Consider the following 71,628-nt stretch of genomic DNA (forward strand, 5'->3'; position numbering starts at 1 on the left):
TAGACTAAACAATCTTAGGGTCATGTTGACGATATGATTAAACATGATTTTCAACCTTAGCATCTGCATTACTAGAAATTTTCATATTATTATTGTTTTTATTTTTCCAAAAGGAGATCAAATGTTAAATCAGAGTTATCCTCAGTTTTATAAATACTGTTAGGTGACCTAACCATGTGATTCGCGTACAGGTACACCGTGTTGGTACCGGGCTGGGCCCCTTTTGTCTTGAGAAATGCTTTATTTCATAATGACACACATTCAGCAACATGCTGGAAACGTTCCTCACAGATTCTGGTCCATATTGACATGACAGCATCACACAGTTGATGCAGATTTGTTGGCTACACATTAACAATGCAGGTCTCACATTCCACCACATCACAAAGGTGCTCTGTTGGACTGAGGTCAGATTCCTGTTTTCATCTGACAGGAATGGCCCCTGGTGTGGTCTTCTGCTGCAGTAGCCCATCTGCTTTAAGCTTCAATATGTTGTTCATTCAGAGATGCTCTTCTGCACATCTTGGTTATAATGAGTGGTTATCTGACTTCCTGTTGGCTTCCTTTCAGCTTAAAGCAGTCTGGACAATCTCCTTTGACATCACCAAAAGCAAATGTTTTAAACAAGCTTTAGTAAATCAATGTCAAAATTAATTTTAAGATGATGAAGAAGACCATGTACACTTAAATTTCAGTACTGCGTACAGACATTAGATGAAATGAAGCCTACAGAAAAATATTCCAGGATATAAATTAAGATTTAAAAAACAAGAACAACTGTTTCATCAGGAAAGGAAAACTAATCTTTAAAACGCGCTTTAATCTGATCAGAAACTAAATAAAAGTAGCAGACAGGGGTTGTATTAATTCATGGTTTTATTTTATTTTTCAAATTTATTTAAGCAGTAAAAATACTCAGTACAGTGTTCAGTGTCATAACAGTTAATAGTGTGAGCTACTTAAAGTGCACATGGGAATTAGCAGTAAACTTTGACAGTAAGCTCTACAGAGAGAAATCAACTGGAGTTTTGCCATGAAATGCAACAAGTCTGGTATGCTGGCAGGATTACACATTTATCAAAGTTATTTCCAGAAGAAAGATGAAAGGCATGACCAGATATATACAAGATATCCTTTAAACTCACATGAAACAAATGTCTAAATTTATCGATCATCTAAAAACTACAAAGTCTTTCCAAACTGAATCTTTTAGCTGAGAGAGCTAAAGATTTCAAAGATTTCAAAGATTTTCTTTCCCTCAAATCATTAATTTTATTGGGTGATGAAATATTTGAAATCTAAAGTGTTCCTCCATACTTTACAGCAAAAGTATTCCAGTTGCATTAACGTAACCAATACATCTCTAAAGTGATATTTCTAATGTGGATGAGCTGTGAATAAACAGGTCTGATTAAGTGCAGCAAGAATACAGTGACGCCTGCAAAGCTACCTAAGCAGATTTCTTCATAGCGGTCAAGGACATGAGGATACTTGGCTTCTCTTCTATGACTCGCACAAGTAAATTATCAATGTACTGCTCCAGCTCCGATATCTTATGATCTCTCTCCGAGAGCTGGTTCTCCTGTTTCAAGATCAGAGAGATCAGTTCCTCCCGGGTCAGCTGGGAGTAGGGCCCTTTTATCCCACTGTCATCCACCTGTGGAGCGACAAAGCATGCTTTAAAGGTGCCAGGATATAAGAAACTTAAATTCCATTGGCCTATTTCTTGTTGAAAATCTTAAAAAGAGAGAGAGAGTTAGAAACAAATACCGTTGTTTTGTCCTGAAGTCCACTGGGGATTCCTGTGGATTTGTTTTCATTTTCCCCTTGAACAACTGAGGCACCCTGCTGCTCGAGAGGATTAAGAGGTCTTACCGGCTGAAGCCTGAAATGATGAAAACAAAGCATAAAAGACAGACGTAAGCACTTGTTAAATGGGAGTAAAGGAAACCGTATAACCAAGTACACTGCGCAGTAATCCATTCAACAATTAAACTGAACATAATACCCAATAATAAAACTCAGTTCACCCATATCAAGCTTACTATACTGTACAGAATACATTGAACATTTGTATAAGTCAAAGCTAATAAGATTGAATGTTGCAAATTACACAAATGAAACGTGCATACAAATAAAAATATAAATATAGTAACATTTGACCTATAAAAGTTATTCTTTAGCAACCAAACCATCTCACCTGCGTGAAGGTGTAGGGGCCCTGTCTTTCTTCACACCTGTCTCCACTATATTCTCGACTTTAAGGGACTGGGACTCTTGGAGTGGACTCACTGGGACATGCCCAGGACTTGTGGACTCATAATACGGGTCGCATGCTTGGAGTGCATCGTTATCGGGCGCAGCTGCACTTCGATCACCTGTAGCATGGCTTCTTTCCGTGCCTGTGTTCATTAAAGTGTTCGAGCTGATGTCACTCTTTGCAGGAGGTGGGGGAGCGTGTGCTGTCTTTGAGGATTTGATTTTTGGTTGAGAGGCAGCATCTTTATCTGCACTTTGTGACACAGCTGGAGGCCAGTGTATTGAACCAGTATTACTAGAGACTGCTGTGTCATCTTGAGCTGTGAGCTCACTTTCATCTTCATCATCCTCAAAAGGATTTAAGCCACAAACAACTTTAACTTGTTTGATCTCTGCGCCGCCTAGATTAGAGCTCGTTTTTGGTTCTGATGACTGCTTTTCTCCCACAGGAGGAGGTACGGACGGCGCAGGACGTTTGCTGTGTTTGGCTTCGTTTGTTGTTCCATTAGCGTTATTGCTTTGCGTCAGGCTCTGGGAGTTCTTTGAATCTGTGGGAGACCTACACAGCGGAGCGATCATTTGCACTGAGCGCTGTGGGGGAACACTGACAGTTTTGACATCTTTGTCTTTGCTTTGCTTGTTAATTTGTGCCAGATGTCGTGCCGGCACATCCTGCTCCCTGTGAGGCTGCTTGCCAGCTTGATTCCTTACTGGCGGCTGAGGAGCTGGTCGCTTCTCTCGTTGCGTACTAATCAGGTCCTTTTCATCCACGGAACCGGTCTTACTTCTCACCGATGACACGGCAGAGTGACACCTGGAAATGAGACAGACTATATAACATTTGGGCATACGTCAGCATTTAATTACAGGAATTCAACTGAGGTTTGGTAGGCGGGGGGGGGGGGGCTAAACACACCAATGATGCAAGTAATATAGATTGATATAATAGGACTTTATTTTTCACAATATTAAAGATACCTTGTCCCAAATTCTCTTGCAATGTTATAGGACAACCAAAATAAGGTGAAAAGGTAACATAAGATATTGAGATACTACTATAAAAGGAAATGTATTTTAATGTGATGAGCACATCTGAAGTTTCTTTCCATCTACTTCTTCTGTCAAACTGACTTCTTCACAAAGTTTCTAGTATTTTTCACTTCACAAAATGAGGTAAAACTATGCAGTGAGCTCAATCTTTCAGCCCAGTCTGCAAAATTATATAAACTGTAACGCACACATAGCTGTGCAACAGTCACATGTGTCACTTATGTTCCCATTACTCTGCCTCCTGACATCTGACCCATGTTCACACACACACACACACACACACACACACACACACACACACACACACACACACACGACAACTGTACCCTCAAACACACAATAATAACATGGACTGAACCACCACTCACAACCACTAGCCCTTTATATAGCCTCTTAACTGCACTACTGTATAGTTCTGTGTAAATAATCATACGATAATTTTTAATTCTACAACTGTTTACAACTTGCATAGTTCCCATTTCTGTATAGCTGTATATCTCATATTTCTGTATAGTTCTTTATTTCATATTTATATCCTCTTCATAGCTTGTACTCACTGCAGCCTGTACATACTTATAGTTATAGCATATTCATAACATATTTCATACCGTGTACATATTACATACTGTAATAGACCCATTCTGTAATATACTTACATATCTATATTATTGCTAATATATATTGTAATATATCTATATCATGGCTAAAGCACTTCTGGATGAATGCAAACTGCATTTCGTTGCCCTGTACCTGTGACATGTGCAATGACAATAAAGTTGAATTCTATTCTATTCTTTTCTATTCTATTAAATAGAGAAGTACTGAGAAAAAGAACTGCTGCTGACCTGTGATGGAGCAAAAGCACATAAGGTAACTTCAGATAACACATTCCCTGCATGTACATCATCGTCATGTTGTTTTTAATCAACCATTATAATTCAGCTTCACTACCTCCTTTTCTCTTCTGCTCCTGATGCTGTCCTGTTCTGCTTTTAAGCCTGGTCAACCGTGCACATTATGTAATGCTTAACAATGTCAGGTGGTCTAACACTTTAGTTGAGGAAAGGTCTACAGAAGTTCAGTGTGACTACCTTGAGGTGATCACCAAGCCTTTTAAGCGTTACCAGCACAGGGCAGTTTCTCTTAAAAGAAAAAGCATTTTAACGTCTGAATTAATTTGCACAAACTTTTGTTTTGTCGAAGTGTTAATATTCCCGGAGGAAAAAGATTTCAACTGGCCTTTGACATTTCCTCCAGCCTTGCCTGAAACCTGTGGTTCTAATTTGTTTTTCAACAGCTTTGGAAGGACTTTAATGCACCACTTTGAAAAGGAAAAAAATAAATAAACAAATGAATTGGAAAGAGTGACCTGAATCACTAAAATCACGTTTGATTTGCCAACTTTTTACATTCGTTACCAGGAAAAAAAACAAACAAACATAAAAAAAATTCCATTGTCTTTATCCACAATTGTACTTGGTACTGAGTGCTATGGGGAAAATGCTAAAATGCTAAACAGAGACTGAGAACCTTAAAATTACATCCACCTTGAGCTGTTGTCTGGTTGTTTTAAAATTCCATTAACAAAATTGTTTAAATGCACTGTAAATAAACTCCCTCTGTAAAGTCAGAGGTTCTCGAGAGCTAAGGAGGTTGTATGTATATATATATATGTGTGTGTATGTATGTATGTATATATATTTTCAAGTATTTCAAGGTAAGGCTATTAAATCACACTTTTACTGCAGTGCTTGTGATTGACATAGCGTATAGCTTTAACTAACCGTTGCTGAACCGTTGGCTCTTCGGCTGTGCTGCTGTCGAGGGACTCGGGAATCTCCTCAAAGGGGTTGGAAGAGAAGGTTTCATCAAAAGGATTAGTGGAAGTGACTGCAGGACTGCTCACTTTGGGTTTCTTCCCTGCAGCCCTAACTTCATCTGTTGTCTTGTTTCCCCTCTTCTCTTGCTCTTCTGCATTCCTCAACTTTTCCAGCTTCCTTGCCTCCTCTTCCTTCTTCTCTCTCCTAATCCTCTCCTCTTCCTCAATCCTCCACTTGTCTTGTTCCTGCAGTCTTCTCTCTTCCTCCAGCCTCTCCATTTCTTCCTTTTCCTTTCTAGCCCTCTCTTCTTCCTCTTTTCTCCTCTTCATCTCTTCCTCCATCCTAACCCTTTCCTCTTCTTCCCTTCTAATTCTTTCCTCTTCCTCAAGTCTTCTTTGTTCTTCTTGTTGCATTTTTTCCTCTAACAGTCGTTCATATTCTTCTCTTTGCTTCCTAGCCCTCTCCTCATCCTCCCGTCTCTTCTCCTCCTCTTTCCTAAGTCTTTCCTCTTCAGCTCTTTGATTTTCTTGTTCTTCTAGTCTCCTTTTTTCCTCTTCTTCCATCCTGATCTTTTCTTGCTGTCTAATTTTCTCCTCTGCCTCAATCTGTTTCCTCTCCTCCTCTAATCTCTCATGTTCTTCCCTTTCTTTCTTAGCCCGTTCCTCCTCTTCTTGCCTTTTCTTCTCTTCCTCTTTCCTAACCCTCTCTTCTTCCTCCCTCTGCTTCCTTTCCTGCTCCAACTGTATCCTTTTTTTCTTTTGCTCTTCTTCTAGTTTTCTCAGCAGCTCCTCCTCCTCTTTTCGTTTCCTTTCTTCCTCCTTCTCCTCATTTTCCTTTCTAATCCTCTCTTCTTCCTCAGCTATTTTTGCCTCTTCTAGCCTTCTCCTCTCTTCTTGTGCCCTCTTCTCTTCCTCAAGTCTCTTTTCCTCTGCCAGTTTTTGCTCTTGCCTTCTCTTTTCCTCCATCTTAACCCTCTCCTCCTCTTCTAGTCTCTTCTTCTCTTCCTCAATTCTAATCCTTTCCTCTTCATCTCTTTGCTTTCTTCTTTCCTCCTCAAGTTTCCTTCTCTCTACTTCCTTCAGTCTCTTTTCCTCTGCTATTTTTGCCTCTTCTTCTTGCCTTCTCCTCTCTTCCTGTGCCCTCATCTCTTCCACAAGTCTCTTTTCCTCTGCCAGTTTTTGCTCTTCTTGCCTTCTCTCTTCCATCTTAACCCTCTCCTCTTCTTCTAACCTCTTCTTCTCTGCCTCAATTCTAATCCTTTCTTCTTCGTCTCTTTTCTTCTTTTCTTCCTCCTCTATTTTCCTTCTCTCTAGGACTTGTAGTCTCTTTTCCTCTGCCAATCTTTCACGCTCTTCTTCCATCCTAACCCTTTCCTCTTGCTCTTGTCTTCTCTTTTCCTCCTCTTTTCTAATCTTTTCCTCTTCTTTACTCCTTGTCTCCTCTTCCTCTTGTTTTTCTCTGTCCTCAGCTAAACTTTCAAGCCTCTCTTGTTGCCTCTTAACCTTCTCTTCTTTCCTCTCCTCCTCTATTATAGTCCTTTTTGATTCACTCACATTCGCTTTAACGTTTTCAACTTCAGGAGTGTCCTCCTCCTTCTCATCCTCTTCCCAAGGTGAACACTGCCTCGCTGCCTTTTGTTGCTCAGGTGGTGGAGAGTTTTCAGGGACATCCTCCATTGATCCATGACCTGAACTGGCCAGACTGAAATTTGAGCTGATGCGAGAAGTCCGAGATGGCGGCTCCTCACAGTATACGTGACTGCCATTGATGCATAAATTACTCTGTTCTACAGAAACCTGTTTTTCACGACCAGATGATGAATCCTTGCTGCCTGAGCTGCCTGAGCGTTTATGTATCATGAACTTGAACTTCTTTTTACCTGAAAAGAAGATGAGAGCGTTAACACAACATAATGAAAGAGGAAAGCATTAATGGTGAAAAAGTACATTCCTGACCCTCTGAGGAATCGACATTCAGACCAGATGATTGGCTGCCGGTGAGTGTGGAGTTCTTCCCAGGCAGAACAGACATAGACTGAGACATGCTCTTCTGCAAGTTAGACTTTGGAGAAAACAAAGACTTAATCTTGTGTTTCTTATGTTTTCCATCCTTGCCCGTCACCGCTTCACCATCCCCGTTGCCCTCCTCCTCGCTGTCCGTCAGGACCTGACTGAAGGACGGCGCCACGCTGGTCACAGAATCTGACTCCTTTTTTTTGCCACGAACTTTGTCCTTGAACTTGCCCAGACGAGACCGAGATTTGCCAGCAGCAGAAAGGTCGAACATGCTGGCAGTCATGTTGTTTCTCATGAACTGGATATCCAGAAGCACCTCTCCTCTGTCTTTGTCTGGCTTACCAGTCTTATCAAGAAGTTTAAACCATCTGTTGAAGAGATGCAAATTATTAGCCTTTTGTACTTATTTACACATCCACTGTAAAAAAAAGTGCAAATCAAATATCTAGAAATATGTGGTCGTTTTAGAGGTGTTTTTATCCCGACTAAACCAGAAGTGGAGTGCAATCACAAAATCAAGCTACTTGTGACCAAAATCTATCACTCAATCTATAAGTCAAGTGAGGCCTGTCTGAAGGTCTAAACTGAATGTCTCTGTAATGATCATAAAGATCAAATGCACCACAAACCCCTTGTAACAAAAGAAATTAATACTGATCACGATCTTCTAAATGATTTAAACAAATGAGAGTTACCAAGACTTGGACTCATTTATAGTAATGTGAATGTCTAGTCCTGCTCATTTTCCTCTTTGCAGAAATCATGACCCATCTCACTGCAAATGGAAAGTGGCAGCGTGAATGTTTCTGGAAAGTCTGTGATGATCTAAGCTCAACCAGCAAACTGAGCATAAAGGAAAGTCTTAAAAATATAAATTCTGTCAAGTCTACAGCAGCCCTGCAGAATTTATGAAAGCTTGTACTGTGTGTACCCTCAGCAGTTGACAACCTTTATTAAATCCTGTTCCCTTGTTGCTTGTCTCACATGATCAAATCTTCAGAGCATGGTAGATGTACAGTGCTGATGTTCACTGTCAAAATGTTTTATGCCAGTTATTATTCCTAAATAATGCATCCAACCCTGCAGTGAGTTAACAAGCCAACTGCCCCTTTGAAAGAGAAAGCTTTCATCTGACATTTAGTCGGATTCTTGCGAAACTTAGCCTGCCAGGTTCAAGGGAATTTATTCTATTATTACCCCCCACCCCCCACCCCCCTTCATCCTTTAAATATACAACACATGCACACCAAAGAGAAACCACCACATTTTGATACAGCTGGATAATAACAACACACCAAGATGACAATAAAGTAACCAATTATAAATGCTGGTTACGCCCTAAAAATTCATTCATGAAATTAAAGTCTCATGTTTAAAATGCAGAAAAAAAAATCCTAAACAGACATCCTAAAAATGCCAAGTAAGACTAGACAGGGCCAACTTTCCAGTGTTTCTGCACCTTCGCCATCCAGTACTGACAGAAGGGTCTCAGAACAGGCAGAAGAAATCTAACACAAAAGGAAAAAGGAAAAAAAAAAAAGTCAGTCAGCATAAAAAGTGCCCATCAGGCAAAAATCTGAGGTCAGCTCACCACTGAGCAAACAAGTCCCACTGAAGTCTGGATTCCTAGGGAAATGAGGAAATGAAGACGAGGCCATGCATTTGTTGTTGCTGCAGGCTTTCGTCTCTTTCTCTGCATTACACATTATTGTCCAAAGATGCTTTGTGCATGCACGCGTTTGTGTGCCATAAATAGACTTTTCCCTCCAACTTCAGCCCTGACAAAACACAGCCCACTGAAATTCCACTTATATGTGCTAAAAGAACTGAATACAGTGCTTCCTTTGGATGATCCAGAGTTAGATATGGTGAGATTTTAATTATCCTAGGAATGCTTCAGATGTCATGCAAACAAATTAAAAAGCTGGGGAAAACGCCTTTTCCTGGAAGTTTTGAAATGGCTTACTGCTGTCAACGCTCCACTGCCTCCTACTTGCTGATGAGTAATGGGATGTGATTTGCAGATTTCAGGCCTTGACATAACTGTGTCATGTGTGGCTTCTTCATGCTTGCCTGATAAATGCCATTCAACAGAACGCATCTAGATGGGATGGGGACACATCTACAAGTGATATAAAGTTATGAAAAATAATATTTCATTCAATACAAGTAAAAAACAAAACAAAACAACAATTCCACTTTTTCAGTCATATCATTGCCAGAATAACTTGACTGTCTGTCCCCTTCTTTGTGTGTACTGAGATAAATTAGGATAGTTCATCATCTACATGCAATCTAGTACAAGAAGGTTAATTGTTGGATTAAAACTGATTTACTATTTTTTACTAAACTATTTATTCTTAATTTTATGAATTTAAAATGCACATACAGCAGTCAATCAGCAATTTAATGTAAACATGGTCAGACTGAACTGCTGAAGTACAAAGACGAAATATGATAAGTGAATTTGAATGTTGCATACTGTAGTTTCTGTTGCCATTATATTTCAGAAATTGCTAGTATGCTGGTAATTGCCCAAACAACCATCTCTAGGGTTTACAGAAGATGATCCAAAAAAAGAAAATATCCAGTGGTCAGCAGTTCTCTAAATGCAAAAACACCTTTTTAGTCAGAGGAGGGGGCAGAATGCAGCAAAAGTAACACAAATGACTGTTAAAACCATGGAGGCATGCAGAAGAGCATCTGACTGTGTCAAACCTTGAAGCAGATGGGCTACAGCAGAAGAAAACCACACCAGGCTCCACTTCTGTCAGCCAAGAACAGAAAACTGAAGGTACATTTTCTAATGTCTGACCAAAATTAAACAATAGTCATTATTCTCCTTCAACAGTCTCATATTTAGATGATCAGAGTTTTGCACAACCAACATGAGAGCATGGATCCATAATTCTTCGTCCACATCCAGCAAAATCTCTGAGAAATGTTTGTTGAATCTATGCTACAAAGAATTAAGTCCATTCTGATGGCAAAGAGGGCTCTCACCCAGTACTAGCAAGGTGACACTGAGGTGTCCAGTGACAGCACAGACCAATGACAATGGCCCATTTGTAGTCTCTAAGGAGCGCATCATTTGTACTTCAAACCTCTCGGGCCCTACTCAATAGATGAAGAGCATTCTTCCAAAAGATATCTATTTGGCATTTCTGGCGATGGTGTTAAAGTCTGCTGTCTAGCATGTGGATCAGTAGTCAGTTAGGCCTTCTGGATAGCTACAGTCTCGCCCTTGGAGAAACCACTCCACTCAGAATTTCAATATTCAGAATATGCAGCATTAAACACACCAGAACCCCTCACTGTAAGTTGACAATTTGTCAAACCTCTTTATACCAAATGTAAAATCTTTATAATTATATTAAATGTACACAATAACAGCCGTATATATGTATAACATACTTATATTAAAAAAACAAATAGACAAAAACACATGCAGATGAGTACTTTGACAGAGTACAGTACAAAATAGTACTGCATTGCAACACAGTTGCATCCCACATGAACAAGAAAAAAAATAAAAAGAGCAGAAGTAGTAAGTCACTTCAGTTAAATGAGAAGGGAAGTTGCAAAAATGTTTGGGCGTTAGCTGGCTGAATATAGTAAGTGCTGTGCAGGAGTTACAGCTGCTTTGATGGCTTTCATACAAGACATCCTGGGAGATGATGAGGCCATTTGACTAATCTCACACCTCTGTAAGTAGCAGAAAGATTGCAGCTCTGCTGGACAGGCAGAGCCAGGGGAGGATAATGCATGACTCAACATTTTGTAAAGCTATTTTACTTTGTGTGCACACACACGCACACACACTTCCTTGTGAACTACTGATAAGACAATGCCCTGTCTTCTTATCACAGAACCCAGCTGTGAGTGGGAGAAGAGCTGAGTGAGTTAAACAGCTCAACAGTGATAATGTTCAAGGCTTATTGGTATCCACGAGTCAGAGAAACAAAATGAAGGCCAGTGCAAAGAAAAGAAACTCACTTTCCCATTGTTTTGCCAAAACAGAGACTGAAATTGGTGCCTTTTAAAACTGAAAATCTGTATAACATATGCTAGATCACACAGTGACTTGAAAAAGGCAATGAAGCTATGTAAGAAGTCAGAAATGATGAACAGAAGTTATACTTGAGATAGATCACTAGATTAGCTCTTTACACCGTTTCATGACAAGTCTTCATAATATTTTGCTCTCAGACTGCTGGCTTACTTGTGGTTCCTAGAGTTTCTACAAGTTTAATGGGAATCATTGCCTTCAGCTATCAGGCCTCTACTATGGAACTAGATCCCAGTTAGGCTTTTGGAGACACACAGTCTCCACTTTTAAGATTAGGCTTAAGACCTTTTTTTGATATAGTTGACAGTCAGGTGTGTATCAGCTGACCCTGAACCATCATTTATTTATAGTGCTATAGGCTCAAATGGCTCAGGGACTTCCCCTTTACACACTGAGCAGTTCACACAGTTTGTATTTCCACCACTTCCCATCGCCCTCCAACCAGTCGCATCAGATGTTTGTCCCTCCCCGACCTGGTGCTATATTAATAAAACTGAATTAAATTAAAGGTGCTATCAAGCAGCCAACTTAACGCTTCTCGCTAACACAGCTGCTGTAATGCCCTTGTACAACTCCATGTGTAAAACTGGGTTGTATAAAAATGTTTAGTCTTTGTCATGCAAATACCCCATATAGTTGTGTAACTGTAGCACAAAGAAGACATTGCACAAATTGAAACTCCTTTTTAATAGGTTTAAAAAAAATCTCCCAAACCCAATGTTTAAAAATAGTTAATGGTGGACAAAAAAAACAAAAACAAAAAAAAAACCTAGATGACTTAGCATGATTGTGCAGTAAATGAAGTAAATAAATAAAATAAATAAATAAAAGGTATGAATAACATTTAGAAATTTACAATGGAAAAGACATTTGGAATCTAGCAAAGAAAAAAAAAAAGAAGGGGGGGGGGGGGGGGGGGGGGCTAAATCGATATTGAACTGTCCTGATCTGCAGGCCCTCAGGTGTCACAGCATTAAAAAACAGACTATGTTCTGTAGTGGAAATCAATGAAAGCCAATGAAGAACACTGTTGGTCCTCAAATTCAAGTCATAACCCTTCAAAAGGACAGGAGAGGGAAGAAAAAAAGCCACAAGATTGAGCAACAGTGCTTTTCTTCCAAGTCTTTTTAAGACTGATTGAGGCAAAGTGGAAAACAGTCCTGGCAAGCAAAGCATTCAAAATTCTTTTAAAAAATTGGTTCTTCCTGTAGGCTACACTCTGAAAAAAGACTATGAGGGAATATCTGGCTGGTTATTGATACTTGTTATTAGTTGAAAAGTGAGAATACATTGCATCTAAGAGGAAATGCATTTCCTCTTAGATATTCCACAATCAACTGTAGGCTGTAATATTGCAAAATGTAAGTGTTTAGGAACCACAGCACTTGGCCACAAAAAGGCACACCACATAAAATGTTACAGAGCAGGTCGCCAAGTGCAAATAGTGCATCAAAGTCCAAAACACTCTGATGATTGAATAAGTTAGAACCTCCTCTGGTATTAACATCAGCATAAACACTGTGTGCAAGAGCTTCATGGCATGGGTTTCCATGGCTAAGTAGCTCCTGTAGGTATAATGTATAGATGGTGTAATATGTGTGTCCATACAGTATATATTTAGCATATTGGACCACATTGTGTGTTTTGGAGCAACATGCTGGTCCACCCAGGTCATGCTTTTTAAAGGGAAAGCCTGGCATACAGGACTGTGCAACCTCTCATCTCTTTATAGTTTCCTTGGGAAACTGGAAAGAGTGAAGTTATTTACTGAAACATGGGCAAACATACAAGGAAAACAGGATATGAGGTAAAATCATTGAAATGAGCTCTAAAGTCAGTATTTGGCATGACCACCTTTATTTTTTCAACACAGGATAAACTCCGAGACAAGCTTTCTTGTAATTTCTTTAAGTAGTCTTCAGGAATAGTTCTCCGGGCTTCTTGAAGGACATTTAAAGCTTCTTTGGATGTTGGCTGCCTTTTGCTCTGTTCTCTGTCAAGATGATCCCCACACCCTCCTCCCCCGCCCCCCTCTCCCTCCCCAGTTTCTTAAAAACATGACTTTCAGATACTATTCATCTGCTGCAGATAGTTATGCTAGTTAGGCTGAGGTTTAGCAAAGGAAGAGAAATTGCTCAGATCTGGACTGAAGTGAAAGTGATTGAAAAAGCAGCCACTGTCCACAGAAAACCTTTGAAATGGAAAACGATCGCACAGGACCACACTCAGATATTAGAAGAAAGTTTGCCTCCTTGGAAGCAAAACATAAAGAAATGAGGGGTGGTTCAAAACTTTTGCACATTACTACATTTCAGCAAGAAACTGCCAATTCAAATCATCCAGGTATTAAACATTACGGTTCATAGCAAACAAGCCTGGATGCCAACTGGCCCGCCTGCAGTCCAGACTTGTTGCTGAAAATATGTGGGACATTATGGAACAAAAATGTGACAGAGGAGCTCGAAAAATGCTGAACAGAAGTCCTACATCAAGCCTGAAAGGCTATTCTGCATAAATAACTATATATTAGTGTCCTCAGTCTTCAAATACCCAATACTGCCAAAAGAAGAGATGAAGTAAACATGCCCCTACCTGACTTGGAACTTTCTGCTAGCTTCAAATTAAAAATATTGATGACATGTCTAAGTTTCAACATTTGCTGTGTGCTCTTTGTACGGCTTTCAGTAAACTAAATGATTTCAGTGATTTGAAAATAATTTAAATAATTTAATTTTGCAGATTTTCCCCAACTTTTCTGGAGACAGGGTTGCAGCCCATAAATTTTATATAACAAAAGTCATGAGTCTGTTTATACAATGAGTGGGTTTTTATCTTAATGTGCATGTAATTAAAAGTGTCTTTTTATTGGTGTGACAGACCTTTTTTAATAAGTGAAATTAAAAAAAGAAAATGTCCATGACAGCTGGGAAAACCATACTATGGGAAGACTACAAGTGCACCAGAGCAGCTACCACTGCACCTCATAGTGGGATTGTTTTTTTTGTTTTTTGTTTTTTAAATAGTCACAGTTTTGTTTGCTAAAAATGGAAGATTTCCTTGTTAATTATTAACAAACAAACACAGCTGCACAAACTATAGTTCCTGATAACAAAATACCAATGTCTATTGCAAGCAACAAGCAAAAAAAAAGTGCTAAACATGGTCGAATTCTTGATTTCCAGAGTTCACAAACACATCTTGCACATTTAACAGTAGCACTGTTGTGCTAGCAGCATGACACATGTAACCCTGCTTGTCTGATAATGCTTGGTACTACCACAGTGGTCTTACTCAGACAAACCGACCTTGCATGACCATTGCTGTTGCCATCAATGTTTGTTTTTCCTTGATAAGGCGTTCAGGAATGTAAGGCAGCAGCCAGAATGAAACCTCTGAGGCAACGTGCATTCGCAGAGCTCACATAAAAATCAACAGAGATCGAACTTAGTGTTTACACAGCACCAGCTTCTGACTTCACACATAATAAAAAATATTACAGAAATGCAGATTTCTGCAGTTTTGCTTGTGGAAAACTTAAATATTAAATCAGCCATGATCAGAAAGTGCAACCTGCAGGCAGGTGAAGTTCACATTAGCATATTCGAGCATCCTCTTTCCAGAGCATAATAGAGCTGGGCACCAGTCAAACTGGCCGAGCGGTATGAAAAATTAATTGTGACCAAATGCCTTTCAGTCACAGCTCATTCCAGTCAAAAAACACAATGCCAGAGTATGGCTAGACCTCTTTGCTTCTTCATGGCAGAGGAAATATGAAAATTAATGAATCACGACATCAAATCCAGCCTTCTTGTTGATGCAGTTATCCAAAGACCTTTAACAAAGCGGAACCAAAAAAAACCCCCAAATAAAACAAAACAACAACAAGAAAACCTTTCAACAGGTAGGAGAACAACAGGCCGGATTGTTGTGTGCTTTTGTATAATACCAGCTACACATTGGGGGGAATAAATCACCCAGGAACAGCTTACAAAGAAAATGTTTTCCATTCTTACAAAGATACAGATGTCTCACTGTGGACCTGGACAGATTTGTCTTGGATAATAAATAAAATTTAACTTCAGCACTAATACACTTAACCTTAACAGAGTAAAGAGCATTTTCTGCTTAAAGGAGCAGATATAAAAGTACCAGCAAGGCCAGTAAAACATGTTCACTTACATTATTACTGCACACTAAGAGATGGGTGTGGATGTTTTCACATAGTAAAAATAATTGAATTAATTATATTTAGCAGTTTCGTTAAATTAAACATTTAAGTTTTTAGTTTTCTGAAACAAAGAAAAAATTGAACAGAAGCTTGGGTTTTCTTGATGCAATTTCCCTCTTGTTGACACCTTCAGTCAATGAAAGTAAATCTTCTAGCTCACTTCATTTGCCTGGGTAAATAATGCTGCTTGGCATTCTTAACGGCTGCTTTAGTGGGAACAAATCCCTTAAGCTCTACTGGAGCAAGTAGACGGCACTCTTAAGTCGAACCCACCAGAGCAGGTCTGGGCACTGATGCATAAACAGTGCACAGCGTGCATCCTCCAATAGCTCACATCACAACAACTTTAAGGGGAAAAAAAAAAAAGTCCAAATATAAGAGATAAATATTGGAGTCATGCCCAGTGAGGCTTGCAAACACATAGAAAAACACTCATAGGGCAACCGTTAGCCAGTTTTCACAAATTATACCGCGTTTATTGATTCTGACCATACTGGTTATTTAATGGGGGGTTATGAAAATCGAGAAACTACAGCATGACTGACTGAAGGAGCTACAGAGGGTTCCCTCCCGTGTCACAGATGAAAATCAGAGGTGCTTATTATTCACTTTGCCTCCCGTAATATCCCCATTTACATGCAAGTAGAAACCAACAAATCCTCATTTGATTTCTTTTGACGTCTCCGTCTTTAGAGAGGTCAAGGAGGCTGGCTGCATAGCAAGAGTGATTGATCAGAGAAACTCCAAAGGGACGGTTTTTGCAGGCGAAGCGATGCTTCCTTTGAAGTAAGTTTAATGTGATCTGGTATTTGTCAAAAAGGGATTGCCCATATTTAAAATGCTATAAATAATTTTTTGGCCTATAATATGTCACATGTCATATGAATCCCTCATGAATTATATCAAGTCATCTTGAGTCACAAACAACATTCCTATCACAAGGTAGAAGCCCCAATCTGTTTTTGGCAAAGTGACTTCTATATATCCTTTATTTATCCATTTAAAAAGTATTTTAAAAAGTATTTTTAAGTGTAATCAGGCCAAGAAGATAGCAGAAATTGCAACAAATATAACAATAGGTCTCTAAAGATATTTTAGATGGCCAGAAAGAACTGCAATGGTTATGATGTACAATAACACAGAGTCATAAAGATACTTTTAAAATAACCCCTTGGTAAATACTGTTCACTAAAGTCTATTTACCAATATAAGTAAAGACATTACATATAAAACAAAAAAAGCAAAAACATGGAAACAGTGGAAATCAGTTTTGGCAGACGGTCACTCTTTGACACAACATCGATAACCGTTTAAAGACAGTTATAGCCGAAAAGTGAAATCATTTTAAAGGAGGGGGAAAAGTTTGCAGGTTGTGAAAAGCCCCCACCCATTTTAATAAATGTTGTTATCATCGGCAACTGCATGACAGAGTTGTATGAAATCATCGATAATTATAGTTCTGTTTCCCCCTGCTACTGTGAAACGAGTCACTCTGTGTAGTTTTGTTTTATTTTTAGTACTGTGACTACATTTTGAATATTTTTTTCCTTTTAAATACGTCAGAAAACACCAACTTCAGGGCTGTTCTCGAAAACTTACTCGGTTTTGTTGCGTGTTTTGTCCTCACTGAGCTGTGACAGATTAATGACCGCCTGTCCCAGCAGTTTGTCCGGGCCCACCAGAGCCCGGTGAAGGACGTGGACGTGCAGCGTGCTGCCTCCTCCTCCCTGGTTCAGCTGCGGGAGGTCGAAAGAGGCCTCCTCCTTCCACACCGGAGCCACGCATTTCTCCACCACTGAAGTCTGGTACTTCTCTTTGCCCACTTGTATGACCGCGTACGCATCGTTGGTGCCACTTTTCCCCTTTATCCTAAGGCTCCTGGCTTGGAGTACCGTTACCTGGACGCTTGTGGGACACCACTGCTGATCCGTCAAGGACATGCTGACACGGCTCAGAGTCGTTAAAAATGTAATCCTCCAAAACAAAACACAGTGGTGGCTACCATCGGCTCACCAAGAGACCGCACAGAAGCGAGGGAAAGTTTTTTTTTTCCTCCTGAGGCTCGCTGAACTTCAGGAACCAGCTGATTGGGCGTGGTTACACGGAGAAAGGGGCCTTGGTTGTATAAAGCACGCCCTCAGATTAACAGGTTACACGTTTTCTCCAACGAATCTCGCGACGCAGCAATCAATTAGATGACAGAGAACACCTGATGTTTGTTTGTACATGTCAAACTGCATCAGCGTCATCGCATACCGAATGAACCCAATAACACCAGGACTGAATGTAAAAGATTTTATTATTCCTCGATGTATTTACGGTGCATGCATTTAAATAATAATCTGGCTCTATGTGTTTGTATTTCTAGACTAGCTCCAAATTGTGTCATAATTTAAAACTAAAAAATCCTCATTCCTTAGCAGCTATGCCACTGATGTCTAAAATCTGATACCTCTGCTCTAATGATTCTGTCACTTGGAGAGGGGATGGGATACCCGACAAGCCACATATGACAGGATTCATTTGGCTGGATTCAGTGTCACCTTCAGCTCTGCTGAATTGTAATTAAATTGAAGTGCCAGTGTCTTCATGGATTACATCAAACCTGCAGATCAAGGTTGTAAGTCTCCGAAAAACCACGAATGTGAGATGATATTTCTCAGGTCTGTTTTCCCCCAGTTTCAGAGCTGGTTCCTTGCAGGCTTTTTCCTCTATACATATGACCTTGAATACGCTTGCATGGGCAAGGTAAATTTATTTATTTATTTATTTATTTATTTATTTATTTATTTAGTCACTGCTATCTAAATGAGTCCATAGAATTGCCATGTCACAAATTGCTGCTCAAATACTGACTCCTGCTGTTTGAGGAAGGGAACAAACGTTAAAGCAAAATGTGGCTAATTTACTTTGTAGAGGAAAGTCTGCTGTAAGAGTCAAGGACAAGTAAACTGAAGCTCTTCATTATTAAGGCTTAAACGGTGGAGCAGCCATGAAAAAGTGTGATCTCGCTTTCCTTTTCATGGACAAAATTCAGCAAAGATCAAAGTCACATATAGACACTTGAGCCGATTAGTACATTAGCTAGCACTGCCAAAGTGTCTGGCTGTGATGTAACAGCTTTAGCAGTAAACACTTGTTGCAGTCAGAGGAAAATGTTTTAATCAGATACTACAACAACAAGCTCACATGCCCACAAAACGGATGCAGAGATGTTCAGGTTTTGGCCTTAATGCAAACAGTTAAAAAAGAGAAAAGTTAATAAAGTACAACTTTAAATACATTTAGACTGACCTTGGATACACAGGAATATAGATAGTTAGATGATTAAAATCATTTTCTTTGGTCTACAGCCTGGTAGAAATAACAGTGTAACTCATTGTTGCAGCAAATATCTAATCATCTAGTCACAGGGCAACAATCCTATGCATTTAGTAATATGTACATGGTCTATGTACAAGATCTGCTGATGTTTGAAATGAGTATCAGAATGAGGAAGGAAGACGATTTAAGTGACTCTGATTGTGGCATGGAGAAGAGTGTCCCTGAGTGCACAGCAAAATTGTAAAACAGAAGATTGGAAAAACATTGCCTGTTTGAGTCTCGATTTCTGCCGATGGCAGAGTCAAAATTTGGTGTAAACAATATCAAAGCATGGATCCATATTGCAGCAATACCAGCAGTTCAGGCTGATGGTGATGGTGTAACAGTGTGGGGAATATTTTCTTGGCACATTTTGGACCACAATGAAAGAGGGTCCAGCCCAGTACTAGAAAGTTGTACCCAACAAAGCACCTATTGTACAAATTGCTGCCTGTGGTATTTTACATTCACTTTATGTAAAATGTTCTTTAAGAAGTAAAACTCTGCAGTGATAACATATATTCACTGTGTCCTCATTGTCTTGTGGTTGAATCTTTTTTTTTCTGGGTTTCCATCCTTTCACTTTGGTCTTCATGGTCACCTACAAGAACTTTGCTGTAAAGTTTCTGCAGCTCTTCTTTAAAAGCATTGTTCACTTTGGCTCGTTTCAGTCCACCATCCCTGAGAGAACATGGATACATACATTGAGGGGTATTACTCATTGAATCGACTGCGGTTACAAGTGCAAAGTCAGCATTTGTTAATTCTTCCGTAAAGCTTGAAGGAAACAAGTAAAACTGGGCAACTATAACACTGCACAGTCCCAGTTACACCACTGTTCACATTTCCCTTTTCCAACAATGAACACGTCATTGTTCGGAAATATAAATTATATATAAATATAAACGTGTCTCACCAGATGAGATCTACTAATCCGCCTCGGGCAGCTATGGCGGCTTTCACTCTATTGGCAAACTGTACTGCATCCTCTCCTTCCTGCATATGAACAATAAGAAACATTATATGATCTAAAAGTCACTAACTTTTTCAGGCAGATAATATTGTTTTAAGGCAGGGCTTTACCTCTCTGTCCATAGGTGGCAGGTACCAAACGCTGCATACGATGGCCCAGCTGCTCATCATACTGAGAAGATACCGCACCAGGCCACACTTACTGCTGTTCCAGAAAGCATCACCAAAGCGAGGGTCATACTGCAAGATGACCATAAACGGCCCGTCAGCAGTGAGTAAGAGCAGTATGAGGAGATAGGAGGAAATGGACTGAAGCTCCTACCTTAATGGCAACGGGATAAATAGTGCAGCCAATTTCAAAGCTGCCCTTTTTGAACATCATCACTGATGTGTTGTTAATACAAGTACCTGAAAATTACAGTGTGAGGATCTTAACAATACTAACGAGGCTGTTTCGGCTGCTTTCTGCTTAAATTACACCCATTATGATACGCACCCTCAGGGAAGATGAGGATGGGCTGTTTGGTTTTATCAGCCACATGATCACTAAGCCTGAAATGAAAAACCAGAACAAACAGATTAAAATATTTGTATCAAAATCTAACCACTTTAAATCTAGTCTTACCTACTGCAATTATACAAATAGCTGAAACCAATGTATTACACTGACTGCTGAATACTTTAATCACGTGAACCAAATTTAGTGAAACTCACAGTGGGAATCATGCAGTGGTAAATGCCTGACACACAGTATTTTGGCTGTGATATGATGCATACATGCATATGCAAACACACGCACATAACTATATGCACCCTCTTATTGCATCTACTGTATAAAGGTCTTGAGTCACCCCTCATGTATGCTTTATGCTTTGCTTCCAAGCTTCTAGACTTTCTTGTAGTTTCTTCAAGTGCTCTTAAGCAATAGTTTTCCAGGCTTTCTGAAGATCTTCCGAAATTTTTCTTTTGCACATTGGCTGCCTTTTCACTCATTCTGAGTCCGGGTTCTTGTCCCTGACTATTTTCACAATAATAATAATGCCCTGTGGATCATTTAAGCATAAAAAACACACCTAACACAATAGACGAACCAATGTTGTGTCTACACGTAATGTAGATGTGAAGCATGTTGTTAAAAAGTTTGAGGAAAAGAGAAGAAATGGCAGACCTAAAAAGCTATCCAAAGCAGATGAACAGTATCTGAAATTAATGTCCTTAAGATATAGGAAAAAAAATCAGCAAAGATCTGACACAGAACATGTGAGATGCATCTGGCCCTTCAGCTGATCCAGCTACTGTTCATTGAAGCCTCATCAGAAATGGTCTCAGTGGAAGGACGGCTGTCAAGAAGCCAATCTTCAGAAAGGGAAACAGGGAGAAAAGGCTGAGGGATGCCAAAATACACAAGAACTGAAATGAAAATCAGTGGAGACATGTCTTTTATGGAGTGATGAATTCAAGTTTGAAGCTTGTGGTTAAACTCTTTGCCACTATGTACAAATAAGTTCAGAAGAGAGCAGGGCTGGACTAGGATAAAAAATCAGCCCGGGCATTTTGACTAATGACCGGCCCACCATGGTATTATAGGAAAAGCCTTAAAGCCTTTATAATAAACTTAAACCTACACCATCCTCCCTATTCTGGTATTCTAAACAGTACTTAGCAAAAATATAAAACAACCTAATTTATAATTGCATATATCTAACGTACAGGGTTGCCAACTCCCAGCAAAAAAAGAAAAGGGAAAAAAATAGGGAACCACTCCCCCATCCTCTACCTCAAGATGCTTAATTGACAAAACCGATTTTAATTTAATGCACTTATTTAAAAAAAAAATGCACAGAAACCTATAATTTTTCTCCAGTAATTAAATAGATTCAACTTTCTTCAACAAAATTGCAAATTGCAAAGATGGTACCTTCCCAAAGGAAAGAATACTATAACTTACTAGGGTATATATTACTAAATGTTTACTGAATACAATAATGGATTTCCAAACATTTTACATCAGATGAAAACTTTGGTTGTAAGATTCAGATAATTATTTAATAAAAGCTAGACATTTTAAATGAGAATAAGAAAGAAAAGTTTTTCTTTTTGCCCCCCTTTCCCTGTTAATGCTCTACCTGGCCTCCCTGGCAAAACTTTGCTAGACCCGCCCCTGCACAGTTACCAGCTGTCAGCTACATAAAAAAGGATCCTGGTGTTATTTGTCTCTCAGAAACAGTTCATAACTTCCCTTCAACTCATTCATGTCACCTAAAAGGTAAACCTGTTTCTCCATCACCTGTTCAGCTCTGATGATTCAGTAAGGACATCTGGTTTCATTTTCATGTTTCCCTCTCACCACATATCCAAACTGATATCATGACCAGCAGCTTTTAGAGCTGTGGCTCCAGCAAACATCAGCTGATACTAGAAATGAATATTAAATAAATTCTAACAACAGCTGATCAAGCTTAAACATGATGCTGTTGTTTAGCGCGACATCCGCTGGTTTCCTCTTTCTGGCGCAAAGTGACCGATAAACAAACAAGAGAGAAAAACCGATCAGCTGATCACTGATCGGTTTCATGATTGAATTAGCAACTTTCTAGCTGAAGTAGTAGGGGACAAATCGCATTCCTTTTCACCTCAACTTTAGTTCGACCTCCTCGGCTGTAATTGGTCCAGCCCAGAGTTGATCATGACCAACTGGCCAATCCACCACCATTCATTTATACCGTTAAAAAAAAGAGAAAAGAAATAAAACTCCATCGGCCCGTAAAAATGGAAAAATCAAGAGCGGCCCACCGGGCAAATGCCTGGTATGCCCGATGGCCAGTCCAGCCTTGGAAGAGAGGGACAACAGTGAGCATCGACAGCCATCTGTAAGCAAGGTGGAGGCTCTTTCATGCTTTGTGGTTGCATTTAAGCCAGTGCTGTTGATGATCTTGTCAAAATCAACAAAATTTTGAAAGTAGGAAAGTAGCTTCAGATTTAAATAAACCATGCAATACAATCTGGAAAGTATCTGACTAACTTCATTGTTTTGCAGGACAATGATCTCAAACACGCTGCCAATCCAGAACAGCACCTGATTAAAAACAAAAACACGATGCAATACTATCAGTGATGCACTGGCCTTCCCAGACCCCAGGCCTCAACATTATTGAACCCATGTGAAGCAACAACATCATCCAAAGAAGAGCTTTGAATGTGCTTTAGGACATCTCGAAAACTGTTTGTGACGACTACTTAAATAAATGAAAACAAAGCTGAGAGAGTTTTTTCTTATGTGCTGTATTGTCATGTTTTCAATAAATTGCTGCACCTATTTCCCCTATTTTCCATTTTCCTTGAAAAATATTTTTAAAAATGACAGTCGATCAAGACTTTTGCACAGTATTGTATTTATCCAGCCATGCCTTCTATCTGTTCCTAACCAAATTAACATCCTAAGTGGTTACATCCCCCAAAAAAGGAATCCTCCTGATGAAACACAAGAACACAACTCTAGTGCAGTTCCCAAGCACATTTAGTCGGCGAGGGCACTGGGTGTGAAATCTAAGCTCAGTCAAATATGAGGACCAATCTGTTGTGGTGACCTCTTGAAGAACAGGGAGCAGCCAAAGACAGCACACTTATTTGCATACTGAAGCAGAAATTAAAACAGAAAAATGCATGAATGAATCTGCAAAGAAAAGTACACTTTACATAAAGTCAGTCAATAAACGGGGTCTAAAATGATGGGAAATAGTAAAGATATAAATGTAAACATGAAAAAATAACATCAAAAAATGACATGAAAATTTAGTGAATTAATGAATTCTCCTATTTGTGTTCAAAGTTAATTTTAATATTAACTTAATATTATTAGCAATCACTCATTTATTCAATGAGTGATTGCTTTCTTTCTTTATATGTTCTCTTGGCAGTTTTGATCCTTCATATCCCGGGTCACCCACACTGATTTACTTTTTGTCTCTCATGAGGAAAGTGGATTTACATATAAAGACGATGCAATTTTACCTCTTGGCCACTAGGTGTCTGTCTTTGACTTCTGATCTGTCAAACCAGATGTGCGGGGAAGATTTGACCATTCCTCTTTGGATCATCCCCAGCAACCCACGATGCATCTGTCCAACCTGAGAGCCAAGTTCAAAAACTCTGCTCATCTCAAATACTCTGATAAATGCTGATGTATTACACAAACTCAGAGAAACAAAATGTTGTACCAAAGAGTAGCAGCGATCACTGGCCAAGATGATCACGTCAATGGGTGTCGTGTGATTGGCCACACATATACCACCGTTATTTGGTTTGTTTTCTCTGCAGATAAGACACATAGACACAGTACAAAATAATGAAAATCTGCCATGTTTGTTGTTAAAAAGTCACCCGATTAAGTCACTAGGATATCTTAAATCGAGACATTACGTTAAAACTGTTTTCCTGTCAAACAACGTGATGCTGCCATGGGTTTGAATAAGGCTGATGTTTGTTTGGTTTTTTTTTACTGTACCTGTTATGATAGGTGATGATTGCCGTGAGAGAGCTTACACACATGCGATAGCCCATCATGTGAACCTTCTCACTGAGGTAGGATCTTAACCTGAAGACATACAGCATGTAGCCACAGAGTCACTTTAAATCTCTTCAGGCTGGTGCTCACAACACTGGAGACTTTAGGTGTTGTGCAAACTTACGCTGCGTTTGGTAAAAACCCCACTAAGGTGGTCAAGAATAGGAAGAGACTAATGCCAGTGACTGCAAGAGTAACCCTGCAGAAAAAAGAACAAATAGTTTCCTCAGCAGTCACCCAGCCAATCACAGTTCTTTCAATGACACAAGTCATACCTGAGAGGCAGCAGGATGCCATAGCGGGTGAGAAGTCCCAGCCCCCACAGGAGTGTAAGTCTCATATTTATGTGATGGAAGTTGTAGTTGCTCCGAGTCAGCAGATTCCAGCTCTCAAGTTCCTGGGCTGAAAATCGCTTGGTCACTTCATCATCCACTATGCTCTCCACACCCCTTCGGCAAAAGTAGAAGATATCAGCCATATCAAACTCATGATCTGAGCACAGACAGCTGGCAGAACCCCGGATCTCCTGCTGCAAAGATGCTGGTGATTCTTTGGCTATGATACCTGCAGAGAGCGTGCAGAGAAAAATGAATGATTTCATTGTTTAAAACTCATACAAGTCAAATAAACATTTATGACTGACTGTCAGGTTCAGCTGTGTGAGGTGTTGTGGAGTATCCAAATACAGGATGCAGTAGATAAAAGTTCAGTTTAAACCTGAGCGTTTAAACCAATAAAAGAACAAGTAACAGTCCAGAAATAGGTGACAAAATCCACAAGGAAAAAGGACTGAGACTAAGGACCGCACAGCTAGTGGGACTACCCCACAAAGGACGAGGGGAGACGCAATTACAATAAATACACCAATAAATACACAAGGTAATTGAGGCAGACAGTGACAGGAGGGGAGCACAGCTCAAACTAATTATGGAAAACTAGACAAGTAAATTAATTACCAAAACACAGAAGACACTGGTTACCCAAATAAAACAGGAAATAACCAAACAAGGGTAAACATGACCGATGGAGATTTGACACAAAAGGGCAGAACAGTAAGGAAAGTATAATATACAAAACTATGACCAAGGACAGAACTAATGTACTGCAGGGAAAAGATACATGAATATAAAACCCAAAGAAAACCAAGAAAACCAGATTACATAAGGAAAACTAAATAGTAAAAACAACCCACTTCAAAATTACTGAGATAAACGTCCCAGAATCATAACACCGATCAATATATGAAAAAAAGGTTTACCATTTGTATATGTTTTGTAGAGTTGCTGATTTTTTTCTTTTGCTCTCATTTCCATTCGTAAGGTTGCCCACTAATTTAGGACAAAAAAACAAAAACAAAACAAGTATATAAAAAAAGGCTGAACAATTTACCACTGCATTCATTCTTCTGTTGACAAGCAGCTGTGAATGGACTGATTCTTATATAGGGCTTTTCTATTCTATTTGAGCTCTCAAAGGTTGTTCTTGTGGCATTAGATAAGCAGTAACAACCCTTATAGGGCTCCAAAATACCTTCAAGTTCACAGATTCAAAGAGAAAATGGAAAGCACAGACAAAAATATGATCAAAGTAATAAAACTGGGCAAGATGCTCCCTGGAGACTAAAGCTCTGCTGAGGAAAAGAATGGGAAACCAAATTTGCCTCAGAAGCCTGCAGCTAAGAAAACAAAGCATAGAAACTCGAGAAACAGTTCTGATATTGTGATCCAATTTACCTCCAATCCAACCTTTTCCCAAAAATTTAAAAAACTGTTTTATAAAAACAAAACAATTTTGAGGAACAGGATGTTTGCACCAGAGAAGACATTTACAAAAACACTATATCATCGTCACAGTATCATAATGGCATGTACTGCAAATAAAACATCACTGTACATCCAAGCAGGGTGACCATGTTGTAACCTGGTCCTCCAGCCCGTAAACCAAAAAAAACCAAAAAACAGTTACAATCCTCGTGCATGTTCCTTAAGCTTTAATTACGATTACATTTCTCCTGAGTAGTAGAATTTATCACATGGCTAAATGCTTGCTTCTTCTTAGGGTGGAGTCACTAAGCCTTACTCCCCGAAGAAGCAGCAGCAACATCCCCTGTGCTTCTAACAGTCCCTCTGAGCCTTAAGAACAAAGGCCTCCATCCTCTTTGCGCCTTTTGTTGTTGTAATGCATTTTTCAAGTCAACATGATTAAATGTACTTTGCTAAAAACTCAAGGGTTACAATAAATGATCATTAAGTAATCCAGATTTTATAATTTAGAAAGTCTTTGAATGAAACACATATGAACTTAAAGGATTTTGATTTTGTACCTTTTTAGTGATATTAGGCACCCAAATCAAGCTCACCTCAAATATCTTGAGAAGTGTCCTCAAATACAAGCTGCGGATACTAAAACAGCCTCCGAGTACAGCTGGCACAATGATAAAGAGACACAGAAGAGTGAACCACGCAGAGATGGGGATGCTGAGACACCTGCACAGCAGGTTGTGAACAGCCCATGTAAATGGAGGCATGCTGTTATCGCACGGAGAACAACGAAGGTGTGTGCCACACTGAAACACTCAGCTTCAGGGAAAGTTGTCTGTGCTGTTTAAAGCCATGCTGTCTGAAATCAGAATGGAGTAAGTCATTAAGTCATTGGCACCATTTGGCAAACACAGCCCAAAATACCATGATAAGAGATGCAATAGCACAGTTGGGGCTCCCTTTCAGGTGACTTATCATGAAAATTAAAAAAGAAAAAACATCTGATTTTTCAAATGAACAATGACTTTTCTCTGAGAGCCTTTGTAAGCCAAAAGTTTCTTCCATCCTTTGAAGAATGGCTTAGTGGCTGCTGCTCACAGCTGTAGGCTGATTGTCTTCAAACACTGGAACATGTTTGATTGCTGTCAGAATCGATGTGTAGATGCACAGAATAATTTTAATAACAGAATCATTTGAGGTTCCCTCACTATAGTATCAGTAGAGCAGGTGACTGGCTAGAAGCTTGTACAGCTGCACAAATATGAAAAGATAATGGAAAGGTTTATCTATTTACTGTGATGACAGCAAATGCATCTTAGGATAACTAAGACGTAAATATTCAACCCCAGGTTTTAGATAGGGGAGATATTATCACCCTCATCTGAGATTGGGTACCAAGCCCCAAGTGTGGCAGAGCACTGAGTGCAAGAGTAGCTAACCTGAATCTGGAAACTGGTTACAAAAGCTACGTGAGCAATACTGTCAAGGGGCCCCGAGGGCCTGTACAGAACTGAAGTCAAGTGAAAGACAGACGTGCAGAGGTGGTTCAAAGTTCTCAAATGCTTTATTTAACTAGAAACGTGTGGTGAAAGAAACACTCAATACTATACTTGACGTGAGGCTGAAGCTAGAAACGTGGCTTGACTAAACATACAACACAATACTTGGCATGATGTTCAACATGACGACAAGAGGGGTGCTACACAAGGCTTGTCAAGAATGAATGACCTAAGATTCTGTGGGACTTCCAGCAGACATAGTAGTTGTGGACATGCAGAGGAAGGTGGCCGTAGTGATAGATGTAGCTGTACCAAGTGATAACTACATCAGGAAGAAGGAACACGAGAAGCTGGAGAAATATCAAGGGCTGAGAGAAGAACTCGAGAAGATGCGGAAAGTAGTCCATATTTGGTCCATATTCGGTCCATATTAACACGACAGCATCACACAGTTGTTGCAGATTTGTGAGCTGCACATGTACAATGTGACTCCTGTTCCATCACATCCCAAAGGTGCTCTATTGAATTGAGATCTGGTGACTGTGGAGGTCATTTGAGACATTGTCATTCAGGATGGATCTCTGCTTCCATGCTGTTTACACCAAGACTCATCATATCAGTCAACATGTTTCTAATTTTTCTGTCGTCCACTTTGGAGAACCCTGTGAAACAGCTCAATTTTCTACTCTTAGCTGCCAGGAGTCTCTCCTTATGTGGTCCTCTTCTGCTCCTTTTGGACCATTCTGTATAAATCCTAGAGACGATTATGCAGAAACTCCCCAGTAGAACAGTTAAATCGCCTTTCACCATGTGAACATACCTAAATGCACTGAGTTGCTGTGTGATTGACTGATAGATAATGAGCTAAGAATTTGAGCCTGGTGCACCCTATTGTATAACTGTGAAGGGAAGGCAATGTCAAGAACAGGAAATTCGTTACAAAATGAACATAAACTATTTTAACGTTTTGCCTTAAATGCTTTTATATTTTATTAACAAAAGTTATGTTGAAAAGGTAGTAGGGGAGAAGAGTCTGATCTTTCACAGGAAAAAAAGGATATGATGTTCTTATACATAATATAAATGATAAATGTTGTATCAAAACACACAAATGTGCTTGATGAATAATAGCCAGGGATATTTTAGGTGGTCATTCGCGAAGATACAAACAGGAACAATCATTTAATGTTACTTTAGCAGACTTAGCAGTGTTACTTCTTTCTTTCAATTTTTTCAAACCTGTATGTTATGAGTATTAACAAGTTTAGTTTATGTTTTGTAATCCTCGCACCTTAATTTAAATAATGAACTTTTTAGCCATTGAAGTTTAAAAGTACTAAAAGTAGTTCTTACCGGCCATTGGATTTACCGCCGCGTCAACAAGGATTGAGATGACAGGTGGTGCTCCATCTGGACAGTCCGGTCTGAAGAACAGGGATTTCTGACACTGTGCTGCCTGTGCAGCCTCTCAGCAGCATGCTGTGGCTGCAGATCACAGACAGACAGAGCTTTATAGAGTTAACATGGCAACAGGTGGCCAATGAGGGCTGCTGTCACTGCACTGTGGATTGAACGTGGTATTAATCTGATTACAGTAAATATGCCAGAAAACACTGTAGATGACATGAAGTCAGTTTCTTACAGCTTTGTAGTCCCACCTGGAAAACCAAATCAGATGACAATGTTATGAGGAGCTACTGTTATTTACATCAGTTTTATGCTTTATATTGTGACTATGTTAAATGACATTGTCCCTTTTAAATAAATAAATGAAACGAAATGAAGTTAATCTGCACCAATGAGCAAAATGTGATATAGAGCACCCATCCCGCTTCTAAACCACCCATTTAAAATAACATGTATACGACTGGCTGCATTGTTACACCTGCATCAGTTATCACTGATATTTGCAGTTTATTGTTTTCCGTCTATATTAGAAATATCACAGCTATCTGATCATTTGGTGTTGTGTCCTGGGTGTTTTTATTGTGATATTTCTGAAGTTAAAAAAGCAAATATTGTAGATTTGCCAAGTATTTGCAACTCATTAATTTTAAAATGCCTTGTATTATATATTAAAAAAAACCACAACAGCCAACTGCAAAGACAAGGATGAAGCTGGACAGATGTGCAAACTGCATTGGAGCACTGGAGGCATGGAGAAACTTTGGGCTCATGTACTGAGCATAAGTTTAATTTTCCAAAATTACTGAAGGTGTAAGGAAAGCAAAACACAAGATCAGCTACAGGCCACTTGAAATGTCAGGACACTCCTCACATATTAAACTAATCTAAATGTACTGTTTTTCTATTTAAATTTATGTATTGGTTTATTTGCTTTTTAATTTATTCATTCATTCAGTCATTCATGCAAGGGAACAAAACACCATTTTGTGTGTTTTCATTTTAGTTTGTATGAAAGTGTGTATAAAACAAAACATAGGAAAGGGAAACACAGCTTACAGTGTGTTTGTTTGTACTATATGAAGTCAGTTTTGAGCAGATTTTAAACTACTAGCACCTTGTTTTCCATCTTATCTGCATTTCTTACCTTATTCCATACTTCCACGGCTCATTTATAAACTTCCCTGAAATGTTTGGTGATGCTTTTTTAACTTTTGAACCTGAGTTTTGCTAACAGAGTTAACTGACTTTGAACATGGTATGGTTGTTGGTGCCAAACAGGCTGGTCTGAGTATTTCAGAAAATGTTGATCAAATGGCATTTTCCCATAAAACCATCTCTAGGTTTTACAGAGAATGAAAAAGAAGAACTGGTGGGAGCTGATATAAAAGCAACGCTATCAAATAACCACTTGTTTAAACCCAGGTATGCATGAGAACATCTGAACACACGGCATGTCAAATCTTGAAGCAAGAAGTAACAGTTTGAGCTGGAAATGTTGGTCTGATAGTGTTGCGGGTATTTTCATGGCACACTTAGTACCAACTGTGTATTGTTTACACACTATAGCCTAGCTGAGTATTGTTGCTGGACATGTCTATCCCCTTTCGATCACAGTGTATCCATTTTCTGATTCTTTTCTCAGCAAGATAATGCACCATGACACAAAGCTCAAATCATATCATTCTGGTATCTTCAATATAACGGTGAGTTCACTGTTCACACAGAGCACATTTACGGGATATGGTAGAACAGGAGATTCTCATCATGGATGAGCAGCAACTGTGTGATGCTATCATGTCAGTACGAACCAAAATCTCTGAGGAAAGTTTCCAGCACCGTTCAATGGGTCAAAAATAAGTTCTGAAGGCATTTGGGGATCAAGGCTAGTACCAGCAAGGTGTACCCAATAAAATGTCCATTGAGCATATTTCCAAATCATTTCTAAGTTTTTTTTTTATAGTATTAAGTATTTCTGTCTCACCATTTTTAGACTGAACATGCAACTTCAGATTTCCAAGTAGTGCACTCTCACTCCTCACAGATTGTATCACTCTATCTCCACCTCAGCATTTATCTGTTGACTCTGACTATTTGTACAAAGGAGCTATTTTGTACATATGCTCCAGTCTCTGCTTCTGAATAAACTCCACATGAGAGGAGAAATGTCCCTTTTTGGTTTCTCTAGAGTCCGGAAGCAGTGGGTGGAAGTGAAAGATAATGAGGCATCCAACAAGGGTTTCTTGTTTGTTATGTGAAGATGTGAGCAGATGCTAGTATGGAGTGCAAATACTACAGTAGGTCTGATGAGAGTCAAGTCTCAATATTTTTAAAGTTTCTTTAAACAAGAATCTTATTGTCCAATAAAAAATGTGAATTCTGTGACACAACTCCAGTCAAAAGAAAGAAAGGAAACATCCCCATTACAGTGTTCGAGGTTAAGAAGAAACACACATTCACACATGGCCTAATCTCAATTTGGAATAAAAATCTTTATTTCTTTTAGATTCTGCTACAAATTGCAGTAGTTTATTAGCATGCATAGTTTCACACAGTTAAGACAAGTAAAATCACAACTCTTTCTTCTTCTTTTTTTAAACAGCATGCATATACCCTCACATCCATTCATGAACAGTCTACAAATAATTTAGCTGTCCCAACAACTAAAGCGCATTTCACGCAGTCGTTTTGAAAATGTAATTCAGTGCATCAAATTTCTGAAAAATATTGCATCTACTTACCAAACTGGATTAGACTCACAAATAATGTTTGTAAACTTTCTTTGGCTTTTTTTTTACCATAAAGAAGCTTCCACTGCTTCCTTGGAAATATTAATAATGAAGGTAAGGAAGCTGGTACACTACATGGACAAAAATATTGGACCGCCTACCCATAGCTTCATCTTAACAAGACATATTAGACAATTCTCCAGCGTAGTGGGCACTGTTTGGGTAAGGCCCCCCTTTTTTTTTTGTTCCAGCATCAATGTACTCCAAGCAAGATCCATAAAGGCATAGCTGGTGTGGGAGAACTTGCAGAGCTCTGACCTCAACCCCGACAAACACCTTTGGGTTGAAGTGGAATAGAGATCGCGACCAATCACACACAAAAAAATGATTCTTCACCCTCATAAACACAAAACAATAATTTTGAGCAAATTTCAACTGAACTATATAAAATCAAAGGTTAATTTATTCAAATAAGTCATTATTAAAGAAAATGTGCTTTATATAATCTAAATATATGCCAATCAAGTGCATTTAATTCAATTAGATTCAGTTAAATTTATCATTTGACTTTGTAACACTGTAGCAAAATTAGACAGAAAACTTACGTATTACTTATAGTCAGCATTTCGAACAGAGTTAGAGTGGGAATTAAGAAATGGGATTTAGGTGTAGTGTATAGGTGGCCCAATAGCTTTGTCCGTGCAGTGTATTAAAGATAAGCATGTGCCAGGAGGGAGTTCGAGAGTGAGGTTGGTCGTTTGACTGATATTGAGGTATTAAAGGTAAAAGTGTAAATGTTGCACCAAGTGAGATTTTTCAGAAATATTTTGTTCACTCAGCAAAACTCACAAAGAAACTCAAAATTATCAAAGCTCGCTGATGATAATAAAAGCACTAACCCCATCTCTTTACCACCTATAATTTACCTCTTTGTTGATCCCACGCCTGCACAGTCAGGCATGGATGATTTCTCAGTGTCAAAACATGTTTTGTGTATTCTGAATATACTCGCGGAAGTAATTCAGAAATAGCAAAACACAGCATATATATAAAAAGTAAGGCCTATCTTCAAGATTAGCAAGTTGCAGTTGAAAGAGTCCGTCAGTCTTATGCACAGTGGCAATGACACACACATAAATATATATGTATAGTCTATATATCACAGTAAAATAGGTATAATGTTATTAAAGTCATGAGAACTGTATCGGTGCTACATAACATATACCGAACACATACTGGGTCACGATAGTCTCCAGTGACATAACACATGTACAGCATAAGGTGGAAAGAAACAACAGTATGCACAAAACACAAACACGCTGCTTGACAGGGGTCACGTAACATGTTTCTATATTGCCATTTGTATTTGTGCTTCAGAGACGCTCGGCATTAAAAAAAGGAATGTGCTGTATGAGTTCGGGTGTTTGCTGGCATACTGCTGCTTCTTCTTAATTGCTACAATTATTAAAGTGTAATGGCATGTAGTTTGTAGGTGAGCAAAACAGCTTCACCCATTGAGTCAGGAGAAAAAGCACATCAACATTAGAAATGTTGTCGTTAAAGGAAAATACGTTTGTAAAAACTACTTTGCAAAAGTCAGAAATGCAGCTATTGGTTTTGTTTATGCTCTTGGAAACAGCAGCAGCATATTATTCTTAACAGTGTTGCTCCTGACTGTAGTCGTCAGCATTTGTGCTTCAGCGTGGCAGTTTCAGGGCAGGGTTTGATATGTGTTCTTGTTTTGTTTTTTTGCTGTCTTCTTCACTGACAGATTCAGAAGTTCAAGCTTCATCAGTATTCTGTGCTACTTGCACTTCTTTTCCTCCAAAACCCAACAGAGAATCCAGGCTGTCGTTTTAGCTCTCAGCCAGGAACTCACCGAGACATCATCCGCACAAATTCTGAAAATTAAACAAAGGAGAGATTATTCACACAGTGCAGGGACCTCCTGTGGTGGCCAGAACGGAGCAGAACTACAGTATGGTTGTTGGAGATACTGGAGCACAAGCTGACCTTGCTCAGTAGCAGCAGAATATGAGAAATCCAGTATTTGCTTCAAAGTCCTGAATATATTTATATTGCTTCCAAAAAAAATGTCTTAATGATATCGCCAGAGATCGTGTGCTGCTAAATGAGCATGACTTGATCTCTAGGCCATGCATTAACTTGGGTATTATTACTGCCAATCTATCTCTGTCAACAAAGAAAATATGCAAGTTAAATGGTCAATGACACATCAGCTCATGAGTTTATGTAAGAGAAACTCAGTTTTTGCCCTTTATTTTGTACTGATGATGTCATGGGGCTAATAATATGTTAGTCTGAAGATAGTTGGGTAAATATTGGGCTCAAACAAGATAATGATCACTGGATTTCATACAGCTATGTTTGGCATTTCTGTGCTTTTTAGCTTTGTTTTGGCTACACAGACTAGCACTTTGATTTTTCTTCCTCTAAAAGCTGAATGAGAGGAACCCTTGAAGGTCTTTTTTTGAACTGAGTGGTTTCTTGTCATATTTCATGGCCTTCTTGACAAGATATATCTTTATTAATATATACTGAGGTGTCAAAACTGGTGTATACAGGTGATACCTTGAAATATTGTCTTCATGGGATAACAAACTGCTGTGAGCCACTCTCACATCTCCAGTAGCATTGTTTCCAGATGCAGCAGGCAGCTGTTTTCAGTGGTAAAGCGCCAAATGCTAGCCACACCACTGAGATGATGGAGCGTTAAGCAACTAAACAGACAGTATTTGTTATGTCTCCAGATTTATTCCCTGATCTCCGTTTGGTTCTTACGTGTAGTTATGGTTTAGGTTTTGATTTTTCATTTATTTTAGAGTGTGATAAGCCTCCAGCTTTTTGTTATTTGTGGAGTTATTAGTTATTTGCACGTTCTGTGTGTGCGTGTTTTACTGTGGCTGTTGCCCAGCTCCCTGATTAGCCTTGTGTATATAAATAGTCCTGTGTCCCCTTTCCTTTTGCCATTATCATGCTCTGTGTTATCACGTGGTATTTATTTTTTCTTGCGTTTCGACTTGTTTGGCACTTTGCAACAGCCAAAATAAGTCCTTGTTTATTAGAGTTCTGCCTCTCTGAGCTTTGTGTTTGTGTCCAGCACACGTCACATTTACCCTTGATATCAGTTTGCAGTGCTATATAAAAAAGCTTTAACAAAAAAAAAGCTATAAAGTTCCCAGAAGAGGACAAAAAAATCAATTAAAGTTTAATAAAGATATCAAAAAGCAAAACTACACATCAGGTTGAATCAGTCTGCAGGTGTTAGCAGGGCTTATAAAAGTCATAATCGCTGATCCACTTGCATGCACACAATGTTAAATAAGCACTGGATACATACTAATACTACAGGATCCTAAAACAGAGCTGAACTTGAGGTTTCAAGTAGATCTGAGTAGACCCCAATTCATACTGTCTATGAGAGCAATTTCTAAACCTCATTTCTTTTTCTACCCAATTATATTTGCTTCCATATCTATTTTTAGCTTTAAAACAATTACCGAGGCACTCGAGCGCATAACCAAGTGCTGAGTATTCATATTTATTCTCTCGTCAGCCTCATTAGCAACCTAATGGTTCTCTCCTGCCTCACGTCTTCTTGTACGTTCTTTTCTGATCTTCACCCAAAAACCTGAAATTATGTATCTCTAAGTTTAGTAACACTGCTGAGAACAGCAAAACAGCCTTAAATTTTCATCCCCGGCATCCTGCTGTATACATTTTTTTCTCTGTGGGTAATCTATGAGGTGACATAAACCTTTGGCAAGGAGATTATCTGAGACAGACCTACTGCTTCATCCCCTCACCTCACTCTCAGCATGGTATTGGTATATAAGGCAGACACATAGTGGGATTTTGCTTATACGTGAAATAGCTGTGTGCGTCTGTGTTTCAGAGATAGACTGAAGGTTGAGAGAGAAGGACAAAAGCAGAAAAAAAGGTTATACTGTGTTCACAGACATACTTCACAGTATTTTCTACCTTCAAAGTCTACATGTCCATCTCCGTTGATGTCGATGTCTCGCACTATTTCCTCCAGTTCTCTGTGTCCAACCTAGAAAAGTCAGGTTGGCGTGACAGTGTGAGCTTCTGTGGCACAAAGGTTTAAAAGCAGACAGGCTGGACAGTGATGGATGGAAAGCTACAGGCACGAGAGCAGCTCTGTACCTGCTGTCCCAGAAGTTTTTTCATGGCTTCTCTGAGTTCTGCAGTGCTAATCTCGCCATCACCATTAGTATCGAACTGAAAATGGGAAATAAACACATTACTAAAAACAAAAAATATTTATTGGTATTAAATGAAAATATAGCATTGAAAAAAATGCCGCCTTTCCTTACCTCTTTGAAGGCATCCCTCAGCTCCTTCACCCCTATCATGTCTGCTGTTTCAGCCAGAAGTTTGGGCCCCATGAGTTCAACAAAGTCTTCAAAGTCAACATGTCCTCCCACTGTTGAATAAAATGTCAGCTTTTATGAGCAAAAACTGGCAGAATTTTTTTTCTTCATTTCAACATTATCATATGAATAGTAATGGTGAAGAGTAAACTCTAATTTTAAAGGGTCAGTTTACCCCAAAATCCTGGCAGCTAGCACTATTTATCAATCTTCAATGTTCTGATTGGCTGTAAAGGTGCTTATTTTACCTTAAATATAGCGGTATTAGATGGCAATATGTAGTGATGACCAGAGACCAAGGAAGTGGGAATTTCATGAGTTAAAATGTCCTGATTCTTTTTGTGAAGAATACTAGGATGTCAAATGTCAACCTTTTAAACTTCCAAACAAAGGTTTGTGTAATCCGGTTGTGATTTCCTGAAGGCTGTGCAAATCTTGTAGCCAGAACACACAAGCTGAGTGTCACGTTCAGTTTACATTCACCATAAGGTAAGTGCATTTGGTTCCATTACATAAAAGAGAAGACTGATATCTCTACAGCCAACCTCTCCAAAACTGGGCGGTACTTATCAGAACAATCTAGATGGATAAGCAGCGCTACAGGATAAAAGAAGTGAATGCATATGAGGGTGAAATCTCTCTTTCAATTTTTATGCATATTTGGCAATGAATCAAGCACACAGGCACACTTCTAACTTACAGTTCATGTTGATCTGCTGGCTCAGTTCTATTAGCTCCATCTCTGTTGGCATGTATCCCATAGTTCTCATGCAATTCCCCAGGTCTTTACAGCCAATGAACCCATCTTTGTCTTTGTCAAACTCCTTGAAGGCCTCGCGCAGCTCTGAAACCAAGTGAAATTAAGTGTAAATGTGACAAAGATGTGTTGAAAACTTCTTCAGAATACTGTAAAATTCACTCTTTATTTTTACTAACAACATAGCATACCATCCATTTCTTCTGGCCTCAGCTCTCGATCCTGTGGAGGATCATATTGCAAGTTAGTACCTAAACACTGCTGATATCTTAAAAAATCAGGCCAATTCCCAGCATACAAAATGACACTGTAAAAAAAGTAAATTGGCAACCACAGTGCCACAGAGCGCCACGAGCTTTCAGTTTTCACTCCAGCTATAGAGAGAAAGAAATTATTAGTGGGATCACACAGTTAATAAAACATTGAGTCTTCTATTTATAATTAGGCAGTGGGATCAAAGTGAAATAACAGAAACAAAATGTATGGCCTTTGTTGCAGCAGAAAAGAATCAGAACCATTTACTGTGTCTTTAGAACGGATGTGTGCTCAATGAGTGAAAATTGTTAGTATTTAGGGTAAATACAGAGACTAAAGGAAGATGTTAATACAAAATAATATGTGTCAGTCCATTGAATTAGAATAACTAGTCTCGACCCCTGTATCCTTTAAGAAGTCCCATATGAGAGCTCATCATCAGAACAGTCGCCCGCACTGAGGATTTCAGCATTGCTCCTGCCTTTAATAACAAGACCTTGAGTCGTGTTGTCAGCTGCTGGGAATAGATGAAGAGAAATAATCACCATGTGAGTAGCATTTCTGCCGCCGCCATAACCTGTCCTAATAATCCTCCATCCAGCAACAAAATGCATCCATCTTCATGCATAACAGATGCTCACATGCCCTTTCAGCATTCAACTTAAATTATCCAAAAAAAAAACGTCTTCTAAGCCCGACCGCTCTTCAATACATGCAGGAAGTGCTGACATTACAGTAGAAGGTGATTGCTACACACATGGGATTTGGTTATTGTGCATGTACTGCATTGTGTGCTATAATCTCTCTTGGCATGCATGCACATGATATTTTCTGGACTTACGTACAGCCTGCCGGCTCTCAGCGAAGCCCTTGCGTAGAAAGATGCATGCAGGCCCCAGTACGTTGTGCATGTTGGCTCCATTCTGGGCCAGGGCTACTAGTGGCTCAAGATAGGCCCCCCCAGATCCCCCCTCCTCACAGGATTGCACTGCTTTGTAGTTCTTCTTCTGGTCCTGAAGAAGCATCCGGTGGGTAGCCGGATATGGATGAAGAGGCAAAGACAGGGGTAGAGAGTGTGACTCAGTTTGTTGAGGTATTGTTTCAACAAGGAGCCAACATGGAGATGGGAAGAAGGGAGGGTTCAGAGGAGGATCATAGATGATAGACATATGTCTGTCAGTCATTGGAAAGTGTGGAGTCAGGTGAGTCATGACAGAGGAAAGGATCTCAGCGACAGACAAGTGGGTGTAAAATATAGTGACAGAGCAACTGATGGCATCTACGTATAAATCCATCCAGCAAAAACCATCCTGCACAGCAGAACACTGCAGAGCAGGATGCAGGCCTCTTTTCATGTCACAAAGCAATAGCCTAATGTAAATAGTGCCTATCATTTTTTAATGGTCCTCACAGGTTATTGTGATCATTTTGATTCATTACACAATGTGGTTTGACTTTAGTAGCTTTGGCTATTGTTTCCAGTGATTACGATAACACTGCACTCACCACAATTGCCGAGATGTGGGGAAACAACAAGTCCAACTCCACACACTGGTCACACTTAACTCTGATATCAGTTTTTTTGCTCTACAGGGATGAATTGTGATAATAATAATAGTAGTAGTAGAAAGCAGTTGCATGATTGCTCCCCAGATCTTATCACAGAAAATGGAAAGTGCAATATTATCTAAGCAATGGCCAGAACTAACAAAATAAGACCCACGCTTTACTAAAATCAAAGAATTTCTTAATATTTTTTCTACAAGAGTGTTTGTGCTTTTGACTGACACAATTTATTTTTAGATTGCAAATCTGTAAGCAGTAGTTCTTTTAGTTCAGCACGAGGTCAAATAAGGGCATTTAGAGTGTTATAGTGAGTCCATGCAAGTCAGCTACAGCACTATTGCTGGGATTGTTACTTAAAATTACCCAGAAATGGCTAGTTTTCTGTTTTTTTGTTTTGTGTTTGGCGGGTTTGTGCACATTATAAAACAGTTTTCCTGAAGGTGATGCTGACGTTCAGCCAGCCATTTAATTATAATCACCAATTAGCCAATCAACCAGGGGGCGAATGTTGTTCTCTCACATCAGTCATTGTGATTACCGAGAGGGCTACAAGTTAATTAAAACAGTTTTTTTTAAGCCAAATAAGGTCCAGAAGGTCCAGCTGCAGACCAACACAGCTCAGATTGCTATTTAAAAAACAGAGTCTAATGTGCATTTTGGTCAAGATGAGATTAACTAATTTTAATGCACTAATATGTCTTATAAAACATGTCACATTGGTCTAGTTTTGAATTGCTGCACTTTAACATCCAACTCAATGCAGGAATTTAAAGCTAAAAGGTAGAGAAGTAGACGTTATATCACAACGAGTTACCAGCGGACCATTTTGCTGTTGTTTTAAATCTTTCTGACATGAATTTGTACAACGTTCAGATGCTTTATACTGTCAGCACAAGACATCTGCATGCATATGCAATGAAAAATTTATATGCATGCTTGTGCAATATGCACAAACACACACTATTATGCGCTCTACAAATGACCTTCACACTCCATCTGTTACCATGCCAGTCGTCCTGCCAGTTCGTGCATTCCTACAGTTTTCACCACAGGAGCGGATGCCCACTGGGTAATCTGACCAAGTGATGCATGGAGCGGGGCTGTCTGTGGCTATATCGTGCCAGAAAAGTACTATGAACACATGCGCTAGCTTTTATATAACTAAAAAAGAAAATACACGTACACACGCACACACACGCACATACAAGACCAAAGAAAAATCTGAAAGGATGTCAAAGAAACGCTGAAGTCAAGCAAGAACTTCTTCAGCACTCCAACCAATTTTTGCACAGATGGCATCAACAGTTGCTTGTCATATTGTTCTTCCTCAAGGATGTGCAGCTGGCGCAATAAAGGAAATTCTATTCGTGGGTCTGTCTCCCTGCTACACTGACAGTCTATTCAAGCATACGCTGATACGTGAAAGATGTAATCCAAAATTAGATGTATTAATAAGCCCAAAGACTCTGAGCCAGTGAAAACAGCACACCTGTTTGCAACATTTTCATTGCCTGATCGCATCCTGCAGGTGCTGTTCAACAAGGTAGCATCTTCACCTGGCTGATAAGGTGGTGTGCAGCCTGACTGACCTTAAGTGATGTGATCCTAATTCACAGATGCAGTCGACAGGTCAACCGAGAGAACTGACCAGCCCCTTGAACCTCTATGTGAATACATGCACTGATAAGGAAAGAGAAATCTTTCTGAAGTCCTTAAAAATGTCAACGTGTAAATGCAGACTGAGTTTTAAAGATCAAAACTAAAAGCTCCTGACTTGACTAAAAGTACATAAGAGACGAGCTTTAATCTTAAATTATTCTGCCGTTATTCTCCACACAGCCTAAATGTAAAATATCTAACAGTACGCCAGCTCAGTCAGTGCAGATCCAGTCAAATAGCCATCGGTCAGGTTGGGGACAAACCATTAGAAAAACATGCACCAGGAAGGAGGAGATTCAAGGAGAATGAAAAACCTCAAAGCGGACCTTACCTTCTTGGTGAAAATTTTAAGCGACTTTACAGAGTTGCCCATTGCAAAAACAAACAAACCAAAAAAAAAAAATCTTCCTGTCTTATGTTTTCTCTCTAACTGTGGCTGTGTTAGTGAGCCTGCATGTAAGTGCACGTGTATGCATGTGTGTTTGCGAGTGTTTCCAGGCATGCATGGGAATAAGAGTGATTAGAAAGCGAAAGAGGGTTCAGTGGGTCATTGACTAATAAAGGAAGACATTTGGGAGAAGGCAGGGAGAAGAGCAGGGATATAATAGGAGGTACGAGGGGAAGAGGACGGAGAGGAGTGTGCAGGGAGGACCTGGAGGCAAGGACACTGGAACGAGGGGGAGGGACACTGAGACAAAGGGAGGGAAATATGTAAACAAGAATGACGGACAGGTCAGAAAAAACACAAAGATGCGCGAAAGAGAGGAAGCATGCATGTAATCAGCTCGAGATGCAAATGCCAGAAGTAGAAAAGAAAGACTGCTTATTCATTCTATCCTCTCTCCTACTGTGTCTTCCCTCCCTCTACCCTTTCTCTCTTCTCTCTCTGTCTCTTTTATCTCTCTCTCTCTCTTCTTTCTCTGTCCGTCAGTCTGTCTCATGCTCTTTTCCCCCTCAATTGCTCCCCCAAGTCCTGCTCACCCCACAGTTCTAAACCATCTATACGAATGTGACAGAAGAAGCTCGTTCGGACAAGCATATTACCTTCCCCTGAGCAAGATGCTGGAGACACTAATCCAAACATGCACACACGCACATGCACACACAGACACATCTCTCTCTCTCTCTCTCTCTCTCTCTCTCACCCTCTCTCTCTCTCCCTCTCTCTCTCTCACTCGTACACACGCTCGATTAGACACTCTTGGATGTGGGGCTGTGGAGCTAAAAATATAACACACGCTCTCTCTTCCCCCCCTATTCCCACCACTCTACCCCCAGCATCCATCCCTGCTCTCTCTCCCTCTCCCTGTATGTGTCGACCACACACATACACACAAAGACGTAGAAGCATCACAAAGTCACGTTAAGCTTGAAGGGCTCGGATTCAGATCAAAGCTAAAATGTGCAAGAAATGACACATGGATTCTGAACCACCGCGCTGGAGGATTCAAATCAGTGTGTGCAAATGCAAACACACACAGACGGAAAATAAATGCTCTCTCTCAGCCTGTCTTACGCACACACACACACACACACACACACAAGCATACATTTGTTGTCAGGCACAATGACCAAAAATGTGGCTTTCTAAAAATGAAGCCTCTGTAAAAACAGTAGTGAAAATGAAAATGCATGCAAATGCATTAATTAACTGATCAACACTTTGTCCTACTGGGCTTCACATTTAAAGTAAATGCTGTACCTTTTATTCCAGGGTGCAATAAAAATGTAACAAACAAAAATATGAGCTTAAAGTCTGATCAGTTGCTGTATTTTAGCACCTAAAACTAAGACAATAACAACTTCAAGTGCTGCTCTTAAGTTAATTCACTCATTTCATTTTGTCTCACTATATGTGTTTCCATACCATTTTGCATTTACTCGTTAGTTATTATTGACCTCTGGTTCTCTTCCACAGTGTTTCTTCCTCCCCTCACCCCTAACAGCTCACGAGAGATGGCCGCCCCTCCCTTAGCCTGGTTCTGCCGGAGGTGACTTCCTCTTAAAAGGGAGTTATTCCTTCCCACTGTCACCAAGTTCTTAGGGGGGGCATCTAATTGTTAGTGTGTCCTCTATTTTTTGTAGTGTCTTTACCTTAAAATATGAAGTGCCTTAAAGGGACTATTGTTGTGATTTGGTGATACATACTGTACACATATTGCATAACTTTAAAATGCACAGAGTGTTTATTGCAGGAGTTTTAAGTGAGAATTCAGACATGTTCTTATTGACATGTCCCTCTTAAGTAAAAGCCCTTCCCTCTGAGGCATATTTTAAGGTATGTAAACAAGTTCTGCCTTAAACATTTATTATTTATGACCAGTTTGGGTTTTTTTGCACATGATAAAATGAAGGATTATTTCTTAAAACCAAGCTTTTGTTTGATAGCAAATCTAATTATGTTGGTAATGTTTAAAAAGAAAACTGAGGAGAAGCTTTTAGGATTTTGGTAGTCGTCATTTTATGCAGGAAAAGTTCTTCTTTCTGTCAGCAACATGCACTCCTGAGGTAACTTCACAGTTGGTCGCTGCGGCACTGACGTGCATCAATATTTCCCCCTCCTGTTCGACCTTGTCTATTCACTGATGTTCTAATAAACACATTCACGCCCAAGTTGCTTCACATCTAACTCCCATTCAATATCTGAGCGGCTCCTCTGCGTTGTTCCTTGGGTGATTCATCCAGCCTCTCACCACAGGCTCATTGTGAACTTCAGAACACATCAGACGTCAGACACAGGAGCCGTCAGCTCTTATAATGTCACACTGTAGTGTGCACGGGCATGAGATCCATCCCTCTCTCTCTCTTTTTGCTGTATCCTTTCCCTTTTCCATACTCACTCTCGGATACTTTACCCACTAAGAAGCATGTCATTTACTTTCTTTGATATTAGTATCAGATGGTTATGGGGTGACCATTTATCAAGAGTCTACATGCACGCACAAGGCAGGAATCTAAATCAAACAGGAATATTAATCATTTCCTTTGCGATTTATTTGAGATTTGAGGTCAAACATAATCCTGTTTCATCCATCCTCGGCCATCAGCTGTGTTAAATGAGCTGAGAGAAGTAGGAGGGTGAGGGAGGGGACTGATGCAATAATAAGCTCACATGAGTTCACCAGCCGTTGTCCTCTAAAGCCACCGAGTTAATATTGCACAAACAAGGAGACTGTGACCACAGACTTCATGTGTTCGTTTGTGAGTTTGTCATCAAAGGACATCCGAGCAGTGAAAAGACACGCAGTGCGCACTTGCGTCATCTTCTTGTGTTTGGGTTGAGACGTCACAGTTTTTATCCTGCAGCTGATTCATTCATTGGAGTCAGATTATAGTCAGTATTTAAGTATTTTTCTTACAAACATCTGCTTTTATGTGAGAGGAGTTAAACATCCAGTGTGTCAGCAGGGGAAAAATATTCATATGTGTCTTTTTATTGCATGTCAGTTATTGCTGATTTTTTTTTTCTCTCCCTCTGAGTCATTTATCCCTTCTAGTCTGTCTCGCAGTCTCTCACACTGATTTTCCCTTTCAGCCTCAGGTCTGCATCAATATTTAGCATCATCACATGGGCACACATGCACTCACACACACACACTTCATAATGTAGCATGTGCATGTGTGTGCACGGGCCTCTAATCCTCATCTCAAAAAAGGGTTTACCTCCTTCTTGGAGATATAAATATACCTACCATATGTCTAAAAATAGCTTTGTATGTTCTAGATATGAAGGAGGCGTGTGTTCTTCTTATTTTCACCCTGATCTTTCTCCTCATTTTACGCATTTGTGCTCCCCACCCCCCCCCCCACCCGTAGGCACTCTCCTTTTATCCCTTCTCAGACGTCACCAAGGTCACTATGACCCAGGTCAAAAAAAGAAAAAGGAAAAAGGAAAGGAAGAGAAGGAAACATCAGTGCGTGCGAGTGCAAGACGAGTAACAGGAAGTGGAGTTAATCCGTGTTTTAAGACCTTTTCCTCAGATTGTCTTTAGACTTTTCAGGTGGGAGCGAGGAAGTGAGAGGTGATGAGCGTTTGCCTGATATAACAATCATCGGGTCTGCCAGTAAAGGCGCTCATTCTTCCTATTTTACATCCTTTGTCCCCCTCATTTATCAGATTCCTCCCCGCTTCCTTCACTTTCTTTTTCCTGCCCTTTCGCTTCTCCTGGCTCCCTGATGTGACATTCTCCCCCCACCTCACCCCCTCTCTCCCTCACCCACACACTGGCAGCTCAAAAACCTTGGTACAAATGATACTTGCTCCCTCTGCTGGTCAATGCACATCCTTCAACTATTATTTTAGAAAAAAAAGAGATTTCTCTTCATAATAATTTCTCATCACACATCTTTCAATAACAGTTCTCTACTACATTTCCACATTTCCTGCGAGAGTGTGCAGAACAAGGTCACAAAAACCGAGAGCTGTAGTTAGGCTCTTAAAATAGAAACAAATTTTCTACTGGGACGTAAAAGTGCTCTGTCCTCGATCAAGGTGTCCTTTTAAACCTGAATGGTTCAAAAGCCAGAATGTGCTGGGATAATGGGAGCTAATTACAGTGCACGGATGCTCTAAGGATAGAAAATTTGAAATCAAAAGCTGAGTGAATCACAGTGCCACAATCTCCCTATAACAAACAATCCGCAAAATGCAAACGGCAAAACACATTTGTCCTTATTCTAACCCCCACACTTGCCTCTGTGGTCATCGTGAGTCATCACGATTCACGTATTAAAATGTGAATTTTAAGATGATGGCTTGAAAAAACATTCACCGTCTTTCTCAATCAGGTAGCGCACTTGCAGAAGCCTGAATATTTTTGCCAAGACAGTCAAACAAAAAGTAATAAAAAGGGAAAAAAACACCCTGCCCTCCTCCAGTCTCTCATAATCAGGTCTTGTTGGGCTATTTTTAGCCTTCTCTACATGCAGCCAGTGTGTTCTGTTAGGATTGTGTGCAGATCTTGATGTTACATAAGAAAATATGAAAAGAAAGAGTTTGCAGGGAGTTTAATGCCTAATTGCTGGACCCGGTGTCAAGCTGCCACATCCCGATTTAAGAAGTACTAAAGGGCATACTATGACGATTGTGTTGTCAAATAAATGAAACAGCTTAGGTAAGACGCTGAGCAGGTGCAAAAGGAGAAATAAATAAATAAGAAAGCATGCCTGCATAAGCCTTCTCAGCTTTCTTCACTTTTCGTCCTCACACATGCATCATTCGCTTGCTGGCTCCTTCACACAAACACTGATGCTCACAGACTCACAACTAGCTCGCGTCCACTCACAAATTCGTTTTAGCTTTTGACGGCCGTGTTTGGCATGACTGAACTTCCGGGCGATATCACAAAACAAAGCACTTTGAGAATTCGTTACAAAAGTTAAAAGCAACAAATTACATTTGTTGCTTTTAACTTTTTCTAGCTTTCACAAATGTAATTCTTCCTCACTGTTCCCCTGAATCAAAAATCTGAATTTTTCCCATGTGGCATCTAGGCAGAAAATATCAGATCTCCTTATTCTATGCACATCAGCAGCTCTGGAGACTTTATATAGCACACCGCTGGATGGATTTTGCCTCACTGGAACCCCTAAGACTGATTGAAGCTCTGGCCTGGATTGAGGAGTTATTTCTAGAACACATTAGCACACTGAGAGGTAATTGTCTCCTCTTTAGCTCTTTATCATCCAAAGATGATGAAGAAGGATTGTAAGTGAAATGAGAAAAAAAGATTGGGGGGGGGGGGGGGGGGGGGTTGAAAAATCTAATGTGCAGCTTCTTGATCTGTCTGAGTAACAGGAGGAATTTGGCACCCTTTGTAGAAAACTAGTTTATTCGGAAGTGAACAGGTGGTGAAGTGATGCAGCCTGCATTTGTCACTCACCACGTTATTGGCAAACGCTTCACTTACCGTTGTGTGTGTGCGTGAGACACACGGGCTCTCATCACTGAAACATTTTCCACACAGGGGGGTAAGCTGATCCCCCTGCTGTCACTCAGGTGACAGCAACAATGAAAGTGACTGCATTCATATCGGGATGCATGAAAGACTACAGAGAGCGTGGAAGTAATGGATACCAAAAACAAACAGGAGCCAGATTTGGACTGAAAAGATGCATTCATTTTTAATTTGCCCAGAACGGGTGACACCCTGTCAGTCCAGCCTCACCTTCATCTCACCTGTGAAACCTGCTGCTGAATTTCAGCAGCTCTTATGAAATGCATGTATGCTGCAGTTAATGGACCAAACCTTTGCAGCAACGAACAGGAACCCAGAAGTAAAAAGCTGAATATCTAATCAGCAATATTAATTTTATTCATTTAGGATTGTTTTATTTATGTCCTTTTATACTGAAAGATCTGCTGTGACCCTGAATTGGATAAGAAAAAGACAATGGATGGATGGATGGATGGATGGGTGGGTGGGTGGATGGATGGACTTTCAAAACATTTTCTTTTTTATCTGTGAATGGAGATGGTCTGAATGTGATACACATGTCCACACAGAACATGAAGATCCAGTAGTGCAATCCAGTAAGGACCTCAAAGTGAGCAACCCGCATCACTTTGTAAATAGACTCAATTTTGATCTTTGTGGGGGAATAACAACGTTTTTCTCTTTAGTGCAAATAATTAAAAAAAAAAAACGAGTGTTCCAGTTTCTTCTGGTTAATGAGTCTGCTTTTTTTTTTATTCATGCTGCTACTGAGGAGTAATACAGCTTGATATTTTGCCCTTTGCATTATGCTACAACAAAACTCTGCAGACTTAGTATTAACGTCGTAACAAGACATTCTTTAATTTAACTTAAAAAGATTTAGAAAACTTAAAGAAGGTCAATCTATAAATTAATTCATAGATTTTTCCCAGTTTGAGCCTTTGATCAACTTTCGAACACTTTCGAAGTTTAAATGTTCTCCCCACCCCACAAACCTCCTTACCTGCCCAAAAACTGATTTCACTATTGGATGAAGACTGGAGTCATACTCAGAGGATGCTGCGTTTAGTCTTTTGGTTTTGCGGCTGGCCGCTGGCCGGACAGGTGCGCTTGTCGCAGGTGGGTCTGAGCTGAGGCTGGATGATGACCCGGTGACGACTCTCTCGCTGGACTCGAAGAAGAAAGCTGCATCGTCCTGGTGTTTTGGATAAGATGGGGTTGGTGAGGTTCTCCTGTCGTGTCTGGATCCGCCCTGCGGATGCGCAGCGGGAGGCACCTCACCTCGAGTGGAGTCGTGGTGGTGGTGATGATGATGATGAGACTGTTTGGATCTCGAGGACCTGATGTGCTGTTTCTGATGCCTGTTCATCCTGTGCCCCACATCCTCCTGAGTGTATTCTTCATCATCTTCATCATCAGCCAGGGTGGTCGGCTGCCGGTGAGTATGACTTTTCGGCGTCCGATGATGGTCACTTAAATGTCGAGAGTCGGCATGTCTTGGTTGGCAGAGAGGTCTCCGCACACTGGTCTCGCAGTCTTCCCTCCAGACCGCGTCCTCGCTGCCTCCAGCTCCGGCGTAATGATTATGGTGAGAGCGGTGGCTCCTGTGACCGTGGGGACCGCGATCCCCGTGGGCAGACCTGCGGTGGGGCCCCGATGTTCTAAGCAGAGAGGTGGTCGACTCGCTTTTGGGAAGAGATGAGCTCATCGTCCGCGCTCGTTTGACAGGCGAAGTGAAGCTGAGGAAGGATGAAGGTCAAGCAAAGGAAAAGAAGGCAGTCCTTCGCTACGTGCAGGTGTTCAGCCTCAGACGGTGGGACACCGCTCTTTAATCCACATCCACGCGCTCGATCAGCACTTGGCAGAGCGCAGAGAGGAAGTTGGAGCACCTGAGCGAGAGAGTGGCAGCAGAAAAATGTAGAAGTTGAGCTCTGTCAGCTAGCCGGTCAGTCACGGGGGGGCTCCGCTAAGTTTGGATGACAGCACTGTGTTGCGCTGCCGCGTGTCACATGCGGCAGCAAGTTCACTCCGCTCCACGTCACTACACATAATTTCACACGTAATGAGCAGCTCGATTAATTCCCCCCCCCCCCCCCCTTTTTTTTTTTTTTTTTTTTTAAACCAGCAGTTGCTTGGACGTTTCTGCTCACGTTCATGTTTTACATACAGTGGATGATGTATCAAAATCACAAACATCGACAGAGAAATGTTATTAGACCAGACAGCAGTCAGGACTTCCAACAAGTGGCTTCAGTGACATTAACGCGAGTGGACAGTGGTCATTGTTTTCAAGGACGGGCAAGGTAGATCCTCTGTGTCCTGCAAATCTGGAACTTTTATCGAACACTTCACGAGGTAGAAGCACTTTTAAGTTGGAATTAACGCTGATCCCCCTTGAGACACAACACAAAGCAACAGTAAAACATGACAAATAAAATGACAGCTTTGGGGGGAAAATACTTTAAGTGATTCTTAAATTATTCTTGCTCCAATCCTTCAAATCAATGCAGTTTATATAATTAAACCAATTTGCAGATTTAGGAAAAGACTTGTGTTAAATCTCTACTAACTCGCTATAAAAAAGAATATACCAAAAGGGTGTTAACTTGGGATTTTCTCTTTTTTTTTTCGGTAACATTTTATGTATGTTTTATAATGTGAATTATCTATAGGCTGCAGATGTGTAGGGGAGATAAATATACATATGCAGTGAATCAATTTTCATCACTTGCTAACAACAAGCAAACAAACAATATGCTTGCATAATCTGGGTGTGATGGTGTCAACAGCATAATGGAAAATCTGATTGTGGGTTACTCACAATAATAACAGCAAAGTTCAAATGAAAAAAATGGTGAAAACAAAAATAATTAATTAAATAAATAAATAAAATTAAAAGCACATAACAGCGTCAGTCTTGCCCCATCTGCACACCCAGGGTCATAATTCTCACAGCAGATGTCTGGGGATGCAGGGCAAAAGTAATGATGTTAATATACGCAGCCAATTAGACACTCGGTCTCTCACGAACTGTGCTCACAGAGCAAAGCTGAGATTTTGCCCTACTCTCTCAGGGGAATTTTTGTTCTACAACATCTGTGTCCCTGTCTCCACAGCTCTAGGGAGAAGCAAAGTGTCTTCACTCTGCTGCAACCATCCCCCCGACACACACACACTTCAACATGGGCTCGCTTTAACTCCTCTGATACCTTTTCATTTCAACTGTGCATCTTAGCAAGCGTGGGTCGATGTCACCGTGTGCTGAGCCATTATTGTGTCGTTCTGTAAAAATCAGCAGCATCTTTAGTCTAGTGAGATGACACTCTGATGTATGAGCTTTTAGCAACATTTCTATCAGAACATTTCTGGAAGAGGTGTGAATCATGTTGCTTTCATCTTACCCCCTCCTGCTCTTTTTTGCTCTCCCCTTCTGTAGACACTGAGCTGCAGCAGGGGACATTCAGGCCTCAGGCTGCAATATGGCCCATTTATTGTACAAAACAGGAGGGCAAGATGTGCAGCACAAAAACAAAAATATACACATATTGCAACACAGAGACAACACCACAAATAAAAAATAAATTTTTTAAAGTACATCGATGAAGTTATATAAAAGAAAACTTACATGTTTTTTAGACTTTTTGAGGGCACGTCACTTTCTATTTTTACATAACCCCCCAACCCAACCCAGTGGAGTCCAGCATCAACTCTCACAGGGGTCAGATGACCAAACTTTCATGGCAAGTGCTGCAGTGCACACAGCTGCTGCCCTGTGTTCATAAACTGCAAATTCATAATAATATATATTCACAATATTCTAATATTCATAATATTCTATCATTTTCTGGTGAAAGTACATCAGAGTAGCACTCTTTCGCAAAATAAATCTCATTTTAAGGCTAACTTATTTGCTTATTATGGAGCTTTATAGTTAAATTAAATGAATATTAAGATTGAGATGCACAGTGCAGTCAAAAAGTATTTTTCCCATGTTCTTTGTTTTCACATATTAAAAAGCTATCCCAAAAGCAAGAACTGCAATCAAGTGTTTGTGATGACTGGTGAATAGTCTTTCATATGCAGAGGTGTGGACTCAAGTCACATGACTTGGACTCAAGTCAGACTCGAGTCATTAATTTTATGACTTTAGACTTGACTTGAAAAAATGTTCTAAGACTTGTGACTTGACTTGGACTTTTACACCAATGACCTGGGACTTGAATTGGACTTGAACCGGTTTACTTGAAAAGACTTGATATATCACCCCAAATCTAAAATTTAACACACATATTATATAGAAAGTGTGCACCATTAATTAAATTCATTCATTCATTTATTCCAACCACACTCCGTGCATATGCATGAGCTGTAGCACAGCCAATCAAATTAACCAGATTTTTTTAAGAAGAAGACAAAAACGCTCAAAAATGCTACAAGGAGTTATTTTTTTCAGGTACATAAACTATGAAGTAGTCAACAAAAAAACGAAATGCAATATGCAAAACATGCAAGAGGAGAATCACAGACAGAGATGGAACAACTTCCAACTTTGTCCGACAGTTGAAGTTGCATAAAGAACGGTAGGTTCTCTTTTGCTACGATGAGATAGCGGACTTCATCTAACTTTGTGATGTCAACTAACTTTAATGTGTATGATATTTTTGTCATGCTATTTTAAAGCCGGTCCTACAAGCGCATCCAAGAATAACATGCAGCTTATCTCAGAATTGTTGGTGGAAATTATTCTTGGAGCTAAGTTTAATTGAGCTGCATTTTATAGAGGTGCAATTTCACAATTTGTGTATATTTTGTAAGTTCACTATTTCGTCATGTGTTGAGAAAAACAGAGATTTAAAAATCACATGGTCTAATATTTACATTTAGCATATAACTGCAACATTCTTTTTTCTTTTCTTTTTTTTTAAAGACTCGAAAGGACTTGAAATTCAAAGTTTCAGACTTGTGACTTTACTCGGACTTTTAAACCAGTGACTTGAGGCTTGACTCTGACTTGAGGATAAAGACTTGAGACTTACTTGAGACTTGCAAAACAATCACTTGGTCCCACCTCTGTTCATACGACTGTGGAGGAAATTTGGATCACTCTTCTTTGCAGAACTGTTTTAATTCAGCCACATTGGAGGGTTTTCGACCATGAATGGCCGGTTTAAGATCATTCCAAAGCATCTCAATTGGATTTAAGTCTGCACTTTGACTAGGCCACTCCAAAATCTTCATTTTGTTATTTTAGCTTTCTTTTTAAAGAGGCAGACTTGCTTGCATGTTTTTGCTCATTTTCTTGCTGCATAACTCAAGTGTGCTTGAGCTTCAGGGTATGAATGATGGCCGAACATCCTCCTTCATGATTTCATATATTGTACAGCAATTGGTTTCAACCAATTGCTATACAACAGATTGTCCCCAGACCATCACACTGTCACTACCATGTTTGACTGTTGGTGTGATGATCTATTTGTGAAATGCTGTGTTAGTTGAAGATGTAACGGGACTCAAACTTTCCAAAAATTTCAACTTTTGTCTCATCAATTCAGGAATATTTTCTCAAAAGTGATCGGGATCATCAAGACCTTTAAACTCACCCATGGATGCTATTTTTGCCCAGTCACTTTCTATTGAATTATGATCACTGACCTTAACTGAGGAAATTGAGGGTTCTTTTGTGACCTCCTGAATGAGTTGTTGATGTGTTCTTGGAGTAAGTTTGGTAGGCAGGGCACTCCTGGGAAAGTTCACCACTGTTCCAAGTTTTCTCCGTTTGTAAAAAAAAAAAGGCTCTCACTGTGGCTCATTAGAGTCCCAAAGCCTTAGAAATGGTTTTGTAAACCTTTTCAGACTGATAGATGTAAATGACTTTGTTGTTCATCTGTTCTTCAGGGTTTTTTGCTTTTTTGCTTTTTGAAGTCTTTTAGGCTGCTTTACTCTGTCAGAGAGCTTCTATTTAAGTGGTTTATTGATTCAACAGGTCTGTGCGTACTCTGGCCTGGCTGTGATTGGTGAAGTTGAAGTCAGCTTTAGAAAAAATTGATTATCCACAGTTTATTCATGATTTCAAAAAAGGAGATTTACTTTTCCACACAAGGCCAGGCAGGTTTGGATAGCCGTTTCCCCTTATTAAGTGAAATCAATTTTTTTTTTAAAAAATGCATTTCAAATTTGTTTTGATGAAAAGTGTGTGTGTGTGACAAAAATGTAAAATAATAAGAAATCAGGAAAAGCACAAACACTTGTTAAAAACACTGTATCTGTTTGCCAAATAGATACGGGGACTGCCAGGCACTACAGGTGAAAAGTAGCCTTTTGGCTAACTCCGAAATATTTACATTGATATTAATATAATTAATATACACTGTCCATTTTAAATAAAGAAATTCAAATTTGAATAAGATTTAGAAAGTCAAGAAATTAACAGACAAACTGAATTTCTAAAGGGGATAACAAACTTACTGCATCCTCTGCAGTAAAAAAAAAATTCAACTATACTTTTCTAAACATTTTTTAAAGGATTTCTTTCCCCCTGAATTGTTCCCCCTTATTCAATATGATCACATCAGGCATCCTCATTAACATCACCCCTTGGCGCATTTTCATATTACTGAAAGATTAATCAGCTGGGTAAATAATTCACCAAACTGCAGCTTGGCGCCTACGATACGAACAAAGAGTTCCTTGATCTGAGTCATCAAAACATTTCATCCAGGGAACAGCCGGAGGAAACGTAATATCAACACTAAAACAATACAATCAGGGACATCAGGCAGCCTCGTAGAACCCAGGAACTGATAATGTGATAAAACTCAAAGTCATTTTTAAGGTGGAATTATGTTTGTCCAAACTGTTCATCAGACTCCATTGTTGTTACTTGTCAGCAAATATTCACGTCAATTCCCACTCACTTGTACTCAAGCCCATCTTGGAGACAATTCAAGCATATTTCCTCTGTTTCATTGTCATATCCAGTTTGCAGCTTGTGTTTGGCATGTGTTTGAGTCAATGAATAGAAGCCAATATGAGAGAAATATTCTACTGGGCAATAGAAAATTGGTCAGAATTTGACATATGAAACATGAAAGCATGTATCCAACCTGCCTTGTATCAACAATTCAGTCTGCTAATGGTGGCCTAGTGATGTGGGGGATATTTTCATAGCCCACCTTTACCTCATTAATACCAACTGAGCATCATTTAAATGCCACAGCCTATCGGAGTATTGTTACTGACCGTGTCCATGACCATCTGTACCCATATTCTGATGGCTCTTTTCAGCAGTGTAATGCACCATGACACGAAGCTCAAATGTCATGTTATTTTAACATAACAAGGAGTTCACTGTACTCAAATGGGCTCCACAGTCATCAGATATCAATCCAGTAGAACATGAGAGGACAAGAGCTTCATGGGCAGCTGACAGATCTGCAGCAGCTGTGTGATGCTGTCACATCAATATGAACCAAAATCTCTGAGGAATGTTTCCAGCACATTGTTGAATCTGTGCCATGAAGAATTAAGGCAGTTTTGAAGACAAAGGGGGCTTCAGCCTATTACCAGCGAGGTGTGTCTAAAAAAGAGGATGTTGGGTGTATGATGTCATATTTCCCTCAAGCCTTACCACGCACTAGTTAGTTAATTATCCTTTAATAATCCCCATAGGAAATTTTCTTGTCTGCCTTTAAGCCATAATAAGTATTAAGAACAGTGGGCAACTGTGCGTATCGTCCACACACAGCTGCCCACACACAGAGCTCAGGGACTAACTTCAGCTTTGTGCTTTGGTCAAGGGAACTCTGAAGGCAAATTAAGCTTTCATATTTTTCAAAGCATGAAGAGAGCATGTACAGTCCTTGCTGTGAGGCAATAGTGCTAACTACTAAGTCATAGTCCTGCCACTGTTGATAACTTTTTGTTCATGTGCATTTTGAAAAAGACGCTTTGTTAAAGTCCAATGTCCTCCAACAGTAGAGTCTGTTGTTCTTATTGGTTGCAACTTGTTTCCAACTATTGGAAACATATGGTCCCAATTTGTGATCTGGTTATTTAAGGCAAATGCTTTCACTTTCTTTCATACTTGGCAATGGCAGTTTCTTACTGACTCACTAAATCAATGGGAACATTCAGCATGGGAACCAGACGCTCAGTCATACATCTGACGAGGTAAAATGTTTAGTTCCTGGAAGGGTTTTGTTCCCCACAAGTGAAGCATTTCATGAGCAACACCACTAATATGAACTGTGTTTGTTTGTGTCTGTTTTACTTATGCATTTCTAGCAGACTGCTTGACAAATTTTATATTAGTCAGACAATTAGTTATCCAGTTTCTGGTGCCAAAACTAAACCAGGAAGAAGTTTTGAAAGAAAGAAGAATGAAAGTGACACCCTCTGTGGTAGGAAAGTAGAAATCTGTTCTACTCCTGAAGTTTAATTTTTTATTTTAATGTTGTACCATTTTTTTGTTGTACGCCACCGTTGAACTAAAACACAAAATAAAATTCAATGAAATAGTAGGACGGGTGAAATAGAGACAAATAAATGATCTATATAACAAACAAAACATACCTTGCTGCCTGACCCATGCTTTGAGGCAGAAGTAAGCACCTTACAGATACTTTTAAGAACATTTAAACATCCTCTGACTTAAATTGGCCTCTTCTGCTTCACTTCCATCCTTCAACATGGGTGTACATCTCACTCAGGTGCACCAGCAGAACCAACATGCAGTACAATAGTTCCTACATGAGAATTTCCACAATAAATGACCTAATGACATATAAAATATGCGTAGTGCAAAAAAAAAATACATTAACTAAAAATATGGCAGTAAAAATAATAATGCTGCGCTGTTGTGAAAATAATCAGTGTGCTCTGGCCCTTTCTGTTTGCTGTTCTCAAGCTGAGGCGTAATGTGTGAGGATCGCAGATGACAGAAGATTTCTAAAGAAGGTAATTGAGCTAACACTGGATTTCAGATCATGTCTATGATAACAGTAATCCAATAGCAGGAGCAAACACATGTTGTACCATTTTTTTTGTTGTGAACTACTTTGCGATATTTAACTTGAAAGGTACAATATAAATAACATCGTACTATTTTTTTATACAATAAAGATAAACCTCCAAAATAAGGCCCCAGGTTCGGACTAAACCCCAAGGGCAGTTTAAACAAAACCATAAATTAGGCTTTCCAGCTCCAGAAACCTAGCCAAAGTCATGCTTGTACTTGCACAAAAAACTGTTCACAGTGCCAACATCATATCTGGTTTCCCTTTTCACTCATAAACTGAATCCCATCTGAAAGTATGTGACTAGGTAATTCATACCAAGGTGGAGTGAAGTTTATTTAAAAGCCAAGCGGTGCTGCTTTAGAAGAGGTCTTGAGAATATCTTGGAAACAAACAAATAAAGCACACCAAATCATTGAACATCAGTAGCTCCACCAGTGAGTGAATGCGAGAGTGAATGAATAGTGGCATTGTAAAGCGCTTTGGGTGCCTTGAAAAGCGCTATATAAATCCAATCCATTATTATTATTAATACCAATTAAGCATGACACATTTAGTTCATAATAAGAATTTTTCTGACACAGTTACATTTTACTTTCCATAAGTATTTATAGACCCTTGGACTGAATATCAGGTGATTCAGGATGAACAACAGGAAATAAGCACACTGAGCATGATTCGCCCTGACCTCACTGGAAAGTTTGACCAGCATTTTTCAGGTGACTTTGATCTTTGAAATGGACTCATTTGGTTTTTGCAATCTTTCTAACCACATACTCACCACATCCATTACATCTGACATCTGGATTTCCTGGATTTTACCATCAAACACAGTTTTGTAGTTTCCTTGAAATTACTTGTTGGGTGAGTGGAAATAAGGACATGTGCTTGTGTGCTCATTTCCAGTCAGCCACAACTGTATGAGAGAGGTGTTAATTCCTTTTCTTTCTTTCTTTTTTTCTTTTTAGCTTAAACTGCTTAATTTCCACCCACTCCAAAAACAGTTTCATCACAGTAAATGGAGGACTGGTGCAGTTCAATCAGTTTTATCGTTAGCACGCTCAGCAAGTTGTTTTTGCTCTGAAGGTGAAAGTGGGATAAAACGTAAACCAACTCAGTGGGGATTTTTTTAAACCAATGAAATATAAACAAATGCACGAACTGTAGCAGCATTTCAGTGAAATGTGAAGATTTTATGACCACGTTCTAAATTTTTATAAAATGGGAACATCAGAAAAGAATCCGAAATGAATGGTTTTAATGGCTATTGTTGGCTTTTATTACTTCAAAAAAAATCTCAGACATAAAAACAGCAGCACATAATGTATCTTGACTTCATGCCTTTCACATTTATTTTATTCCTTCGGCAGGATAGAGAAGTTTCATCGGTATCATTTTGCATGTTAGTGCTTCAGCTGTGAACTGCAGCAAAGCATAGTTGCATAAACATGTTGGCTTAAAAGAAACAGATATTTTTGGGGTTATGCAATAGCTGCGAATTCAGAACACACTCCAAGTGATCTTGAATGTGCTTGTGCATCTTTTTCAAGCTCCTCTGTTTCATTTCATCCTGTCTAGTTCCCAAAGAAATGTACTTGTCTGAATAGAAGAAAACATCAATTTTAGTTATGATCTGCCTGCCTATAAGTGCACTCTAAAACATTAAGACATTAAGAAAAGTGATGCTAATTCTCTCCTGGAGAATGAAAAGTAAGACTCTGCAAAAGGATGATTTAAAAAATATCCCTTGAACTAAAAGCTGTGAAGGTGCAGTGGCAATGATGGCGGATGTGATTGACTAGAGGCTGGCATGGTGAATTTGGGAGGTGGGGGTAGTTATGACGCATCAAGGACATAATAATAACCACGAGGTTATAGGAACACAGCGACCTACAGTATGATATCCTTCATACACCATCTCTGTGTGCTTACATAAGTGGAAATCATGACACACTTATTTGCATTTTGTAAAGATTAATTACTGGAGCGCAGCAGAAAATAAAGTGATTCAGCTCCTTTTCAGTGCTGTAGGCACTCAAACCCAGCTCAGATTTTATTACGTTTGTGGTTATAACAAAGCCAAAGCGACCTTAAAGAACTTTATCATGCATGTGGTTTTGTTTTTTGGAGGCGCATTACTTTTGATTATTGCTGTTTTGCACATAGCACAGTCCAAATACTTTAATGTGTAACACCAGACATTACGGCTAAACTGGAGTAATATACTGGGGCGATCGTAGCCCAAGAGTTGGCAGTTCGTCTTGCAATCGGAAGGTTGCTCTGACAGTCTCGGTCGTTGTGTCCTTGGGCAAGACAGTTCACCCGTCGCCTACTGGTGGTGGCGCCAGTGTCCAGCAGCCTCGCCTCTGTCAGTGCGTCCCAGGGCGCCTGTGGCTACAATGTAGCTTGCCGTGAATGTGTGTGTGAATGGGTGGATGACTGAATGTAGTGTAAAGCACTTTGGGGTCCATAGGGATTAAGTAAAGCGCTATACAAATACAGGCCATTTACCATACAATTGTATGTGCTTTTCTTAATTATGAAAATGTATTCTACATCTAAAACCCCAATTCCAAAGAAGTTGGGATGCAAAAACCTGAAAACACGTAAAATGAGACATTTTACTATTTTGTGAATTCAAAAAAAAGCTAATAGCTCATTTGAAATTTGATTGCAGCAACATGTCTCAAAGGTTGGAAACAAAAGACTGTAAAACATTGTACTAAGAAGAAACAGCTGGAAGAACATTTAGGTTAATTGACAACAGGTCAGTAACATGTTTCTCAGAATTTCTCAGAAGTAAAGATGGGAAGAGGTTAAAGAAAAACCAAACTGTGTCTTCAAACTGTGGGACAATTTTTAAAAAACTTTGAATATCCCACCAACTACAGTACACAGTATTATCAAGAGATCCAGAGAACCTGGAGGAGACTGTGCACAGGGGACAAAGCTGCAAATCAGTACTGGATGTCCACGATCCTGAAGCAGGACTTCATTAAAAACAGGCATCATCCTGTCACGGAAACCACTGCAGGGGTCAGGAAGACTTCCAGGAGTCACTGTGAACACAGTTCACAGGCATGTTTCCTGAAAAAGAGATCCACACCTCAACAACAACATGAATGTGAACTTGCCAACATCATCGCTATAATCTCATGTCCATTTGACCAAACTAATGCCTGAATGAAAATGTAAAAGTAAATAAATAAATGAAATGTATGAAAATGTGTGAACGTGTCATCTTTGCTCAGTCATAGGAGTCTGGAGTTTTATCTCTGAAAGCGTGCACACTATTTCCCCCTTGTGTTGAATGATAGCTGGCCTTTTGCTGCAGTGGCCATAATCATATGAGTGCTCTCTCAAACCATGCAATGTTCAGATCATGTCATATAAGACATACAAATATCTGCATATGTATTGCTCATTATAAATATCACTTGCACCTCTTCTTAAAGTCAATAAAGATTTCTTTTTAATCTTTATTGGTGCACCAGCGGAACCAACATGCAGTACAATAGTTCCTACATGAGAATTTCCACAATAAAGGACCTAATGACATATAAAATATGCGTAGTGAAAAAAAAATACATTAACTAAAAGTATGGCGGTAAAATAAATAATGACAGTAATCCAATAGCAGGAGCAAACACACTCTCCCTTGGCTTGGGACTCATGGCTCCTGTGGTGCAGTGGCTCTTGCTCCACCTAAGAGTCAACACACAAGGCAGCGACAGTCGATGTCAGATTTTTTAAAAATTTTGAGCCTTAATGAGTGACCGTCTCAGCTGAGGTCACTAAACATACTGGAATCTGGTGACCCTCTTGCCATAATTTTTATTATTTGTGCGCAGTGTCTTTGTTTGCTATTGTCGGACTTCACATCTGACTTCAGCTGATTATATCCCTGAACACACCAGCCCTCACTCCACTGTTGGCTCTTCTTCTTGACTTTACAGTAACACTATCCACTCACCCAGAAAGCTGACTATAGTTACACATTTCATCAAGATTTGTATTGCAGTTTCTGTAAACATGGTGTTTCGCTTTCACTGTAACTGAGGCCTATGATTACTGATATTGCGGGTCTAAAGGAGGAAGGAGAGCTAACAAAGGAACTGGGCTGGAAAAAATCTCACAAACCGGTCTGATAGCGGTCTTGTAAAATATGAAAGAGAGCTTTATATGGGACCTTGTTTCTGCCACTGGAAAAAAAAATACCTAGCATACCTAAGTCAATACATTTGGGTTACTATCTCAAAATTTCAACTTAATAACTTGAGACTCAAAGTTATTTTCTCAGTCTTGAGTTATTTTGTCAGAAGTTTGAGTTAGTAAGTCAAACTTTTGACAGAAACAAGGTTCCATACCTTTATGTATGTGTACTACTTTAAATATATCACATGACTTTGCCTGTTCCCTCCAAAGAGGGATCATGTGCAGTTATCTCATGGATTATCAGGCTGAGCATGTGGTCGTCTGGTAGATTACCAGGTCTGCTCAGCAGAGAGGAAGAAATCCAGTCTTGTTCCTCGCTTCCACGGTGGCCAGCATGGTAGAAATGCAGTGATCCAGGGTGGAGTTTATACATCAGGTTTGTGAACAGACTGTCTGGGATGTTGGACAAACCACATGTTCCCTGTCTGCGGTTTTTCCACGTTTCACAGCTTAAGAATAGACTGGCCATCTGGTCATTTCATGTGCTGAAACAGCAAAAATATAAACATTTAAATCCCTGTTTACCTTTTCTGTAGAATGATGGAACCACCTAAGAAGCTAAGAATTAATCACATCTTGTCACTCGTTCTCTTTCACTTCAGAGACTTGGCTCTGGTAATTCTGATTCACATGTGCTGCAGGCTAGCTACGGTGCACCTCTACAACATTTTAAAAAGAGGGGGGAAAAAACCTTAAGATGTTTTGGAGTTTGAATGGGTAGCTATGCATGCATGAACAAAGAAATGAGACAACATTCAGAGCTTCACAATGACTCACAATAACTGTCAAAGTGAAATGACAATAAACGCTAATCCATGTCCTCTTGTTGTTTCTGTCTCAGTCCACTGAGCAATGACTTTGTCACTGCCACAAGTTTAGCCTACTGCAGAAAAAAAGTAAAAGGTACGCTATATTTCCAAAAGTATTTGCTTGTCTGCCTTTACATGATTATGAACTTGAGTGACATCCCATTCTTAATCCACAGGGTTTTATATGACGTCGGCCCACCCTTTACAAACAGCTTCGACTCTTCTGAGAAGGCTTTCTAAAAGGTTTAGGAGTTTGTTTATAGGAATTTTTGACCATTCTTCGAGAAGCCCATTTGTGAGGTCAGACAGTGATGTTGAACAAGAAGACCTAAATTGTAGTTTCCACTCTAATTCAACACAAAGGTTGAATTAGATTTGATTGAGGCCAGGACTGTGTGCACGCTAGTCAAGTTCTCCCACAAGAGACGCACTCATTCATGTCTTTACGGACCCTGCTTTTTGTGCACTGGTGTGCACGTTGGAACAAGATGAGGCCATCCCCAAATTTGCACAAAGTTAAGAGCTTTAACTTGTCCAGAATCTCTTGGTATGCTGAAGCAGTAAGAGTTCCTTTCACTGGAACTAAGGGGTTGAGCCCATCTCCTGAAAAACACCTGAAAAAACTACACCAAACTAACAAACTAATCTCCCCTCCATCAAACTTGACACTTGGCACAAGGCAGCCAGACAATTAGTGTTCACCCAGCAACTGCCAAACCCAGACTCATCCATTGGATTGCAGGACAGAGAGGCTTTATTCATCGCTGCAGAGAACACATCTCCACTTCTCTAGAGTCCAGTGGTAGGATGGTTTACACCATTGCATCCAACACTTTGCATTACGTAAGGCTTGTATGCAGCTGCTCACCATGGAAACCTGTTTCATGAAGCTCTCCACAAACTATTCTTGAGCTGATCCGACGGCCACATAAAGTTTGGATGTTTGTAGCAATTGACTCTGCAGAAAGTTGGACCTGTGCATATTATGTGCCTCAACACCTGCTGACTGTGATTTTACATGCCATACCCTCCCACACAGTTGCTATTGTTCCCAATCGCATCCACTGTGTTACAATACCACAAAAAACTAATATAAAAATATTAAGTAAAAAGGAAATTTCATGACTTGTTGCATGGCTGGCATCCTATCATGGGATTATGCTGGAATTCCTGAGAGCGACACATTCTTTCTAAACCATTTGTAGAAGCAGTCTGAATGCATATGCACTTCATTCTACCCCCCTGCGTCAGTGGAATTGATTGGAACACCTGAACTCAATCATTTGGATGGATGAGTGAATATTTTTGGCAATATGGTGTATGTGGATTTGTCCTGACATATCAGTTTAAATGTTTTTAAAGACATCTATTGGTAAAAAGTGGAAATCAAGGACAGTATTAGTGTTGGACACTTGTGAGATGTAAATGTGTTTTTTCACTTACCTCTGCAAATAATTAGAAAAACTTGTAAGTGGACATTTACTGGAAATTGATGTGGACAGGCTTGGGGATAGTGTATATTATTTTACATACACAATTAAAGGTTTTAGTGTTGAAGTCAGCAAGCCTGCTGGTGACTCACCATGAATCACTGATTCCCAGACTGGATTGGATCTCACTGCAGAGCTCACTTCTCTCTCACTGTAGCTGTTGTGACTGCTTGCAGGAGTTGGAGACAGGTGTGATGGTGTGAGAGCAGAGCTTCCCAACCTGGAGATCAATCCTGTCTTCTTCTTTTTGTAGTTCTGTCTGCTCTAGCAACCCTTGAGCCTCCCTTCCTTCAGTAATGTACAACTCTTTAACACATTCACCAAATAAAAGATTATTGTATCTCTCTGGGCCATCTTACGTCAGTGGAAGATGGCCAATTTAAGAAGAAGGCTGCAATCATGCTGCAGACATTAGCACTCAGAACTCTCCGTCTTCTCTCCTCCCACTTTCTGTCTCTTACTTTCTGACTGGATTCCTTCTGTCTCTCTCTGTGTGACTGTTTTTCTCAATCTCTGCTCCAGCCCTCAGCCTCAGGCTCAAAACAATCTCCCATGCCCATGCCAGTGTCACCAGGTGGAGGTGTTTTTAGTGGACTTCAACAAACTGTCAGACCACCAGTTTTGCTCTGTGCATTGATCTTTTTGTTTCTTTGTTTTTTCCTTTCTTTTTGGGTTTGTTTTTGACTTTTATTTTATTTATTTGAAGTTAAAGTACAGACTTTCTTTACTTAAGTAGAAATACAGATACCTGTTAATGGGTCTGTGGTCTGTTAATGGGTCTAGCACAACCCTTCGCTGGAACGAAACAATCCTACTACAACAGCAAAAGCAAGATGCAAGTCATCAAAGTTATTTGTATTACTCGTGCACAAGGAAGAGAACTGTGACAAGCATGTTCCTGTCGCTCACCCCAGTCGCTCTCGTCTGCTCTCTCGTAACACTGCTCTTTATTGAGGTTACATGAATATGCATAAGTTCATTAACATATGACATCTCAAAGAGTACCAGTCTGTGCATAGTGTAGGTATGTGTGTGTGTGTGGGGGGGGGGGGGGGGGGAACTCCCCAAAGCTGGTGCTAGGAACACAGCGGTCCACCTAAACAAAGGGCTCTTATACTTAACCAGATGACAATCAACAATATAAACCTAACACCTGTGTTTAAAAAAGTACTCCAGTAAATCTTGAAGTACTGACTCCACTTTACTCAAGTGAAAGTGAAAAAGTACAGACTCTGAAATATACTCAAACTAGGTGATTAAAAAGTAGCTCTTTGAAGTAAAATTCTACTCACCATTTTTATACAAAGGTAACTGAACCTTGTGCTATATTAATGCAATAATAAAACAAAGATATATTTTGAAAAGTCGAAAGTCCACATATTTGTGTAAAGACGTAGGGAGCAAGGGCAAAAGGTTGTCTGAGAAAAAAAATACGTAAGTACAGAAAGCTGAAAATTCTAGAGTAAGTATTTGTACTTACTTCCCACCTTTACATGAGAACTATTGCAGACACCGATAATAAAATGAAATCAACAAAAAGACAATAAATATCGAAAACTATCTAATGTTTGCGCAATGAAAATGAAAACAAGAACAGATTCCCAGTGATGTTTTTTTATTTAAAAAAATGTTTATACGTCTTTTAAACTCTGTAAACAACTGAGAGAGCTTCGTAAGGTCTCTCATGACGAGCCTTCTCTAAACGAACTGATAGATAAGGTGGAGGAAATGACGTCATGAGAAAGTAAACTATGAATAAACTGTTTACATAACATGTAATCTGATAAATAGGTGTTAGAGTTTTACTAATCTGAATGCTGTGGACTCCTTGAAAGTCATCCTTGTTTTGTTTCGTTGTTATTGTGGTTTTGTTTATTTGTTTGGTTGGTTTTTGGTTTGGTTTTTGTTTTGTTTTGGGGAGTTTTGTGTGCTTTTTGGTGCAGGGTTTTTCTTATTCACCGCCACAAACGGGAACAGAACCTCCCGTTCTTCAGAGATGTAAATCTATTTGTCCTATTTCCTGTCTCACAGTCTGTGCGCCCCTCGGTTCACTTTTTCTTGTAGACTCCTCGTGCGTAAAACCATGACAGGTTTTACGCACGGAGTTGTTCTGTGTTGCTGTTTACTTTGTCTTACAATGTCTTACCATCCAGAGGTCAGTTACGATGGCGCAATTAAAATAACAAGTGGGAGCCTGCTGTGGTCTTAATGCAGATGAGTTCAGCATCTGCGATATCTCTCTTTAAATACCCCACTGTCACAGCTGGGTCGCTGACACAGAGTTCACATCAGACAGTGTGGTGGATGTCTGACAGCAGGAAAGTAGTTTTTCACACACTGAGGGTCAGAGTGCGATGCTCTAGAGAGTGAGAGGGTACAAATTTCTTTTTAATGTCGCATCTTTAGATCATTTATCGACATTGACGTCACTGAGTCGAATGGAAATCACCCTGCATTTCCCGATTACCGACAGCTAAATCCCTCTTGAGATTTTAACATGACATAAGAAGGACAATTAAGGTTTAGTGGCATGCTGTAGTCATTGTACTACTCATCCGGTCCTATCTTCAGTTTCAGTTTAGCCATTTCTTAAAAGAGGCTGGTGGAGGCAGGGAGGGAGGTAATCCACGTCTGGATCATTGGGCAGACCTCGCTGAACGCGTGCGCGCACACTGAGTGGAAGCAAGAACAAGTTCCTTCGGCGCAAAGTTTTCCCCTCAGAAAGTCAAAATGGCCAAATATAAGCCCTGGGTGCTGTGGTGCTTTATTTTGATCGGTTTTATTTGCATCGTTACGCTCTTGTGCCTGTGCTTCACCTCGTTTCTGGACGTAAGATGTTCCAGCGGCAGCTTCAAGCAAGCGGCGGTGGCCGCAGACTCTCAGATTTGCTCGGAGATTGGCAGGTACGTTTTTGTCTGTTAAAGTCCTCTTTATAGTGAAAAGCTAATCCGGGGAAGAAAAAGAAAGTATTGAATTTGACTGGATTTTGTCTTTTACACTAATTCTTTTTAGAAATAGTAAGGAGGTTTTTAATTATGATTTTATTGTGTGTGTGTGTGTGTGTGTGTGTGTGTGTGTGTGTGTGTGTGTGTGTGTGTGTGTGTGTGTGTGTGTGTGTGTGTGTGTTTATAGATCTTAGATACAGTATTTTCATTTTAAGCATGCTTTCATTCATGTTATATGCTGTAAGACTGTGCGTCCTTCTGAACCCAGAACCCAGCTGGCACTCCATGAGGAGCCAGTGTGCACCTTGTCCCACTCAGCAATCTGTCAGCCAACAGTAAAGAAAATAAATAAATAAATAAAAAAATTTTAAAAAATAGACTGTACAACTTGGACAGGAGGAGATGGTTAAACAGAAGAAAAACACCTCTATCGCCAAACCAAAACTACTCACTAGTAGCAGCAAAACAACTCCAGCCTCACAGTCAGACGCTCAAACAACGCATACCACTGCAACTTTCTACCCTCAGGGTGCTTCACAAATTAACTGACCTGTAGCGCTTACCCAGTGCTGCATGACAACAATTCACAATACTGTTTGACAGAACTATTAGACTGGACCTTCCAACAGAAAAAAGCTGAACTGAGCAATGTGATAAGCTGTTTAAGAGATTTAATAGGCAGTGAAGAACAGAGATAAGACCTGCAGATCAGTAAGCATGCAGCACACTGTACCTCAGTACTTGTGCTTGTAACTGTAAAAGAAAAACTCAGTAACTGATATTAGCTTTTCTGACTGGGCAGTGAAGGTCTGAGCTGTTTCTCTAATGCACTCTGTGGTTGAGTTATTTGTTCTGCAGTGAGCAAGCCATTAATCAATCAACACAGTAACTGCAAATAAAGCTCAGCAGATTATTTTATTATCTCCCCGATCCCACCCGACTAGATGTGAGCATACCCTTTCCTGCTTCCCGCAGATAGATATATCTCTGTCTGTTCTCTGCCAAAGTTTAAAGAGGGTTCATTTCCCACTTGAAAGCCGACACACTAAATTTGTTCAGGCAGGTAAAACCACCAGGCACTGTGCCAACAGGACACAACTTCAAGTAATCAAAGAAACCTGAAACACATCAGCTTTTTGTTGTTTAATCATACTGACCCTGTTCTTCTACAGTAGATGGGTGACAAATAGAGCTCTTTATATGTCTTTGTGTGCACCAACACTCACTGCGGACAGATGGGCTATCAAGTTTCAGTTTGAGTTTTCAAACCTCCAAAATTCTTTAAGCTCCCCCACCCCGTGAACATCCTAAATTTTTCCCAACTCATGTTTCATTGTAAAGCTCCTTTGGTTGCCTGCTCTGTGTTACTTATGCTCACAGATTTGTAAGATAATCACTCATTCGGTCAGACCTTATTCACTGACCATCAGAAGCAAAACATTCCCAACACTGCTTCCTCTTGTAGCTCAGTGACTATACTTGATCCCACGCCAGCCTACTGGTGAAAGGGCCCATTCAGGGCTTTTCAAATACGGTCCAGTCAGGATTAAGTTGTTTATGTCACAGCTAACTTAGATAATCCGAGTGAGAAATGTGAGTTACATTTCTTTTTTTAGTGCCAGGTTACCTTATGAGTCAAATAAAAAAAAAGGAGAGAAAGGAAAGAAAGAACACTACCACTATGGTCAGCGACTTCCTGGTATGTTACCTGAGGTCGACCTCAAACAGCAGGATGTGGTTTGAACATGCCCACTGGCAGCCGTCACCGTACTGTGGCATCTTCAAGTACTCAAACACCAGGTTCAATAATTAAAGCCATGTGTAAGTCGGAGTGTGTGCAATGAGTGTTTACACATTTCCCATATATAAAATGAAACCCCCTTCCAGGAATATGCTTCAGCAGGGTGGATCAGCAGTAGATGGCGCCATTGCAGCTCTTCTGTGCACATCTGTGGTCAATCCTCAGAGCATGGGGATTGGAGGGGGCTCTATAATAACTATAAGAGATAAGAAAGGTGAGTTCTCTACTGACACGTGTTTCATAAATTGTATTTCTCCACAGCAGTGATTGATTAGACCAACCAATTGGATTTCTGATCTATTTTAAGGCAACATTAAAGTCTACAACTTCAGAGAAACTGTCCCACGGTCATTCAGACAGAACCTGTTAAAGGAGTGTCCCACTTCCTTCAGTTTTTCCACAGGTAGGTAGATTTACAGTACTTATCAATATCCAGTTACAGATTTTGTCCTCGTGGTTTCTCACTTTGCAGAAATTAATTAATTAATTAATTAAATTTATTTTAAAAGATGCATTGTTTTTATCCACTTATGTACTTAGAATCACTATGTATTGTTTATACAGTGATTGTAACTTAAGTTGTTAGTGCTCTAGTTGTGCTGGTAAGGTTAGATCTTCCTCATCAATTAACATTTTGTCATATTTTGCAAACAGTTTTCCACCATTAGTCTAATTTACCTGCACTACTTTTATCATTTTTACATTGAAGGCAGCCAGTGGATCGGTGTTCCCGGAGAGCTGCGAGGCTATGAGGCAATTCACAAACAGTACGGGAAGCTGCCCTGGGCCAGGCTATTTGAACCAACAATTAAACTGGCTAGGGAGGGCATCCCTCTGTCACCCTATCTGGGAAAAATCGTGTCTTTTGTGAAAACAAACATACAAACATCATCTCTCTGGTACAGCTTTTCAATTACTCCTCTGTGACTTAAGTTTTTTGTTTGTTTTTTTAAATTAATAATGCTTGCAAAGAAAAAATTGTGTTTTAAGTCATGTGTTTGATGGCACCAATGAACTAAAAGCATTTGTAATCCTTGCTGGAGCCTATTTCATGCAGCTGTCACTGCAGAAATCCTGGAGCGAAGGCCTCTCCTGTAAATCCCTGGTTATACTAATTTTGTGATAGTTTTATGTAACATCTCAAAGAGAATTTAACTTTACACATTGCGTAATACTTTAGGCCAGGCACCATGCTCATTGTTCTCAGTGAAGCACTGTTATCTCTGACATAAGAGTGCACATTGTTTTTCTTAACGTGACTCAGGACCAGGATTTACCAGCTCAGAGACAAAGGTAGCATTAACCTTCATCCAAAAAATGTTTGTGAAACGCAGCCAGGACTCAGGTATCATGGGGAATACCTGAAAGATTGCATTTCATTTTTGGATGCCGGGCCAAAAGTGTGTGCACAAACAGAGTTTTTTAATGTTTACGATAGAGAAGGGAATCAGAGGAAAATAAGTGGTGATTAGAAAACCTATTGCACTTGGATCTTTAAAAAGTGCATCACTGTCAGGTGCAAATCTGGATTCCTGTGAGATTGAAGATAACAATTGTAGTAAACACCAAGTGACCCAATTCTACTGTAAGGTAATCTCAGAAAGCTTTTAAACTAATAGGTAAAATTATGGAGCACTGCTTAGATGATCAGAGGCAAACCTGCTTCGACTCACTGCCCTCAGGGTAGATTTTAGCTGAGTCAGTCATTTAAGAAGGTGTGTTTGCTGAAAGGGAATGTTTATCTTTGTGTTTGTCAGTGTCTCAATCTGTAAGAGGGTTGATGGATTGAGTACAATTTTGTGCGTGTGGGTGGTTGAGGCACACACTCGGCTCTAGGTTAAGGGTGAATAACGAGTCTTGTTTATCCAGAGTTTCTTTTGATTTGGGTCTCAGTGACATATGCTGCCTCAGCAGTGCTTTCAGGGCATTCACGTTAGCGCCATTTGATCAGCATGTTGCATTCCTAATGCATTTAAGGTCTAATGTGGTAACAAATATGATTAGCCATTTTTCTAGAGCTCTCTTTTCAGAGTTAGAAATGCCTTGTCTAATCAGCTTTTAAACTGAAAATGTTCTAATAAAGACCAGTGAAAAGGACATTTTGGGTGCAAGAATGAAAATGGCTGCTTCTAATGCCAAAGTGCAATCAGTTCTTCCAAACAGAGTCACCGACTTTATGATCCAGTTTTGTTTTTGTTTTCTTTTAATTATTAGCTTTGTGCTGTGTCTTTCAGTTTACTTCCTGTTTAAAGTTAAAGTGTGGTTTCTGTAATTTTGTTTCAATCCCGTATTCTGCGTTATGTATTTAGTGAGTTTTTGTCTGGTCTTGTCTGAATCTCCCTCAACTTCCTGGCTCCTCTGTTGTGCTTGGATTGTTGTTTTTTTATTTAGTTTAATATTCTGAATTTTCTGAGACCTAAGAGCATAAGAAAAAAAAACTAAAAGGGACTTGATAAACTGTCAGCTATCAGTTCCACTGAAGAATATTTCCCTGAACTGTGACTGCGCTGTGTTAATTTCCTATTCAATCAATGCAGCGTGCCACTAATCAACCTGGCTTCAGTTTATACTGCAGTGAGTCTAACAAACGGTCTTCTCTGTCTGCCCAAAAATTAGATGCTCTCCATCTTTGTCACAAGTTCAAACAAGCACTTCATCTCAGTGGACTAAGAAGTAATTCTTTTAAATTTCCAGCGTCTTTATATCAAAACACTCACCTTAAACATTCATAATCCTGGTAGGATTAGGTAATAAATAAGAAGTAGAAGAGTTAGTTAGTTCTAAAGTAAAGATTTCTAATAGCCACAGATCCCACACAGGGCAGATCTTGATCCATTTTTCTTTGCAGAAGCGGTTTAGCTGTGCAATGTTGTTAGGATGCATAGGGTGTAGTGCTTTGACCCTTCATCAGTTTTTGGTTTTGACAGCTCTCTGTCTCTTTTTCTCTGCTCTCGTTTTTGCTTAGTTTGTGTTTTCTTTTCTTTTTTACAGTGAAATTTTTTGCCACAAGAACAAAACTGTTCTGAGCACAGGCGACATCGTAAAGTTTTCCAAACTTGCAGAAACCATGGAAACCATTGCAGAGAAAGGAGCAGAGGATTTCTACTCTGGCAAGATAGGGCATGACTTAATCCAAGACATAACAGCTGCAGGTTGGTGCAATGTCAGCATTAGCAGCCTGAGGGTTTGTGTTTGAAAAGGAATTAAATGGAAAGGAAAAATGACTTTTACTCAGTGTTGTGAAAAAAATTGAATCTAATTTAGGGCAAAGTTTGTTATATACGTTCTGTGTGTCTGTCTCAGGTGGGACCTTGACTATAGAGGATTTGAGGTCATTCCAGGTGCAGGTCCAAGATGCTTGGACTGTTCCTTTGGGAGATGCTAACCTCTACATCCCTCCACCCCCTGCTGGAGGCGCCCTGCTTGCCTTCATTCTCAAACTCATGGAAGGTGTCGTGTTTTGTGTGATTTTCTTTTTGGCTAAGCCGCTGTAATAGCTGGATGAAATTTAAATTTAAAGAAGCAGTTAAACAGTTGTTAGCTCACAAAAGCTTAAAAGGATTATCACTGTCTTTTCTGCAGGGTTCTCGCTGACGCCAAACTCTCTGGTTGGTGACAAGAAGATTGAGATGTACCATCATTTTATAGAGGCACTTAAATTTGCTAATGGACAGAAGAAGAGCATTTGTGATCCAAAGTTTAATAACGGCAAGGTTGGGATCTGAAATTTTTTTTTTCTTATTGGAACTGGGGACATTTTCAATACAAGGGCAAGAAATTGAATTCTAAAGTCTAGGTATATATTATGTATTATTTCATGTATTTTATATTTTATTATATTATTTATATTCACTGCTCAAAAAACTCAAGATGGATATCTATTATATGTTAAGAATAATGATTGTTTGATGGAAATGAAAACAATCCATCTACAGAGGATACAGAGGAACTGAGGAGCCCAGCAGCTGGTCTCCTCAGTTCCAGATGTTTGCAGACTGTTGATAAAAGAAGTGGTAAACATGGCCCTCTCTCAACGTTTTTGAGACGTGTTGCTGACATCAATTTCTAAATTACCTCTTTCTTTTTTTAATAATAGTATATTTTCTCACTTTAAACATTTGACATGTGTTCTGCTGTGAACAAAATGTGGGTTTTTGACATCTTTTGAAACATTTTATAAAGCATCCCAACTTTTAGGATGGGGTTTCTACATCTCAAACCAGTAATATCTGGGATATCTTAGAAATGTTTAATGATGCTCTCCTTTTAGTGTGCAGAACACTTGATTGATCCCACCTTCATTGATCGCATCAGGAAGATGATTTCTTCAAACATGACCCATGACAACTCTTACTACAACGTCACACCTTCTTCAGATCACACTGGGACGACACACGTGTCTGTCCTGGATGAAGATGGCCTGGCCGTCTCTGCCACAAGCACCATAAACCAAGTGTGAGCAGGAAGAGTTGCGTTATAGGAAACATACTAATGTTAGGTGTATCCATCATCCCCTCAGCTGACTGAGTACCCTTTGTTCTGTAGATTTGGAGGAATGATTTACTCTCCACGTACAGGCATCATCCTCAACAATGAGCTGGCTGACTTTTGCGGGAGAGCAGACACACTGAGGGCAGGTGAAGTTATATACGACAACTAAATTACAGACGTTTCACGATCTCATCACCGAGTCTGATTTCCATCTGATGTTTTATTTTTACGTAGGCGAACGACCTCCATCCTCAATGAGTCCAGTGATACTGGAGTCAAAGTCTGGAGGTCTTCTTATAATTGGTGGATCGGGAGGAAGCCTGATTACGCCGGCAATGGCCTTGGTAATTCAATAATTAAAAACTCTGTTTCCTTGTTTGTATACTTCTTTGTTTGTTTACTCACAGTTCTTTTATCTTTGCAGTCTATAATAAATCACCAGTGGCTGGGGATGAGCTTGAAAGATGCCATTACTGAGCACATAATCTTCATCGACTCAAAGAACAACGTAAATTTTGAACCTGGTTTTGATGAGGTGAAGTA

General features: G+C 39.7%; 4 protein-coding genes across 7 annotated transcripts in view; 1 reads left to right on the forward strand and 3 right to left on the reverse strand.

Moving 5' to 3' along the window:
- Positions 1–858: 858 nt before the first annotated feature.
- On the reverse strand, positions 859–17,512 carry rab11fip1b (RAB11 family interacting protein 1 (class I) b). The gene is made up of 6 exons (XM_087843671.1): positions 17,041–17,512; positions 7,085–7,512; positions 5,094–7,008; positions 2,201–3,073; positions 1,771–1,885; positions 859–1,657 (listed from the first exon to the last, which is right to left on the reverse strand). Exons 1-6 carry the CDS (start codon positions 17,379–17,381, stop codon positions 1,451–1,453), a joined length of 3,879 nt encoding a protein of 1,292 aa, XP_087699797.1. The 5' UTR covers positions 17,382–17,512; the 3' UTR covers positions 859–1,450.
- Positions 17,513–19,337: 1,825 nt separating this feature from the next.
- On the reverse strand, positions 19,338–26,867 carry gpat4 (glycerol-3-phosphate acyltransferase 4). Its single transcript, XM_006789140.2, has 12 exons — positions 26,700–26,867; positions 25,599–25,668; positions 24,616–24,904; positions 24,465–24,539; positions 24,281–24,370; positions 23,994–24,087; positions 23,788–23,903; positions 20,273–20,328; positions 20,099–20,184; positions 19,888–20,016; positions 19,721–19,800; positions 19,338–19,485 (listed from the first exon to the last, which is right to left on the reverse strand). The coding sequence occupies exons 1-12, from the start codon at positions 26,865–26,867 to the stop codon at positions 19,338–19,340; spliced, it is 1,401 nt and encodes a 466-aa protein (XP_006789203.2).
- A 4,609-nt stretch (positions 26,868–31,476) lies between these two features.
- cabp1b (calcium binding protein 1b) lies at positions 31,477–48,291 on the reverse strand. 4 transcript variants are annotated; one of them, XM_035907030.2, is made up of 8 exons: positions 47,324–48,291; positions 38,005–38,172; positions 37,096–37,126; positions 36,848–36,991; positions 36,091–36,200; positions 35,921–35,995; positions 35,735–35,807; positions 31,477–33,633 (listed from the first exon to the last, which is right to left on the reverse strand). In XM_035907030.2, exons 1-8 carry the CDS (start codon positions 48,026–48,028, stop codon positions 33,608–33,610), a joined length of 1,332 nt encoding a protein of 443 aa, XP_035762923.2. In that variant the 5' UTR covers positions 48,029–48,291; the 3' UTR covers positions 31,477–33,607. The 4 variants fall into 4 exon arrangements, with proteins under 4 accessions (XP_035762923.2, XP_006788899.1, XP_087699800.1 ...); XM_006788836.2 differs by lacking the exon at positions 47,324–48,291 and adding an exon at positions 40,716–41,482; XM_087843674.1 differs by lacking the exon at positions 38,005–38,172.
- A 16,166-nt stretch (positions 48,292–64,457) lies between these two features.
- ggt5b (gamma-glutamyltransferase 5b) overlaps positions 64,458–71,628 on the forward strand; it is an 8,860-nt gene continuing 1,689 nt past the window's right edge. The window contains exons 1-11 of the mRNA XM_087843675.1: positions 64,458–64,751; positions 66,681–66,808; positions 66,902–66,997; positions 67,304–67,493; positions 69,586–69,746; positions 69,898–70,044; positions 70,177–70,307; positions 70,865–71,049; positions 71,140–71,231; positions 71,320–71,429; positions 71,510–71,620. Of these exons, the coding sequence (XP_087699801.1) occupies positions 64,579–64,751; positions 66,681–66,808; positions 66,902–66,997; positions 67,304–67,493; positions 69,586–69,746; positions 69,898–70,044; positions 70,177–70,307; positions 70,865–71,049; positions 71,140–71,231; positions 71,320–71,429; positions 71,510–71,620 (1,524 nt within the window). The 5' untranslated portion in view covers positions 64,458–64,578. The remainder of the gene's footprint in view (positions 64,752–66,680; positions 66,809–66,901; positions 66,998–67,303; positions 67,494–69,585; positions 69,747–69,897; positions 70,045–70,176; positions 70,308–70,864; positions 71,050–71,139; positions 71,232–71,319; positions 71,430–71,509; positions 71,621–71,628) is intronic.

This window comes from Neolamprologus brichardi, chromosome 7 (assembly GCF_056152115.1).
Source record: "Neolamprologus brichardi isolate AB-2024 chromosome 7, ASM5615211v1, whole genome shotgun sequence".
Classification (NCBI taxonomy): Eukaryota; Metazoa; Chordata; class Actinopteri; order Cichliformes; family Cichlidae; genus Neolamprologus; species Neolamprologus brichardi.

Coding starts and splice junctions, on each gene's coding strand:
- cabp1b (XM_035907030.2), bottom strand. CDS start 48,028: ATGAGCTCATCTCTTCCCAAAAGCGAGTCGACCACCTCTCTGCTTAGA. Junction 36,992..37,095: donor GAGGCCAGAAGAAATGGATG/GTATGCTATGTT, acceptor ACTTGGTTTCAG/AGCTGCGCGAGGCCTTCAAG. Junction 33,634..35,734: donor TGGACATGTAGACTTTGAAG/GTAGAAAATACT, acceptor TTTAATTTTCAG/AATTTGTGCGGATGATGTCT.
- gpat4 (XM_006789140.2), bottom strand. CDS start 26,867: ATGCCTCCATTTACATGGGCTGTTCACAACCTGCTGTGCAGGTGTCTC. Junction 24,088..24,280: donor ATCATCACCTATCATAACAG/GTACAGTAAAAA, acceptor TCTTATCTGCAG/AGAAAACAAACCAAATAACG. Junction 23,904..23,993: donor GTGATCGCTGCTACTCTTTG/GTACAACATTTT, acceptor CTTGGCTCTCAG/GTTGGACAGATGCATCGTGG.
- rab11fip1b (XM_087843671.1), bottom strand. CDS start 17,381: ATGTCCTTGACGGATCAGCAGTGGTGTCCCACAAGCGTCCAGGTAACG. Junction 7,513..17,040: donor AAAACACGCAACAAAACCGA/GTAAGTTTTCGA, acceptor TCTCTTCAACAG/ATGGTTTAAACTTCTTGATA. Junction 1,658..1,770: donor GACTTCAGGACAAAACAACG/GTATTTGTTTCT, acceptor GTCGCTCCACAG/GTGGATGACAGTGGGATAAA.